The following is a 72,089-nucleotide window of genomic DNA, read 5'->3' on the forward strand; positions in this document are numbered from 1 at the left end:
ACTGGCACTTCTTCTAATAGTGCTTCCCTGCACTGCCTCAATTTACTTTTCTATTCATCACCTTCTTCTACAATAACTTTTAAAATCGGCGAACAATTTTAACCAAATCTATCAAAACGTCTGAGACTCCAAAAATATAAAGCTTGTAGCTTTAAGGAGAAATCGAAAATAACATCCCTGATTAGGAAAAGGGCTGTAATCTGAAATCTGCAAAGCTAAACCAGTCTCGTGATTTCCCATCCCCTCACTCCACATTTCAGCACAGTTAGCAAACATGGAAATAATCCTGAGACAGTGAAGACTGAGGAGAAACAGGGAACATAATGGAGATTGTGATGTTGATATGTGTGACAGGACACAAGTTTGCAAAAATACAGTTTTTAGTTAGCTGTTCCCAAACCACTTTTTTTTTTTTCCTTATTTGGAGAATGCCAGGTACAGCCTGAACATGCAACAAACCTAACTATTCTCATCCTATAAGGAACAAAATGATATCTGTTATGGCTAGGCCTGCTCATATCATATTTTCTTAAAATAATCAGTTCTATTTTTATATTCAAAGTCTATGTGATTTTAAGACTAAAATGCTCTTTTGAAATAAAACACTTATTTGCAAATCAATAGGTGAGTCTCAAAATAAGCTGCATCATTTCTTGGATGTTGCTATGGACCGATATACTTCTTGTGCATAATTGAAGCACTTAATCAACGTTGCAAGAAAGCACAACCTATGCTGAAGGAAAAATGATGTCACAAAAAACCACACTGTCAAAATGCTTCTGTTGCTCAGCAGTGTTGATTATAACATGTAAATCAGAGTAGCCTCAGTAGGAGTTGGAGCTTACAATTGTCTAAACTTGGTTTTACCTAGGTGACCATTGCTCCCCACTGTTCTTCAGCTTCTCTTAATTTATTTCATACAGATCAAAAATTAGATAGGCTAATGGAAAATTTGTTGGTTTTTAATTTATGAGGTAATCTTAAGTCAAATTAGAACTAGAAAAGCAAATTTAGAACACTTAACAAAATCAATTAATTATGAATCAATTAATTACCACTTTAGAAAGTGAGACTATTTGAAAACAAATAATATCAGGCCCTCAAAGTGAGAGTTAATATCCTATATAGATGTAATATAGGTACATTTATAAAAGTTTCACTGACATTACTTATCTACCTAGTACCAAGAACCACAGTATTTAGCTTAAGTGTCAAGCAGTCCACCAAAAAGTGAAACCCAAGCTATTCCAAATATATATCTTTACTTACACTTGTTTATCTCATCTGGGCATTTACAATATTTATTTTGGCTTTTATTTTTTTTTCTTTAACTTATCATGTAGGTTAATTCAATATACACATGCATGATAAACAATTGTAAGTCAGAACTTGGTAGAAGTTATTATTAGAGCAGTTACTACTTTTTAGCATCAGCAACAAAGAAAGTTTTACTAGATTCCTGAATTAAAGTACCAAGAAGTCTCTCTGCTGGTATAACCAGCCTCTTGGTTTCTGTACACATGCATGCTTATAGATACAAATCACTGACGTCAAATTATCAGCTTCCTAAGTTGGAACCTTGTATGGAAGTGGTCTAAGGCTACAGCTTTTACTAATTATGTTAGCAGCCATAATTGTTCCTTCATGAGAAGAATAATTTGGGATCCTAGAAAACAGAGTGAGAGGAATTAGTAGTAAAAAAAAAAACAAAAAACAAACAAACAAAAAAAAACAAAAACAAAAAAAACAACCACAGAGGCCATCCACATTCCATTAATATCAGAAAACATTTTTCTCCTTCCAGACACATCAAAACCATGGGAAACTGAAGATTGGCAATATTGTCACAGAATGTGTATCAAAGGTTTTTATGGACAACAGTCTACTTCTTTCATTACCAGATTCCAAAACTAAACAAAAACTCCAAAATTTCTTGAATGGCAAACTTCTCTTCCTCCTAGTAGAAAACTTTTTTATTTATTTTAAATATTTTCTGAAGAAGTACCATTATTAGTCTGACTTTGAAGAAAAAAGGCAATAAAATGATAAGATTAGGAAAATAACCATGTTTAAAACTATCACCTGACAATCCTTTGTATAAAACTAATACAACTTAAAAGTTCTTTTTTATAAGTTCTTCTTTAACTCTGGATGCAAGGCTTATTATTCAAACAAATGGAGCGCTTTTTGTGATTGACTAGGTCTCCAGGATTTATTTCTGCTATTCTAGAACATAATCTAAAAGGGTCAATGTAACCTTTGTGGAAAATAATCATAGTTTTTTTCCTTATCTTCAAAATACCAAGAGTTATTGTCTAAAAGCAAGGAGGGAGTAAGGGGAAAAATTACTTCGATTTCAGTTTATACTTTGTCTGGCTAAACATTAAGAAGGTTATCCTGACAGGAACACCATGCTTACAAGGCAGGCAAGATCTACATCTTTCAGCTACCTTTAGAGAGAATTACTGGCTCCAGTGAGCAGTAGAGACTTAGGAGCAGAACTAACTAAACAATAGTAGAAAGAAAAGTGTGAATTTTACTCAGTTGTCATGATGGATTAACATAATGAGGCTTTGGAGCCTCATTATAAGCACTTAAATTTCTGTGTTAGAATTACTTCTTCAATCTCTTCATTCAGCCAATGCATTGATCCAAAATTGGTTGTTGTTGAGAACATTCCAATCATCAATGCTATAAAATATATATATATTATATATATTTATTATATATTATTATTATATTTATATTATATATAAATATTTATAATTTAAAATTTAATAATTATTTATATATATTAATAATATATATATTTAATATATATATATATATATAAATAATATATATATTATTTATAATTATATTATTATTATTATATTTATATTAATATTATTATTATATTTATATATAATATATAAAATGCTATTTTACTATATATCAGATGTAAGTAAATCCCTGAATCGTGTTTGCTCTATTTATTATCAGTTTATTGCTCATTTTAATTAAACAAGTATAAGTAAGTAAATTTATGTACATACTTGCAGCCGTTGAAGCTATTATATTTAACTTGTAAATAATTATTTGCTTTAAATAGATGTACCTATTTTTAAGGGGTAGCACAGAAGAAGTCTGTAAATAGTTTATTCAGAAATCTTTGCTTTGCTAGCCAAATTTAGCCAATTTATTTAACTACTCACTGGGATTCTGTTAGGATTTCTTCCATATTTCTAGTTTCCCTGCCCTGTAATTAACAAATCTGCCTCCATTTGAAATATTTACAGAATGACATTTAAGCATAAAAAATCTGCATCTTACTACAATGTACATATCTGCACATGAAAAATAAACTGATTTCCAGCAAGAGTGATAAATAAGTGGTCCATATGCAAACTGTTAAGAAATTTAGACTAGCTTCTTCCTCCTAGATACAAGACCTGCATCAGTTATTTGGAGTTATTTGTTGTTGTGGCTTTTTTGTTTTGCTTTTCCTAACATACTCATTTCTGGTAGATGGTGCCCAAGGGGGAAGGTATCTGAGAAAGTGTTTTGGGTGTGGGAAGGAGGAGACAGAAAAGATGCAGCATTTAAAAGACAGGATGATGGTTGGTTTACCTACAGAAATTATTACCAAATTATTATCAACTGTTTCTTAGAAAATATTTTAAATGTAGAAAGGAGAATAAAAAATGAATTGAAATAACAGCAAGGATCCAAAACAAGCAAAAAGCAGGCAAACTAGGCTATGCTGGCTGCATGTAAGATCTACAGAGAAAGAAAACATATTTCATATATTTTATTTAGATTGTGGGTTTTGAGCTTCTTAGGAAATGTTTTAGAATTAATTGAAGAATGCAAGGAGAAAAATTGAAGCCCTAAGTAGAAAAGGGATGTTGTTTTAGAAAGCAGATAAGAAAAAGGATGGAAATCAGAATGTAATTGAGTGCCCAGCTAAATGGGAAGGATATTTAATGTGTATAACTTACGCATGAACAAATGCTGGACACAGCATTCAAGGCATCACTAGTTTAAGTTTAAAAAATAAAAATTTCTTTGCCCAGAAGATCTTCTCAATGTTAAAAACAGAATGGTGAAAAAATTCCAATGTAAAGGTTCCATGATAAACCTCAATCGCCACAAGTAAAAAAATACATTAAAGGAGAGTAACCTGAAAGTAGAGGCATTGGTTAATTGTATTAAATCTGTAGCAGTGTACCTAACTTGGATCATGTATTGATTATGCTTCATTTATAAGCACAAATCCAACTTGATAATGGAGGCAGAGAGTAGTAAAATAGGCGTGAGTATACAGTGAGTATTCTCACTCTCATCTTGGAAGAATGCTAAGATGCCAGAAACCACACAATGTTAGTTGCAAAAAAAAAAAAAAAAAAGAAAAAAAAAAAAACCAGCTTTTCCCACAGGTGAGATCTTTTCTGTTGTAACAAAAAGCTTCATCCAACTGTTCTTATAACACAGATATATCAGATATATTTGTTCCTCGACACAGACTACTAGATATGTTTAACAGAAATCAGTATTATTTATGGTGTGAAACACTGCTGAAATAGAAATGCTATGCATACTTTATTGTGCCACCTGGGCAAGGAATTGACTAAAGGTGCATTACAAATTCTGAGGTGAAAGAGAAATCCACCTTTCTTAGGGATGTAGAGAAAGAGCTCCCATAGTTATGGCATTGTCCAATTGCTCAGTCAGAGTTAGTGAAGACACAGGTTGGTTTGTGTGTTACAAAGAGGAAGCAGAAAGTTCTGATTAAATTATGGAACTACACAAGCAAGCTACGAATTGATCTTCATTACAAACTAGGCAAGTTTAACATTGTTAATTAGAATGTGGAAATCACTGGTGAACTCCTAGAAAGAAAATGACTGCCTATAGCAAGCTGTCCAACAGCAACAGACTGTGGTAAAGATGTAAATGCATTCCTAGCAAAGGGGTGAAACTTTCAGTTTAAACTTCAGTTCTCTGATTTTCTAGCACCTTTGTCTATGACAATAAAAGAAAAGTCCCTTAAACTGATATGCAGCAGTCTGACAGAGACTGTGCACTTTGAAGATCTTTCTGGTCTGAGCAATTCACATTGCATCTCCTAACTTCAGGGGGGAAAAAATTCTCTACCTTTCACCTCTGAGGTTTTGAGGTACTTTTCTATGCTGCTTGAAAGCTGGGCTAGTAGATATGCTTCACCCAGCCTCTGCTGTTCTCAGCGCAGTACACATGGCCAAAGATTCACAGTCCCACATGGCAAAGATGGAGGGGCAGCTCCACGAGCCCCCAGCCACACAGCTAGAGCACTGGTTGCCCACCTTGCTGTGAGTTCCATGGCGTCTGGCTTTCTCGCTCTTGAAAGGCAGCCACAAGGTAAGCTGCAAGCCTAAGAGGCCTCCAGCTGACTAGCTGCAACTCACAGGTTGGCTCTTGGCCAACACAGCCCTTTGAGCTTGAGTTGCTCTGACAGCTACCAAAACCACCATGCGCTGGTTCATGCACACAGCAGTGCTCTCCCTTCACATAATCACAGAACTGTAGGGCCTGGAAGGAACCCTTGGAGTTCATCTAATCCAACACCCTGCTAAAGCAGGTTCCCTACAGTAGGTTGCCCAGGAAAGCATCCAGAAGTTCCAAATATCTCCAGGAAAGGAGACCTCAAGACCTCTCTGGGCTGCCTGTTCCAATGCTCTCAACCCTCATCTGTCTCCTTGCTGAGTGAACCCTGTTCTCACACTAATCCCGACTTCCTCTGCGAGGCGCAGAAGAAAGGCCCAGGACTGCTACAGCGTCTCCGCCGCTGTAACCCCGGAGGTGTGACGGAGCACGAGCGCGTGGCAGCGAGTATCAGAGGAAAGGTGAGCTGCTTCCTCATTCCTCGCGCTGCTTGGTTGCGGGCCGGCGCTGCCGTAGCGCAACCCCTCGTACGTCCCTTGGCCGCCCTGGGAGCGCTTGCAGACGCACCACTTCCGCCGTTTATTTATTTACTTACTTCGAAGAACACAACATACAGTAACAAGCTTATTTATCACTTCGAACAGCGGAGCGGACGGGAGAAGGTCTGCTTCTAGCCAAACCTTCCTCAGGACGCCACGGTGTCGCTTGTAACCGCTCGGGAACGCCGATAAACGGACTCCGATTTTACACAGGGAATCCGAGCGCTAGCACGAGGCACAGCGCGGCCCGCTCGATTCATGGCGTCCCACCGGGCCAGGCCGCGCCCAGCGCCCTCCAACCGGCCCGGCCCTCCGCGCCGCCCGCCTGCGGGGGAGGCGCCGCCCGGAGCTCTGCGCCGTGAGGAGGAGGCTCGGCCGGCCCCGCCGCCCTCCGCGCGGCCCGGCCGTGGCTCCTCCTCTACGCCTTCCTTCTCCTCCTCCTCCTCCCGCTCGGTCCCAGGGCGCTGGGCTGACATCACGCCCGGGGTTTCCATCCGACCGCGGGAGGGGGAGGCTGAGCGGCGTGATGGCGGCGGTCGGCAGGACTTAAGCGGCGGCGGAGCGGAGCGGCGCAGCGCAGCGCCCACCCTGCTTCTCTCCGCGCCCCTCCCTACCCACGCCGGGGCCCATTGTTCGGAGCCGCCGAGGGCGGCGGGAGAGCGTTCCGCGCAGGGTTGCCGGGAGCCGGCGGCACTGAGCGGCGGCCCAGGCCCCGCCGCGGCCGCGGGAGCAGCTCCCGACCGCGGGCTGCGGCACGAAGCGCCCCGCACGGCGCACGTAGGCTCGGGCCGGGGAAGGCCTGGCCGGCCGAGCCGGACGCGCGCAGGTAGGAAGCGGCCCGCCGCAGTTACTCTTTCCCACACGCCGGACCGGAGTTGTGTGGCGCCCAGAGACGGATCGGGCGTGCGGGGGGAGCGGGAGGGCTGGGTGAGGGGCGTGGGGCTGTTTTCCGCGGAATGAGGGAGGGAACGGCGAGGGCCAGGTCGGCCGGCCGGCGTCGAGCCGCTCTCGCTGGCTCCTGCGGGGGGAGCCCGTGCCGAGCCGGCGGGGAGCGGAGCGCGGCCTTGGCTCTCCTCCGGCCGTGGGGGGCGCCGGGGGAAGCGAGCGCGGAGGACGGCGGCGGCCTCGCGGACGCTGCCAGGGAACGTTGGCCGGGAGCGGCGCCTGTGCAGGCCGCGCCGCCCGCCCAGCGCCGGCTCCGGGGGCGGGAGGCAGCTCCGGACGGGCCCCCGCTGCAGCGCCTGGGGGCGGTCGGAGGGAGAGCAGCGGCGGGCCTCGGCGCGGGTCGCCTCGAAGTGGGTCGCCTCGGAGCGGGCGGCGGGGCTGCTCGCCGTGCTTCCCGGGGTGCGGAGCTCGGGGCCCCGCGGGCGCTCTTCCGCGCGCAGGGCGCGGTGCGGAACGCGGCCTTCTCAGGCAACGGCTGCCGAGCCCCGGCCTCGCCTCGCGGCCTTTCGCGGGTTAAAGGGCTCCTTCTGCTCATTCTCCCTCCGTCATCGCCTTTGTTTGCTGTCCCGAGTAGCTAAGAGGGGTCTGAGCGTGGGGAATTTCCCATCCCGCAGCGGCCTCGTTCCCTCCCTTTCCCCCACGGACGGAGGGCAGGGCCGCTGCTCGCCAGGGAGAGCAGCCCGGGGCAGGCAGCCCGCCGGCAGCTCCGAAGGCTCTCACGCCAGGAAACGTACGGGAACTGCTTTCTCTGAGTGAGTTTCTGCTTGTGCCTAGAGAGCAAAAGTTTAGGCTCGCGTTTAGGTGTGTGGACTGCATCTGAGACTCCAGATCAAATCTAAGGTGCTCCTGCATGTGAAATGGGGATCATTCAGTCTGCAGAACCTGGCTAGTTTGATTGTTTGGACTTTTTTTTTTTTTTTTTTTTTTAAACGGGGCGGTCTTCATCTTCCTGCTTCTGCCCCCAGCTGTATGTAAACAGCATGTATGTGTGTGGAATTGCTTCCACTGTATTAGCTTCTGCAGATCTTGGCAGAGCATCGATGTCTGTAGTCTTTACCTATGTATTTAGTTTTCCTTCAAAGTGTATAGCTAATTTGTCACAAAGTCAGAACTATGGCAAAAGTTAAACTGCGAGGTGCAGTGCACATGCACAGTAAACCATTCTTCTCACTCTACAATACTTAAGTGAGGGTCATTTCCATAACGTTTCCTGTTCTGCATTTAGTGGTTTAGCAGAACTGTCATCTTTATAGCAGTGTCAATGAAAAGTTGCATAAAGGAGTGCAATGGGACCTGACTGCAGTTGCCCAAAAAACTGCGCAGGTGTTTTCTTCTCTGCATTTTATATGTTTTGATTCCTCTCTATTATTAGTTTTTGTTTAAGTACAGCAGATAAAAAAGACCTGTTGAGAAGAATGGGAACCATGAATGGATAACACAGAATGCTGGTTTTCAGTTAAAAAGGTGTGAAATGCGATAGGTGCCTGCTTTCAGTGTTAGTATGGTAGGCCAAGTTGTTTCTGTTATATTTTTAGTTGGAAATTTAATTTTCAATTTTTGTCAGTGTTTTCCTTTATCATTTTAGGTACTTGGGCAGAATTCTTGGCCATCTATAGAGAATACCAAGTCAAACACATTTCTTTGAAAGCATACAAAGAAGTACTGGAAGGGGGATTCTTGACATACACCTTGTAACCTGAGTGGACTTTCTTCTTAGCCTCTTAATACTTACAATGAATGGGCACAGTGATGAAGAAAGTGTAAGAAACAGCAGTGGAGAGTCAAGGTAAGCACTCATTTCAGTTATTCATGGATGTGTACTCTTCTGTACTTTGTTAAAATTGATTTATGTTTTCACTGTGTCCCAGAACCCTCTGATTAGTGAGCAAACTGTAGACAGGAGAACTGGGTGTGCTTTCTTATAGATGCTTATCTGCTTGTTACATTCATTTTGCTTCAGCTAAGAATTGTAACGATCGTGCAGATCCTTTATATAATAAAGCTTAGGTAATAATAAAACTGCATCAGCATCCAACAGAACAGTGTTACTCTTTTGAAGAAATGTTTGAAAAGTCAAAAGCTGAAACAGAACTGTAAAGTTAAAGTAAAGCCAGTGCCTGGGATGTGCAAGGCCATCTCTGAAATGGGAGCAGTGAGCTGTTGATTTCAGTTTTTGACTTGTAGTATACTTCATGAGGCTTCCTTTTTCACAGAGCCGTTAAAGCAGTGTAATCATTGAAATCATTAAATTTCTGTTTGTTTTCCAAAATGAAATTGCAGTTTACCAGCTTTTCTTTTTTTAATTACAAGGAAAAATGAAATGTAATGAATAAACTTCAACATAAGCACAGTCCTCTAATACTGAAAGCCAGTGCAGTGTTCACTTGGTTGTAAGACCTCAATTTAAACCTTCCTTCCTCCATGCAGAATGGCAGCAAACTTACTGAGGTGGAATTGAAAGTTTTCTTTCTGGAACTGTGCAAAATTCAACAGGAGTCTCCTACCCTGCACTAATTAGGGAAACTAATAAATGTGAAAATGTGAACAATGCTGGAGAATTAAGAAGTCAAAGCAATCTCACAAATATGAAACAAGTGTAGACTTCTCTTCTAAGAGGTGGTTGTGATCATGCTGTTCATTTACCAGTTTGACTTTGCACCTCTTTCTGACTGCACGAATTGGAGGTCAGAAAGAATGCTGAGTTCCGTGGACTTAATGGAAATATCCATTTGGGTAGGGGAGGGAGATCTAAATCATTTCATCAAATGAAGAAATAAAATAGGAAAAATGGCTAGCCATTAAGCTGATATGTTTATACTGGTAATGGATTCTAGCTAGCAGATGAATTTTGAGTTTTTTCTAGTAAATGTCAAAATATTCTTGGTTACTTTGAAAAACAAACACACACCAAAAAAAAAACAAACCATGAAAACATAATTAGATGAGAAGAGAAAGATGAAACAAAACAGTGTGAGTAAGGCTAGTTTTCTCATGTAGAAGTCCTGAGTGATTAACAGGGATTACTCTGAGTTCGTGTGCAAGTTTTTTATTACATAAACAAATTACCTTACAAGAGATAAGGTAGGAAAGCTACTTTGTATCAAATTTGTCCCCAAATGCATTAAATGTATTAAAGTTATTTTAAAACTGTAGCAAATGATAACTTTAGCAAAATTGATTAAAACAACTAAACATCTTGAAAACTTCCCAGCAACTTTAGTAAAAGTTTCAGGAGGTACTTGAAAATTGATGATTACTTGTGAAATGTTTGTTCTTTATCTTAAAAGTGCTGTTCAGTGCAACTTAAAGTTTTAAAAAATGTAAAATGCTAACAGCTGTTTTATTTTTTTAGGCTTGTAACAATCATTAACCCTGTAGCCTGTTTCTCAGGAAGGTATTGGAAAACCTAGTTTGCCAGCTGACTGTATATTACCAGATCTCCCTGTTTTTGTAAAGAAAAACTGAAAGCTTTCAATTTTAAGTGATGGAAGTTTCCTTCTAGCCTGCCTCCATTATCAAAATAATAATTGCGAAAGGACTACCTTAAGTTGCCTTGCTCTTTGTTTAGTCTTGTAGAGTTCTTCTATTGATTATAAAAATCTCCACAATTCTACAGTTTTTTTTTTTACTACCAGGGGAATTGCTTAAGTCACCTGCAGCTAACTGTAGACGAATAGTTAACTGTATTTAGGGAAATGTTGCTGTGTTTAGCTTTTAAACCCATAGGTGTGAGTTATGGAATTTTACAAAATGGAAGAATAATTGGTGATAGTACTGTGGATAGTGTATTATCCTTATCTAGGCTGAGGAGAGAAGCAAAACGATTGAGAAATCAATTGAGAATTGCTACTGAGAAGAGACTGCAAAGCAGATTAAACTTTCAGATGTGGGTAGAAGAGATTAAGGTAAATAGAGTGAAAATCCAAGCAGCAGCATTGATTTAAAACAGATGTTTTAAATTATGTTAGTTCACAAGTACGGAGTGACCACTTGCCCTGGTGTAAACTTGCATGGCCGTCATTCTGGAATAACAGCTGTGATCGCAAATATACACTGAAGTAGGGAAGCCACCAGTATTACTTAGGAAAGGTAAGGGGAACAGTGGGTTAAAACAGGATTGACAAAACTACACAGGCCTCATGGATATTGTTTCAAGGAAACATGTCTTGCAGTAGGTGTGGAAGGACTCTAGAATCATCAGCATTGGGATTACTGCAGAAAAGATCACTCACAGGCCTTGAACTTTGTATGTTGGTTAGTGCTGCATTAAGGAATTGGAGCTTTCTTTTACTCCCTGTGACTAGCTGCGAAGAGCAAGCAATTAAGTTGGTGGAAGAAATGGCTTTTGTGCTGTTCTCTTTTTCACTGTTGTAGCCTTCTTTCTGATAGAAATGGAGAAAAATTTCCCTTGTTGCAGGTGCTGAGCATGAAGCTGTGTTTTACTACAGTTAGAAAAGTGCATCTCTTGGTTTTCATAGTTGAATACCTTTTTGGTACTGCTTGGACTTCCCTTGCTACTTTAGCAACCTGTGAAGCTATAAATCAGTTCTAGTACTAAGCATGATGGAAGCTATAGACCAAGATAAACACTGTCATCTAATCTTCTTGCTTGCTATTCTGATTCCTGTGTGACAATTGCAGTAGAGTCTACTCTCCAGCTTTTTATTCACTTGAAGTCACTATGGCATATTTAAGTAGCTCAAGGTAAAATACAGCAGATACTATTCACCAAGATAACAAGTGAATGTGAGGCATAAAAACTTAATACCAGTGCTCTGAGAAGTTGGCCCTTAAAGTCAGGCAGTGTGTTTTTTGTGCAGTGTTCCTGAAAGCATTCCCACTGCAGTCTTGACTATGAGTAAATGCACACTAGTTAGCTAGTAGTAAGAAAGCTCAATCAGCAAGGAAGGGCAGTTATACCTGAACAGCAAGACAAGCTCCAGGTAGAACAGGGACTGCAGAAGTGAAACACTGATGGTAATTGAATAGTAATCTGATTTCCCATCTCTTCACTCTTCCTATGTTTCCTGAAGAACAAGGTATGGAGGACTTGTGAAGGCCTTCCTACTTCATAGGTAAAAAGGGATGTGCTCAGCACAGCTTATCTAGAAAGCAGCTGAATGGAATGCAGGGCACTTTTTCCTGTAAGCTGAAAGCAGTTGCTTAGGACAAAGAATTTTACCATTCTTGATATGCTTCAGAGCTGATGTTAACCAAAGATAGCAACTTTTGCAGGTTTAATTCATTTCATGCACGAACCACAAATGATATCTAATGAAGACCAAGGACATTATCAGCAGGTTTCAGTTTGACAAAGAAATTCATAATTTCCCTAGCTGTGAAAAGCAAGCAGTTAAGTTGGTGGAAGAAATGGCTTTTGGCTGTTCTCCTTTTCACTGTTGTAGCCTTCTTTCTGATAGAAATGCAGAAAAATTTCCCTTGTTGCAGGTGCTGAGCATGAGGCTGTGTTTTCCAGTTTGATATAGAAATTCATAATTTCCCTGGAAGATAGAGAAGATAAAGCCACTGCAATAGATTCTTGCTTTCAAGAAGTTAGAGTTAAAATAGAAACTCCCCAAGCATTCTTGCAGAATTATTCCCTCTTGCTAACATCTTTTTATTGTTAGTTTAATAAATAATAGTAAGAAAACTGTGTGTGGATAGCAAGAGAGTTTGTGGAAGAAATTTCCACATCCCAGTCTCTATCTAATTTCACTTGGCAAGTACTTGCTTCTGCTCTACTATTCTCAGTGCTTCAAAACTTTAGATTTTTTTGCATTCTTCAGTGAAGCTTTCAGAATTTGGTTACTGTGGTACAGGTAAGTTCACGTACCAGATATTGACAGATAGAGCATTAGAAGTGATTTTTGGATTAAGTTGTATTTAATACTTTTTTTGCTGGTGGTTTGAAGGAGTTTCTGATAAAGACATTATTGTTTTGCTGCTGGAACCAGCTGCACAAAGAAGGATGGTCTGTGTACCCAGCAGAGCAGTAGGCCCTTGGGGTACTCTGGTATCTCCTGCCTGTGAGGTGTTTTCTTGTTCTTGTTTTATTTTAAAATAAATTTTAGGTAGCATTTCCTTAAAACAAATTAGCAAACAGAAAGCCACCTTTAATGTAAATATTAAGTTTTAATCATTTGTTATTTTGTACGTGTTTCTCTGCTCATCCTGTATGGGCTTCATAATCAACATTTGTGTTCCTTCTACGTCTGAACTATTTGAAACAAAAACAAAACAAAAAAACAGTCCACTGTCATCACATTTGTTTTTCAAAGACCTTGTAGCAATTCACCTTTTTTTTTTTTTTTTTTTTAAGTGAAATTTTAATTTTCTTAAATTGATGCTCTGTTTCCTGGTGTTTTTAAAGCAGAAGATTCTTCAAGTAACTTAACCTGATGAATGCACTCTAAATCAACAGTGATAAATTGTCACTTGGGTCCATTATTAACATAGATCTGACAGGAGCCTAAAAGCTTAGGCAGGTCTTTCACACCCGGAACTCGTATAGCTTTTCATCCTTTGGCTGCTCTTTCAAGTGCCCTGTATAAATTAGCAGACTTCATTCCTCACTGTTTGTTTCAGGTGGACCTTGAAGGAATTATAAAGGGTAAGGGAGTAAAGCTAAACTGAAGACTTGAAGGAACTAACCACTCTGTAACAGAATAGTTGCCTTTAGTCTCTTTCCCTGTCAATGATGTTGTCTATTCAGATGTCATCTTCCCAAAGCATTCTCAAGTTTCATTGGATAGGTACTTACTGCGAATTTGAAAAATTAATGGGTAGAAGCAAATGCAGAAGTTACAGCTTCTGGTACTTTTAGTAAGCCGTGTTGCCTTTCTTACAAAGTAGTTTTGAAATAAGTGGTGTGTTAATAGATACATTTTTCTTAAATATATTGGGGGTTCTCAGAATCAGTATGGGTTTATTTCTTTGTAGTTTGTAGGGTTTTTTTTATTTTGTTTTAGAAAGTAAAATACTGCTGTGTCAGAATTCCATACCAAATTAGACTTGACATATGTTACTATACAAATATAATTCATTGACTCAAGGATTAGGGATGAGAGAGGCTTCTTGCCTAAATATACTGAAAAGTAATCTTTCAGTATATTTATATTTGTAATTTGTCAATATGCATGAAACTGTACTTCTTTGCACAGAAATCCTACCCTGAGAGCATATTCATTTTTAGCAGATACTATTGCATTCCTGCTGCTGCAGGTTATTACTGTCACTTAACTTTGCCATCTTTGCCTTGATTTGTTTGCCCGGTTGTTGTGGTTTAACCCAGCAGGTGGCTAAGCACCATGCAGTTGTTTGCACTCTCCTCCCCTTCCCAGTAGGACAGAGGAGAGAGCTGGGGAGAAAAGATGCAGAACTCACAGGTTAAAACAAGACTACTTACTGAGATAATGAGAAGGAAAAGGATCAAGTCATGCATGAGCAATTGCTTATCACCCTGTGAACAATGTCCAGTTAGACCCCTGTGCAGTAGGAAAGAGAGATGAACTCCCACCCCCTTCAAAACTGCTTCTGCATGATGTCATATAGTATAGAGTATTCCTTTAGCCAGTTTAAGTCATCTGTCCTAATTCTGTTTTCTCCCAGTTTCTTCAGGCCTTTGCTGAGAATGGCCGTAGATCTACACAGCACAGTTTAGCAGCAGTTATAAACATTGGCTTATATATAACATTGTTTTTCTCCTAGAACAAAAAACATAGCGTTATACCAGACACTCTAGAAAATAGTTCTATCCCAGCTGTAACTAAGACAGTGCTAGAGAAGTAGTCTCACTTCTGCAGTACTGAAGAGAATATCATCGTGTTATTCATCACACTTGCATCCATATTTCCATAACTGTATGATACTCCAGTGAGTGCTTCGTGCAGCCCTGTGTATTGCTATCTTTGTTTAGTTTTTGGGTGTTTTTTTGTTTGTTTTTAGTAGAAGAACAAGATACAGTGTATGAAATGTTTGATTTCCTATTTAAGAATACCTTTTATCACTTAATGCTGTTTCCATTTTAGTGTTGCCCCTCTTCTGCTTTCCTCTCAAATACTTAATTTACTTGGAGCAGGGAGAGAAGAACACTTATGAGGCATATTATAAAAAAAAAAAAGGGGATTTAAAAAAGCAGAAACTCGGTTTTGAGTAATGGAGTTAAGTGCCTAGAAGAGCACACATACTCTTCAACAGTTAATGAATGTTGTCTTTTTTCCTATGTTATATTAGCAGAACCTCTGTTCTGTAGCTTATCTAGCCATATTATTTTTCATCTACACACCTGTTGTAACTTTGATGGCTTTTGTAATTGTTGTTAGAACTGAGTGTCATGGAAGCTTCTTCATCATTGAAGAAGCCAGGAAAAAAATGATAGTTAGACTACAGGATAGAGTTGCTCAGAAGTCAGCAGTGCAAAACCAAAGCAAAGGGAAGACAAAAAATGTTGGGTGCAGTAGTGTAAATTGACAAACACAGGTAAACAGTTAAGCCCTGTGCACTGCCTCTTCTATATCATGTAAGATGTATGACTTTTCTTCCAGAATTGCTGAAAGAAGTCAGGCTTTGGCTCTGGATTTTCCTGCAGAGAGTTTTTATCTTGCATGTGTTCAGAAAGCCAGAAAAAGGGAGCAATGTCCTAATTTATGCTAGGTACCTGGAGATAGTGGAGATTTCTCTCTGTTTTCAAATTTCAGTCAGACTTTTTTCTAAGTTGGAGGAAAAGGGGTAAGATGTGGGTATGTTGTGTCCAGACCTCTCTCTCATACTACTTCAACTGTCTGCAACATAAGTATGATGTTCTCTTTTACCTTTTGCTGAACTGTTTTAAGTGGAAGCATGTTAATCAAAGGCAGGGACCCTAGGCTGTAAGGGAAAAGGGTAAGAGAGAGAGCACATCCTCTTTCCTTTAAGGTGTGGGGAACTCTGATGAGCAGAGGACTGGAATTGTTCCTGTGATGTTATTTATGTAACAGCATTAGTCAGCAGGTAGCAGGTCATTATGACAGTATTCTTAGTCCTTGATTGAGGAGATATTTTAGTTTTAGTGTTCTCTGTGTCCTATACCTAGAGATTTGATAGCAGAATCGCAGTTTAGTTGATTAATTTATGTGGAGGTCAGCAGTGTTACTTTGCTCTAATGAGCAAATTACTTGCTTTTGGAAAACTTAGAAAAAATATGGACCATAGCTTGACTACATCAGATAATATTTCAAGCTCTTTAGATAGAAAGAACTGCGAGTTGAATATGCCTTGAGAAATAAAAGGAAAATTGAAGAAGCACGCAAAGGTGGAAAAGAAAGTGACAAGGGTGCTATGACTGCCTTGCAGGAACTGCCTCCCTGAATTTATATTTTAACATCTGTGCATTAAAACTGAACATAGATTCTGTTTTTTCAGTGCAAATAAACTGCCTTGCTCTTAGTCAGGTTTCTATCTTTTTTTTTTTTTTTTTTTTTTTTTTTTCCAATGGAACATCTAATTCAAAAGTCAAATTTTAGAGTGATGAGTGTGAAATGCTTCTCACTTGTCAACTGGCTGGCAATGGTAACTTGCAGTGACAATTTACAGAAAGTAAACATGTTTTTATGTTAGATTGTATCTCCCTTTTTCACTTCAAGAAAGATTAAATCATTTCTGCTGATAAATGTTGGAGTGAGAGATGGTTGTCTTCAGATTCTCAAAAGCATGTAGACTTCCCTCAAGTCAATTGTGCTTGTTCTTTACCGTTAGGACAGCTATAAGGGCAACCATTCCAGTGAATCAAGAAAATTACGTCTGAGCTACTAAGAATCTGAATGAAACTCCTGTATTCAGTATATCTTTTCCTGTGAGCCTCAAGAAGTCAAGTAACTACATTTTTGAAACCTCTGGCATACAAGCTTTCTAAATTCATTGATGCTTTGTGCAGAGAAAGTGCAGGAGGTATTTAGATACATACAGCATTTAGGCACTTGGAAAACTACCAATAAAGAAACCCCTTGTTTTGAACGTGGTGTAAGTTTTGTATTGATTCACACTGATGTATAATTTTGTTGCAGAATGGTATCAATAAGAAATACCTGCCTGCTTGTTCCAGTACTTTTTCAGTCCTTTAGGTTGATAGGATATTTGTGAAAGCTGAATCTGTTGCTGCTGCTGACGCCACTAAGGGGGCGCTCTGTTGGGTAGCGGTAGAGATGTCAGCAAAACTCACCCTATATAACCCTCACCAATAGGTGAATGTATTGATAAGGACTGAGAGGTATATTCAGGGTGCATTAGCTCATACTACTGCTTGCATCATTGTTCAGATGGTTTGAAAAACAGTTAAAATTCTGACCAACAGTAGAAACTTTTAAAGAGAGAATTTTAAATTTCCTCTTCCTCAGTTCCCTCCTTACTGGTGAGGAGGTAATAGATGTAACTTTTCTTCTTCAATGCATGAATGTGCTTGAACTTGTGCACCTTGTCTTAAATAATTCTGTCTTTCCTCTTAGGGTTACCATCTAGTGTACTGAGATGTAGTCTGAAATACTGCTGATGTAGTAGAGGGTCATAAGTAATCTTGTGGCAGAGATTATAGATTTATGTTCATATTTAAGGCTTGCTTGAAGTGTCTGTTTTAGGGAGAAAATGTTGTCTTTCTCTGTTTTGGGGCTTTTTTTTTTTTTTTTTTTTTTTTTTAAATATCATAGTGCAGTGGTTTCCAAACATTTTTTTTTCACACTGTTATCAATAAAGATTTTTGAGCAAACACTTACAATGTATGTATATTTATTTCTAAATGAATTGGCATGCTATGATATGCTATCATGTACATTATAAAGCACATAAAATACAGGTATTAAGAACAGTAATAGCATCACAGAATATCCCATATGGGAACACACTTGTAAGAATTATTTTGTCCACCTCCTGGCTCCGCACAGCTCCACCCAAAAACCCAAACCGTGTGTCTGAGAGCTGTGTCCAAACGCTCCCTAAGCTCCAACAGCTCAGGGCCAAGCCCACTGCCCTGTGCATCCCATTCCACACCCACCTCCCTGTGCTGCAGACCCTTTTCCTGACCCCCAGCTGCCCTCCCCTGACGCAGCTCCATGCTGTTCCCTTGGGCCCTGTCGCTGTCACACAGAGCAGAGCTCAGTGCTGCCCTCCGCTTCTCTCATGAGGAAGCCGTAGGCAAGTTGTCTGGCCCAAGATGCCTTTTTCCAGTATTAGTTTCATCCATGCTACCTTAAAATAGTTACTTAATTTTAATTGCCCGTGCCTTCATATGTGCTCAAACCTTTCGTATTGTATTAGTGTGTGTGAAGTTTCTTACCCCTATATGGAAAGCTAACATTATTACCATCCTTTTGGTTAAGAGCTTCCCATCTTTCTTAGATTTAGTAATCTACCTTGTTATTTCTGTCCATACGACAACTGTGAGCACTCTTTACTCTGCACAGAAGTTTAATTTCTTTTTCCTCCTCCAAGATTATGTAGGACTGCCACATTTTTGGTGGCTTTTCATTGTGCACTCATCTGTATGATATTCACTTGTGTTTCAAGGTTTCTCCCTTCTCTTTTTCTTCTATTTTTCTTTATTTGCAGTTAGGGCTTAATTCTCCCATCCTTAGGGCACTTAGCTGTGCTGAGAAGTACTGTTTTCTGATCATTGAATCACAGAATGGTTTGGGTTGGAAGGAATCTCAAAACCCACCCAACCCCCTTACTGTGGACAGTGCTGCTCCTCACCAGCTGAGCTACCCAGGGTCCCAGAAACCTGGCCTTGAGCACCTCCAGGGATGGGGCACAGCTTCTCTCAGCAGCTGTGCCGGGGCCGCGCCACCCTTTGAGTGAAAAATTTTATCCTAATATCTAATCTAAATCTCATGTGTCATTATATTAAGAAAAAAAGATGGTCTATATAATATTTTATTTAAAGAGTTACGCAGTCTTTAAAAAAAAAAAAAAGGAGGGGGCAGGAAGATAAGGGAATGCTCATCTGTAAAAATGGAAAAGTCATTTGTATTTTAGTAATACTGGTCTTTGTAGCTTATACTTACTGATAAGAGGTATATATATAAGAAGATAAATCTGAAGATTTGATAGATCTGAACAACTGTTTGGATTTTCTTTTCTGGGGAGGGGGAATGGGGGTGATAAGTGTTTGGGTAATAAACATTTGTATCATCTTAATTTCTCCTTGACATTAATTTGAATATTCTTGTTGCTTTTTTTAGTCCACAGAAAACATGTTTGATAAATGAAATCTCAGTTCTTATTCATTTTAACCTTTTTTCATCTCAACTTTTATGATAAACTGCATACGCTAGTGTTCTGCATATGTAACTGGGCTAATTTAACAGTTCATTCATAGTGATGCCAAGATGAATTGTTTTTCAGTACTTGAGCCATTGTGAAATATCCCACTAATTTCTAATTGCAGCAGATCAGATGATGATTCTGGGTCAGCTTCGGGTTCTGGATCTGGTTCAAGCTCTGGAAGCAGTAGCGATGGAAGTAGCAGCCAGTCAGGTAGCAGTGACTCTGAATCTGGTTCAGAGTCGGGCAGTCAATCCGAATCGGAGTCTGACACATCTAGAGAGAAGAAACAAGTTCAAGCTAAACCTCTGAAAGCTGATGGAACCGAGGTAAAACAAAATATACAAATGAGTCCTTGATGGAGGGAAAAAAATATCACTCTGTCCTGTTTGCTTCAAGGAGATTGCCATTACAAAACATAATATTTTAAAGTGTATAGATTTTAACCATTTGTCTAATTTTACCATGAATAAATACTTGAACTAATGCTCTTAAATTTTCATTTTTGTAAGTATTTTGAGTTAGATGCTTCCATAAATTTTTTTATACAGAAACTTCTACTTATGGAAGACAAAATCAGATAAAAGTTACTATTTCTGAATTCCTTTTTTGTTTTAATAATGTTTCTGTAATACTTAATTCCATTGTATCAGTAAAAGATCCTATAAAACTTTCCAGATTATATACAAATGGCTTTTTGCATAACCAATTTGCTAGGTTTGGGAAGAAGTAGTATTTATAAATTTCCTAAAATTCAGTGGGCCAAAATTACCTGCAGTCTTCTCCATTATATGGACTTACTTGGGTGATAGATTGCACACGTATGAAAGTCAGTAATATATTAGTTGTTGTACAGTTTGAAGACTATTATGGATCGTATTTATGTTTTTGTTCATGTACTTCACTATTCCTGTATGAAGCAAAAGCATTATCAGGTATGTGGCCTGAAGTGGTTTATCTAGATCAGTTTAAAAATCTAGATTATTGCGAAACTTCTGGAAAAACTATCCTAACAATTCTTACGTAATAGTCTGTTCTGAGGAAATCTTACTGTTTTAAAACACTACCTGATATTACTAGCACATGTAGTAATTTGAAATGATTTTTTTTATTACTGACAGAATTGAATTGAATTTGGACTTAGTGGTGGTGTTGTTTGTTTAAGACATGTTTCAGTTTAATTGACACTTAGATCTTAATTCCAATTCAGTTTTGGAAGTCCAGTCCAAGTATACTTGCTGTACAGAGATCAGCAGTGCTCAAGAAGCAACAGCAACAACAAAAGGCAGCATCATCAGACAGTGGTTCGGAAGAGGTGAATAATACACATTTAGTTTTCTACAGTGTAAATTTGCCTGTCTTGTGCCACATGCTATGATAAACTTTTTTAGAGCCAAGCTATGTTCTCTGTCTGTTACAGCTTGTCTATAAAAGTAATGTTCAAGACATGACATTTTTTATAAGGAATGGGAAAAGTATCTTTTGATTTTTCGGCAAGGTGTGCAAAAATTTTAGCAGCCTAGTTTATGGGTGTATTCAGGTAGATATTCTGTGATGTATGAGCAAAATTTTCAAGCCACATGGTATTTACATTGTGTTTTTGTCTCGAGTTTCTTCAAAGACAGTTAAAAATATTGAAGATTGGTCAGCTATTCCTCCTGTGTTGATGTAGGTACTGCAGTTTTCAAAAACACCGTAGGATACATTTTTCAAGTCTTTGTTTTTCTTATCATTACTACAAAATAATTCTTGTATTTTAAGAACCATGCCTGAATTCTAGCTATTTAAAAACATAGATCATTGGTTAGTTAAACTTTGTGTAGTAGGAATATCTTATAAAGACATTAATGGCTGTGAAATGGTACCTATAAAGCAAATTTTCCTCTTTTATTGCAAAAATTATTCGCTGTAGTCACACTTAATGGCTAGATTTATTTTTGACTGGTACAGAAACTCGTAATTAAAACTCAGCCTAATCGCACATCAGTAAAGCATTAATTTACACCTTTTGTTTAGTATTTCTTTCTAAGGCTGCTTTTCTGGATATAGATGATCTGAACTTAATCCCTGTTAGATGGCTTTTTGGAAAATCTGGTTTTAAAAGGGTTCTTTTTAATTTTTCTGGGAGCAGAAATAAGATCAAACATGCTTTTTTCAAAGTTGTTATTTAAACATTAAAGAATATGAAATATGGGAGAGCTTTCCTTGGGCAGGAGATTTTATTAGGATTGTGATAGAACCATCACTCTGATTAACTCAAAACATCTTAAGCCGTTCTGTGTAAGCACAGCAGTTACTTTTCGAGACAGGTTTTTTTGTTGGTGTTGTTTTTTTTTTTTTTTTGTTTTTTTTTTGTGGTGTTCTCTGGAGTTGTCCTGCCACAATGTATTCATAGATGGATAAATGAAAAACCCATATCAGTCCTTATTTTATATTAATGACTACACGGTGGGGGATTGGGAGAGTGTAACATGAGTAATATGATGACAGTTTGAATATGGGAGCTGAAAACTAGAAATATTCCATTCTTTTCTGATAATGAATCATGTATTTTTGCTTCATCTGCAGGACTCATCCAGTAGTGAAGATTCTGCCGATGATTCATCCAGTGAAACCAAGAAGAAAAAGCATAAAGAGTAAGATATTTTTATAAGCAATATCATGCTATTGTTTCTTATGGCAGCGTATAGCTCATGCCTTCTCTACAGCGAGATGCTTAAGTCCTCCTTTTAATTCATGTTATTCTTACCCATTTTGACTGACATCCCTAAAACTTACTGTAGAAATTGGAAATTGGTTAAGTAAATTTTTTAATGAAATTACAGTTGGAATCTCCTAGTTATTGCCAATTTTTTTTTTCTTTTTCTTTTTTTTTTTTTTTGCCTTTAAAATGTATAAAATTGATTATAGTTCTGGTAGTAATTAGCTATACTTACTAGAAAAGTAAGTTTCATTGAGATCAAGCTGCTTTTAAGTGGTAGATCAAAAAGTTTTGAGCGTTTATGTTTATACCGTGTCATTGTGGCAATGAGAAATGAGTAGGCATAGTGACCTGCGTGCTTCATGAAAGCTGCATAGAAATTGAATTGTCCTGTTATTCCTCTTGTTCCAGTTAAGAAGTCATTGTAGTTCTCCACTTTGCTGGTATCATCTTAAAAAAATGATAGTTGAAAAAAAATGGCAAGAAAAGCCTAACTTTGCAAACTTTTCTAATGATGAATTATTCTTCATGGTCTTCTCTTACTTAAAAATTTGATTGCACCTAGTAGCATCCTCTGTTACAAGAAAAACATGCCTAGGACACAGTAATAATATGGTCAGTTCTTGGCTTTTGTTCTATAATTCATCTGAACAAATATGTTTGGTTACTATTTGATGAAAAGATCAAAGATTTCTTCATAGATCAAAAATTTCTTCATATGTAAGTTGGTATGTGAGCAAGTCTTAGAGGATGGTTCTTGGTATTTGTAGTTCACATAATTCCACATAAATACAGGTAGGTCATGGATTTGATTTGATTGATTGATGTTAAATTTACTGCCTGCAGAAATCTTTTAATGAGACATGATTTTTTACTATTGGCTACATACCACCTACACATGCACATACATGTCTTGGGTCACTAGAATTATGGGAATGTCATTTCTTCCAGGATCCAGTGTGTATTTGAGTAGGAGAGAGAAAGTCAGAGCACCAATTCTTAGGCTTCATGATTGGAAATTTAACAGATTTTTTGTACTATACCAACTTTGATGAGCATTAGTACTTCTCTAAAACTTTGGTTCAGGAAATTTAAATCTTGTTTTGGATGTTAATTCTAAGATTCAGTAACCTTTCAACAATGCGTATTAGATTTTTTTTTCTTTTTCATGGAGCTAAGATTATATTTGCCTTTATACAGTCAGAGTTTGGGGCAAGATACTATTCATCAGCTGTTACAGTTTACTAAATTACAATTTAGATCTGTTACAAAGCTGAGCAAGCTTTGTGCACAGCTAAGCAAGAGCAAGGAGACTGTGCTTGGTTTACTAACTTGTAGTACGTATGCTGCCTGGTTGTGATGCTCTGATTTATGGAGTGGGAAGCAGGATCTTTTGGAAGCCAGTGCCTCTCACAGCTGCTGCAGTTCAAGTCTTTCAGGGTGTTTCTCTAATCTGTTTTGCATTGTTTTTTGATCCCAGTGACAAAGTTGCTGATTCTTTACATGAGCCACAGAGAACATAAGTGTTAGAAAATGTAGGACCCTCCTGAGATTTTATGGTTTGAGTGATGTGAGTTCAGATAAACGTGTATATTTCTAGCTAGTCTTGATAAATACTTCAGTTTCTTAACATGAGTCATAACTCATTTCTTCAAAACAAAATTTATGTATAAATGTAGATTTTCGTTCTGTTTCAGATGTAACCTCTATCTCTTTAAAATAGGAAACTTATTTTAACTCCCTTTGAAGTCATTGAGCATTTTTATTTATTGCTAGTGGCAACAATTTTTACTCAGTGATGACTACTGTCTGTCAACTATAATAGCTGTTAAAAAAACATTTTTATTCACGTAAAGAATACTTAAATTACAATAGACACCTTTGGAGAAATACCTGATTTAAAAAAGAAATAATGTAAGGTTTTTTTTTTCTATTTGTATTTCAATTCTGCAGTGAAGACTGGCAAATGTCAGGGTCAGGGTCAGTGTCAGGAACTGGTTCTGATTCTGAATCGGAGGAAGATGGGGATAAAAGCAGCTGTGAAGAAAGTGAATCTGACTATGAGCCAAAAAACAAAGTCAAAAGCCGTAAACCTCCAAGCAGGTAAGATATACCTTGTGTTTCAATACTCTGGTACTATTTCTAAAAAGCAGTTTAGTATTGTACTGCTACTATATAGGCAAAATGAAAAAGGCAAATGAAAATATAAATATAGGCAAATGAAAAGATAAATATTAATTTTAAAATTAAGTAATTTTTTGAAGCTACGAGAGATAGTAATGATACTACTACTTTGTACTGAATGCCTCTTTTTCTTTGCTGTAATTGAAAGTAACTGGGCAATCGAGCTACATGTGTTTAGAAAACAACGTGTAAGAGTTGTGTTGTCCATCTTTATATGTCATGGTTGTACGCATCTTCTTGTCTTCAAGAATTAAGCCAAAAAGTGGGAAAAAGAGCACAGGACAGAAGAAGAGGCAACTTGATTCATCAGAGGAGGAGGAGGATGATGATGAAGATTATGATAAGAGAGGATCTCGTCGCCAGGCAACAGTGAATGTTAGTTACAAAGAAGCTGAAGAAACCAAGACAGATTCTGATGATTTGCTGGAAGTTTGTGGAGAAGATGTCCCACAGACTGAGGAAGATGAATTTGAAACTATAGAGAAGTTTATGGACAGTCGAATTGGCCGAAAAGGAGGTAATGTTTAACAATGTTCCTAAGATAAAGGAACACGTGAAAGTACAACTTCAGCCTTCCTAGTTGTAGATCTGTAGTGTCTGTAAACAGTAATAATTCTAAAATGTCAGAATTGTTTTGTTCACATATTTATAAGGATGTTCCTTTCTAGGTCCCTTTCTAAGCGTTTCAGAGTAAAATATAGGAGAATTTGTATATCTACATAGAAAGCAAAAAAATAGTGGTTCATATTGCTTAAATGCATATACCATATTATTAAATAACTATTTATACAGTTCAGCCGTACTTCATTGGTATAAATTGTATGCAGTGAAGAACAGAAAACAGTGCAGATAGATTTAACCGCTGACCAGTAACCTGAGCTCTGAAAGATTGTGCTGATAATGCTGAACTACTGAGACTGTGATTTCAGTTATTGCTATAGAAATTATCTCAATATATGCAATGTGTGGCATGGCAACAAAATGCATATAAAATATCAGTGATTCTCTATTGTGTGAATTACTGGAAGTATCATTTTGAAGGGTGGTAGACCTTCATTCATATTTCCAGCAGTGCTACGATGCATTGTCCAGCAGTTCTGCTTAGTAAGTTTGAGTCTGCAAATTATGAGTTCTAACTCATGCAAGTGTATGTATATACACATATATATAAATATTGTGTAAATGTGTACACAGTCTATCTCCAAGCTTGCATTCTTTCCTTTCAGCTTTTTTTTCAGATGCTGTCCTAAATTCTGTCATGTCTTGCCCCCGTGCAGGAGTGCATAATGTCCCTGCTGTGCTCAAAGTCTTCCGGACTAAGCTTCTTATAGTCTGCCCAGATGCTGTTGCTGCTTGTGCTTTATTTTGCTGTTGGCACTCTCCTTTGTTTCATCTGGCCACTGCAGCTCACTGGGCTCATGTCCTTACTTGACTGTCCTCACAGAAATGAGCCTGCTCCCTACTGCTAGGATGCTTTAGCTGTGTAATATTTTTCCCAGGTAAAATTCTAAAACCAGAAAATGTAGTGGAGCGTGTTGAGAAAGAAATAGATTTATAGCAGCCCTAAGTTATTTATGTTTCAAACATAATACCAAATGTCTTTTATGTGTTCAGAGATAAGAATAATGCGACAGAGAAGACATCAAGCAGTGTTAGTAGTGCGTTCCTTTTCAATCAGAAGCAGGAATTCAAAGAAAATTCTCTTGAGAAAATATTAGATATTACAGGTTGGATACAGAAGTTTTAATTTCTTTATTGATCCGCTTTTGACTACTTTGAATGGGTTAACACACCTATTGTAATTGTTCAAATGTAACATGAGAGCTGTGTATATTCATGATTTTTTGTGCTCATATAAAGATACCACTTGATGCTGTCTGCAGGTTATTTCTTACTGGTTAATTTATAGTAGTACCCACTTAATAGTTACGTTACGGTTTCTTCCTCAGCCACTGGTGCCTCAACCACCATCTATGCCGTTGAGGCAGATGGTGACCCAAATGCTGGGTTTGAAAAGTCGAAGGAGCCAGGAGACATACAGTATCTTATTAAATGGAAAGGCTGGTCACACATCCATAACACTTGGGAAACTGAAGAAACACTGAAGCAACAAAACGTTAAAGGAATGAAGAAACTGGACAACTACAAGAAAAAGGATCAGGAGACAAAGCGATGGTGAATATTTCTAGGAGAACTTTTTCACTTGTTTTGTAACAGTGTTGATATTTCATAACAATTGTTTTGTAACAAATTTGTTTCTGAGACCTGTTAATCTCTTTGTGAGTATGAGGCTTCAGTTGTTTGTACAACAGGAAGACTAGAACTTTGAAAGCTGAAGCCTCCTTAATGTGAGCTAATCTGAACCTGATTTTAGCATTTGTTATAAATAAATAAAATCAGAGTTCTGTAGTAATTTTGTTAGAGAGACTAATGTTTTATTGATGCCTTAGCCTTTTATTATTGTATTTATATGAATTTAGTTCTATTATTTATTATTTTATTATTATTTATTGACTTGAGAAACTAGAACTGAAATGTAGTCTTCCTGGTCTTTGGTTTTATTAGTATGTTTGATATATTAGTGAATGCTGGTGACATTTTCAGCATTTTTGAGTGAGATGAATTCTTATGAAATAGGCCACTTTCCATAATGTTCCATGAAAATACCCTATAAAGTATGCTACTTACTATCTTCATTATTAACACTAGATGTATCTGATAGTAATTCTGTATTTTTATCATAATTTTTAGTCTCTAATAATGACACAGCAAGCCCAGATGCAATGTTTTTGGAGTAGGAATGTCAGAATTGTATCTCTTTTAAAATAAGCTTTCTAAGTAGTGTTTCTGTGATGCTTCCACTCAGAGTTGCTTGATTTTCCTAGTTTTAAAACTACTCATTGTAGTAAATGTTGTAAATAAATTCCCATTTCAGGCTGAAAAATGCTTCTCCAGAAGATGTGGAATATTATAACTGCCAGCAGGAGCTTACGGATGATCTGCATAAACAATATCAAATAGTGGAAAGAATAATTGGTATGTTATAAATCTAAAGCAGTGTTGAGAATATTGTTAGCGCATTGCTTATATTTGCAGTTAAAAATTTAGAATATTACCAACTTCTTTTCTAATCTAAAACAAAATTTCAACAAAAGAGAAGTTGTCATACTCCGTTACATGGTGCTTATATATGCTGTCTTATCATCCAAATTCAATGTTGTCTTAAAATACAGAAGTAAATATTCACTTAATATTTCTAATGCTTTTCTGCAGCTCATTCAAATCAAAAGTCAGCAGCTGGCTATCCAGACTACTATTGCAAATGGCAGGGTTTACCTTATTCAGAATGCAGCTGGGAAGATGGTGCTCTCATTGCCAAAAAGTTTCAGGCACGCATTGATGAGTATTTTAGCAGAAATCAATCCAAGACTACTCCCTTTAAAGACTGCAAGGTGAGTATATAATTGCAGTACTGTCTCTGCCTGGGTTGTATTGTTAGACTAGAATAGAAGAAAATAGAAGAGAATGGAAGAGAGTAGCTCAGTCAGATGAGACCTTCAGAAGTCACGTAGTCCAACTGCCTGACTTCTCCAAGTTAACCAAAAGTTAAAGTGTATTATTAAGAGCATTATCCAAATGTCACTGACATGCAGGGGGCATCAGCCACCCTTCTAGGAAGTCTGTTGCTTTGTTTGACCATCCTCATGGTAAAGAAGTTTTTTTCTAATGTTGAAAAGAGGCAAATGTTTTGGCTGCTGCTGAACAGTGTTCTCATGGTTTCAGAGCATTCTCTGTTTCTCACTGTGCTCACTTCTCCCTTCCTTCTCCCTGAAGCAGGCTACAGGTAGACAACAGTTTGAAAGAGAACATGGTGAGGATGAATCAGTTCTCAAACTGACAAAGCTCAAAGAGATTCTCCATGCCTTGTAATACCATGCTCAGCATTAAATCTGAGGGAAAAAAATTAGGGGGTTACACTGTGGCCACTGTTGGGAGACTTACAGATCTGCTGATTAGAGGCTGTCTGTGATTGCTTTCTGTCAAATGATTCTTTTTTAGTTCTTATTGTTTTATATTTTCTTTCTTCTTTCCCTCACCATAGTAAAGTATATCTATCTTCATCTGCAGGTTTGGCTCACCTGTGATGCTTCAGTTTTCTCTGCTATATTGGTAGAGTGGCTTGCAAACAGCTGGATGGCAGTTTAGCTGCCAGACACACTCAAGCTGAACCACCACATTAGCTGTGAAAGTAAAAAAAATGTGAAAGTCTCATGCATTGAGAAATATGTATTATAAAACAGTTTTGAAGCTCGTTCAGAATTGTAATAGTTGTAGCTGTATAGTGATATATAGGCTAGGTATCACTGTTCAGGGTAGCTTTTTGAGATACTAGCCCCCTACTTTTTTACTGGCATTCAGTTACAGTATACTTTCTTAGTATTTTGGTTTGTCTGAAAAGAATGTGAACTTTGTGAGTGAGTTAATGTCATTCCAATGTGAAATCTAAATCAGCAATCAGTCTAATTTAAACTTGCAAATTGATCATTGTTTTTACATGGCATAGTTTTCAGTAACGGATTCATACCAGATGTGGTGATCCAAGAGATGCCTTCTGCTACATTTTCTGCAGGAACCCTTTTTGGTAACTTCAATCAATGTTAAAACTGATGCTCAGTTTGCTTTGTCAGGTTCTAAAACAGAGACCAAGATTTGTTGCACTGAAGAAGCAACCATCTTACATTGGAGGACATGAAAGTTTGGAGTTAAGAGATTATCAGTTAAATGGATTGAATTGGCTCGCTCATTCATGGTGCAAGTAAGTATAGTCTGTTGGTAAATTTTAATCATTTGTAAAAGTTTAAAATTGTTTTTTCTACATCTTCTTCATCTCCCTGCAGCTGAAAGTAGAACCTGAGATGACTGTTTTTGCTTTAAGTAAGTCTAAAGCTTGTATTACATGCTATGTCAAAGAACAGTTAAGCTCTGTTGCTGCTTTGCTTGTACTTTCCGTGTGGGAGTTGTTTGTATTTCTAAAAAGCAATCAAGCGAAATTACCTAAAGCTACAAAGGCAAAAAAAAAAACTAAACGAGATCTTCAGAAATAACGACGTTACCTCTTAGAGTACTTGGAAGCTTTTTGTTAACATTGGTAACTTGGTTTGAGGAAACAGTATATAAATAAACTTCAGGATGTAGAATTGTGAAATCTTTTTTGAGAAATAGTGCTCAAAAGATAGTAATTTATTTCTTTGTGTTCATTCCTCTCTCTCCATTCCTCTTCACCTCCCTCCCTGTTTTTTTTTCTTGTTGTTTGTTTTTCAGAGGGAATAGTTGTATTCTTGCAGATGAAATGGGTCTGGGTAAAACAATACAAACAATTTCTTTTCTGAACTACCTGTTTCATGAACATCAACTGTATGGGCCTTTTCTACTGGTAGTGCCACTTTCTACCTTGACATCTTGGCAAAGAGAGATTCAAACTTGGGCTCCTCAGATGAATGCTGTAGTTTACTTAGGAGATATAACTAGTAGAAATATGGTGAGTATCCCCCCTTCATCATTAGAAAGTCTAACTGGCAAATCTGATTCATTTTATATTCCTATCCTCTGCTAATTTGCAGTATTTTATTTAAGAGTGGGCAAATGCTTTCTAAAACAATGGGTTTAAGGTGCACATTTCAAGCTCAAATTATATACAATACATCCATGCGTTGTAAATTCACATGAAAGATTTCCTACATGATTACTAATAAAATATTAAAAATACAGTCTTATATTTGAAAACAGTATTTATGCAGGCCAGCCATAATCATAATACATTTTCTCAGGGTTCTTGGTTTGTTTTCATAATTTGTCTTCTGAATATTGATAATCTTATTTATTAAAGTAAAAAACGTTTTGTAGGAATTTGTTTCTATTTATTCAAGAGACTATACTCAGCAATTATTTTGAAGGGCTTAGCCTGGAAGTTCAGTCTTATGTATGTTTTGTGTTATTCTTCTATTTTTTGATGAAATTGTATGCATTTCTATTGCTGTAGTGCTAAAATTTATTTCAATCAACCAAACCTTTTTCCTCTAGCTTACTGTTCATTTTGTTCTTGTAGATAAGGACTCATGAATGGATGCATCCACAGACTAAACGTTTAAAGTTTAACATACTTCTGACGACATATGAAATTTTACTGAAGGATAAGGTAATCACATGTACTTCTTTAGGGAGATGGAATCGTTTGTCTGGTGTATAACTTCTGCTAGACTTGCATACATTTTGGTTCTTAGTCATTAAATGTGAGTCAGGCATGATGGATTTTGCATTTTTGACATGTAACAGTGCACCTGTTTTAAGCACTTAGGGTGTTTCTGTAAGTGTGGTGAGGTTTTCTGCCTTCTTCCATTTCATCACGTGCATACCAGTTCCAGTTTGCTTGAACTTCTCTTTACTATAATGATCTCCTTCCATCTTGAAGAGCTCTACTTTCCTTGCATCTTCAAAGAACTGAAAAAGAATCATGCTCCTAGGCCCTAACATCTGCAATACAGTACTCTGAAATCCTGTGTGATTTTACTTCATTCATGTGCGCTGTCTCCATGATGGTAGTACACAGTTATCAGTAGTCTTTCTAAAAGTATATGGAAATTTTTGGAAATGGTCAATGTAAAGAGCATTTTGGCTTCATTTGTTTGTATGTGTTGGGAAGTACAGGTCAATGGAGACTTTTTTGTTCCTGTCATGAAAATTAATGTGGATCAAACTTCATTTTTTTTCCTTTCTCCTCCCTTTAAACTTATTTTCTACTTCCTTGGGATGTTAGTACAGCCTTTCTGAGAGTCTGGTAAATATAGTAATGTGCATAAATATTACTAAAAGCATATAGCTGTATTTATTTTATTAATATATGGAAAAAAGTTGTGGTATTTTTATCTTGGTTATGAAATGTAAGAAATTATATAATATGCCTAGCCATATAAGTGTTAATTCCCCACTTCCATTTCTTTCAGTCATTCCTTGGTGGTCTCAATTGGGCATTCATAGGAGTTGATGAAGCTCATCGTTTAAAAAATGACGACTCTCTTCTGTACAAGACTTTGATAGACTTTAAGTCCAACCATCGACTTCTTATTACTGGAACCCCTCTGCAAAACTCCCTCAAAGAGCTGTGGTCTTTGTTGCATTTCATCATGCCAGAAAAGTAAGGAAGATTTCTGTATGATTCACATGTATTCTCTCTTTTGTGAAGTTTTGTGTTGTACAGTAGTGTTGTGATTTGAGAATCAGTAGAGATAAACATACTGTTGGAGAGTTTAACTATTCACTGTAAAGTAGATGCATTTATTTTTCATGGTCCGCTTGCTAGCTGTCTCCTGATATCATTGTTTCTTTTTGCCCTTATAGCGATTTATAAGAATGACAGATTAATGTATATTGGTCAGAACCCAGAGAATGCCTTACTATTAAAACTTGTGCAGCTTTCCAGTGGGGAAATAGAACAAGATTGAGGTTATCTTATTTTCCTTGATAATACTACCGATAATAGCAAGTTTATGCCAAGATGCCTGATATCCTCTGTTTGGGTCAGGTTTTTGCTTTAAATACAGTGGGTTTACTGTATTAACCTTATTCTTTATTGGTCTCTGTTTGTACATAGGATAAATGAGAGCTCATGTTAGAGCTCACATTCCTACAGACAGCTTGAAAATACCAAGCAAATTTCATTTTCTTTGACTTACGGAGTGCACTGACTACTTCAAAGTCTTAGTGATCTAGTACTCATTCTTCATCAGTCTGAAGTTAGTTATCCTAGTTTGTTAAGCACAGGATAATTATGCTTCGCTTGTCTGTTCAAGGTGATAAAAAAAACCATGAAGTTGTGTCTTATTGTCTGGCACACAGCTATATTTTCATGCTCTTCTTGATATATGTAGTAATGGAATCTCTGCAGCTACCCAACTGGGGCAATTGTAAGTCAGCAATTCAATCTTTAATTTCATTTCACATAAATGTGTTTGGAACATTCCATTCTTCTATTACGTACAAATTATTTGGAATTTCCTATGAGCTCAAAATTCAGATTTTTTAAAAAATTATTATCTTTAAATTAAAAAGAGAGGTGAGGAAGAAATCCCGTGCGCTTTTGGTATATTTTTATTTTTCATGTTAATTTTAGAGTTCACGGTATGTCACTGTGTTACACTTATTTTCTTTTACATTTTAAGATTTTCCTCCTGGGAAGATTTTGAAGAGGAGCATGGCAAAGGAAGAGAGTATGGTTATGCAAGTCTTCACAAAGAGCTTGAACCGTTTTTACTGAGAAGAGTTAAAAAAGATGTAGAAAAGTCTTTACCTGCTAAGGTTGAGCAAATTCTGAGAATGGAAATGAGTGCATTGCAGAAGCAATATTACAAGTAACACCACTTTTTAAATTTTTTCTGTTTTAGTGAGATGAATATATGCAGATTACTGAACACTAATAATTTTCATAAAACAGTTTGAGTTAGGGGCAAAAAAAATAAAAAGCACCTTTTTAGGATTTCAGAACTGTGGAATTCTGTGAAGCAAACTCTTTTGAGATTTATGTTGGTGTAATCTCTGTCCATTTAGCTTCTATTTTTTGGCATATTTGTTCATCTTATTCGGGGCTTTTTAAAATTTATTTGTTTATATCTTGCCCTCATGATTCCACATGTAGTTACTCACACTGTATATCTTAAATCATAGGTGGATTTTAACACGGAATTATAAAGCCCTCAGTAAAGGTTCAAAAGGCAGTACCTCAGGCTTTCTGAACATTATGATGGAACTTAAGAAGTGTTGCAACCATTGCTACCTCATTAAACCACCAGATGATAATGAATTCTATAATAAACAGGAGGCCTTGCAGGTAACATTACATTCTTTTATGTGAAAAATATTTTAGATCTGTAATAGCACACAGTAATTTTACAGCCTATTTGGCAATTTATTACTTTTATTAAAGTACATTAGGAACAAACAAGATCTCTAAAATGTGCATCCTGGATTTTTTTTTACAATATGAAATATTGTAAATACGAATGGAAACGCATGTAACTGGCATTGGTACACCTGCAACCTGTGTCATAACATAGAGTTATCAGCAGAATGTTTTAAGCTTATTTGTAATCTGATATTGTTTTTCATATGCTCGCAAATGAGTAAAATGAGAAGAAACAAAAGTAAGGAATATCAAAATATGTCTGTTTGGTTTTTTTTTGTTGTTGTTGTTGTTGTTGTCACAGATGAACATTAACACTACCAAAATTAACACTACCAAAGATGGATTGTGACTTTTTAAGTAAAAATTGACTAGAACTTGTGTCAAAACTGTTGGAAAGTACACAGCAGTAGATATAAGGATTGTTGTCAACAATGTAATTTATATCAATTTTTTTTTCTAAATATCTTTTTATTCCTGTAATCTTTGAAATTTGTAATTTAAATAGATTTTCCCAAAAATACTAGTTTATACAGTGACAACTTGTGATAACAAGCTCTTTTGTATTATGAAGTATTTCTTAAAGGCAGAAGCTGTTTTGATTTCAAGTTGGCACACTCTACTGCCAGCTGATCATAATACCTTTTAGAACTGCTTGGATATTATTTCTATTAATTGCAGACTTTAGTCACTTCTTTGCTCCACCTTATTAAATTTTGTCAGCTCTTACTTATAAAGGACATATCCTTCTCTTTTCTAAGCTAAGTAACAAAAGCATCTCACCCTGAATTTTGCCTTCTCCAGAGTTATGTCTGAACTTAAAAAAGGCATTAAATTAAAAGCATCAAAATCCATATTTGCTTTCTGTTCCCAGTATTCCTAAAGGAATTGAGAAAGCTCAATGGTGTAACCCACATAAAGTCGGTTAAGCTCCACAAACATCAGTCCTCTCACTGTCTTGCCTGAGAAACTTGATTGACAGGCTTAAAGATACTTAAGAGGTTTAAGCAGCAGCGCTCATTTCTTTTTAAAAGATGGGAAGAAAAGAAGTTAGACTTCAGTATGGTTTTTCTTAATTTGGTTGTTATTTTTGTTATCAAATGTTAGTTTTCAATTTGCAGAAAAGAACTTGTGGCTACACACTAGCTGCTCAAGTTTTGAGGCCAGGTTATTTCTTTAATATTTTGACAAAACGTTAAGATGCCACTTAATGAGCAGAAGCTGAGAAGCATGTTCCTCTTTATTTTATTTTTTTGTCTTCTTTTTAGTGAGGTAGTATTCGTTTGCAGTTAGAGTCAACTAAACTGAAATGAGAGAAAATTTAATGTTCAGTTAATAATGCATAACAGTAAATCTAGCTGTGTACTGTTATTACTACCTGAAGTTGTTTTTTAGTTCTAGGACACTGTACGTTGTATAACTGTGTTATGTGTTATAATGAATGTCAGGATGACTCTTTTTTTTTTTTTCCCTCCCACATCAGTACACAGGAAAACAAGTCAGTAACTAAACACCTGCAATGCTAGCGTTGAGATAAATTGATTTTATAATCCATATTTCTTTAATAGCATTTGATACGTAGCAGTGGGAAACTAATCCTTCTTGACAAACTACTGATTCGGCTGCGAGAACGTGGCAACAGAGTTTTGATTTTCTCTCAGATGGTGAGGATGCTGGACATCCTGGCAGAATATCTAAAGTACCGCCAGTTTCCCTTTCAGGTAATGATCTCAAGTAACCAAGAGGTGTTCATCCCAAACTTACGAAAAATCATGTTTTTACTCCGAGGGGGGCAGAGTAATGGAATACGTAGTTCAGATGTTACGAAATCTCCATTCTCTGTGATACTTAAAAGCCAAGTGGACATGGTCCTGGGCAGCCTTCTGTAGCAGACCTTGCTTGAGCACAGACAAGATGACTTCTAAAGGTCCTTGCCAGTGTTTCAGCCGTCCGTGACTATTGGTTCTTTACCATTTTGCTTAAGAAAAGAAAGCAACTTTGAATTTAAAAGATTTTGTGAAGGAGTATGTTAACGTTCCTTCTTTTTGTTCCTTCACATTACTGTTTTATCAGTTGAAAAGTCAGGTTACTGTGATGGGAATATGGCTAAAGAATTACTTTTAGACTGTAGTTTTCAATCTCTTCAGAGACTTGATGGATCAATAAAAGGGGAATTGAGGAAGCAAGCACTGGATCATTTCAATGCAGAAGGATCAGAGGTATGGTAATTATTTTTTCCTAATTTGTTTTTTTTTTCCCAAGAAGCACTGTATAAAAAGGAAGTTGATGACATTGAATTTTATGTATCAGTAAGGTTGAAATTATGTTATTCTTGCCTAGATTGTAAGGTTTACATTATGAATTTTTATAACATTAAGTAGAAAATGCATAGTTTATGAAACTAGTATTTAATGAATTGTGTAGTTGTAATATTTTTATATTGTTTCAATGCACTTTGTCAAAGTAGTTTTAATTAGTACTGCACTATAAAAATAATTCAACTCTTTTGCACAGTAAGACATGTCATTTACAAAAGTGGTGAACTTAAGCCTTTAGCACAGAAAGCATACTTAAGCAAGTGACTAAAGTGAGTTTTGTATTATGTACAATCATCTTTAATTGCTTTGAATACGGCTTCTGTTATCTTTGTTTTTATGCCACCTACTTAACGTGCCCTGGAGGGAAAAAATGATTTCTGATTTCTAACTGTTCCTTGTATATTACCTGTGAATTTACAGTCACCTCTGTTATAACTTTTATTCATTTATTTATTTTAAATGCACTGGAGGATTTCTAGCTCGTTTAACACTCCTAATATGTGGGCCATCAATTTGATCAGGTGTTGTCTTTTTTTTTGGTGATGGAGAATGCTGTTTTTTTCTTGGTAATAGGATTACATTTCTCAGTTGCTGATGAGTTTCTGTTTTGAGGAGGAAAGACTTTGTGTTGTAAACTTCAGATACCTCTAAATCCAAGTTTACTTTTATCTGTTTAAAATTTTTAAACTTTTAGCACAGACATTGCCACTGTCTGAAATCTGCACAGTTATACTGTGCAGTTTTTGAGGTGAAGAAGAACCTAAATGTCACACAGTTTCCAGGAAAGGAGGTGAATTCCACATTTAGACAGCAGCAGAATTATGTTTTCTGTTCTATTCTCAATTTCTTTACTGAAAAAAATTATAAAACTCCATATATTTTTGGCCATTAATGAGCAGTGGTCTTCATGGAAATGTGTAGCATAATTTCCAGGACTCGTTTCTAGTCATGGCTTTTGCTGTTTGTTATGTTAGTTAAACTGAGATTTTTTTCCCCTATTTTACCTTCTCTTGAATTTCATATCCTATTTTATTGCACATCTTAAGTTCCTTCTGTAGTCCTTCGTAGCTGTCTCCAAATAATTCTGTGTCATCTACAAGCTTTATCATCTCATTACTCATCCTATTTTCATGCTGCTTATAAATATGTCGAACAGCAGTGACCCAGGAAGAACAGTTCTACTTCATGTCTCTTGACTTAACCAATTTGCATCAGCTATGATATATAAAACTATTTCTTGTTTTGTGATTGCAGGATTTCTGTTTTTTACTATCTACCAGAGCTGGAGGATTAGGTATTAACTTGGCATCTGCTGACACTGTAGTTATATTTGATTCTGACTGGAATCCACAGAACGATCTGCAGGCACAGGCGAGAGCTCATAGAATTGGACAGAAGAAACAGGTACACATTCCGCTTGAAGCTTCAAACTTGAAGGATGATTCCATACAGTAGCTGTCAGCTGTCTGTGTGGGCCACTGCAGTATTTGTGTGTTTAGAAAGTAATTAATAATTGAATGGTTGTATTCAGAAATGTTCATAAATGCTCGATTTTTATTCGGTTTTTAAATTCCCTGAAATTGAGACAAAGTATGGCAGCAGTGATGTATGGATGGAGAGGGGAGAAAAGTTCTGGGTTCGCCTGTTTAACCTTCATTGGGATCATCAGGCACACTACCCTTAGTAAAGTATTTCATAGTTCTCTTTGAGTTTCTTCCGTTTCTTCTCTTGGAGAAGACATGCCGTAATAATCAGAAATACAACAATTTTGTGTATAGCAAAAATTGTGGCTAGTCCCTGAGCTTAAAAAGAGACAAGTCTTGAGTTTATTTCTCTATTTTTTAAACTGCTTATGTGAAGACATCAGTGAAAAAATATTCATGTGTGAAGCCAGTCAATAAAATTAAAAAGATAAGTAGATGAGATTCACACTTCTCTTCGTTGTTTCTTAATGTTTTGAAATGTACAGGTTAATATTTATCGGCTAGTAACAAAAGGATCAGTAGAAGAAGATATTCTTGAAAGAGCCAAGAAAAAGATGGTACTAGACCATTTAGTAATTCAGAGAATGGACACAACAGGAAAAACTGTTCTGCATACAGGTTCTACTCCATCAAGGTACATTTGTGTTATCTTATACATAAATTTATATTTAATTGTATTTGATAGATAAGTAAAAATGTCAGTAATTTCAATGATTAATAAAAGGCGAAACAAGGTTAAATAAAATAAAAGCTTCAAAGTGTGTTGTCTTTGTAGATTTTTGTTTCTGTACTAAGTTTTATTTAACAGTAAAAAGAGTGCTTAACTGGTTCATGATTAAAAAAATGTCTAAAATAAAATGGTTTTACTGAAACATTTTGTATTTCAGCTCTACACCTTTTAATAAAGAAGAGTTATCAGCAATTTTGAAGTTTGGTGCCGAGGAACTTTTTAAAGAACCTGAAGGAGAAGAACAGGAGCCCCAGGTAGGTAGATTTTATAGACAAAACAACCTAAAATATATATGAGTTATTTAGTTGTAAAGAAAATTTTCATCTTTTTCAGGAAATGGATATAGACGAAATCTTGAAGAGAGCTGAAACTCGGGAGAACGAGCCAGGTCCATTGACTGTAGGGGATGAGTTGCTTTCACAGTTCAAGGTAGAGCTCTGTCCTCTTCCTCCTGTCATAATTACTTTTCTTTATAAAAACTACATGATGTTCTGCATCTGTTAGTTCTGAATCTCTTTCTAGTAAAATGTCTTTTAATCTCTACTGTCTGTGCAAGTATTTAAAACTATGTAATGTGTTACTAAAATAAGAAATACTTATGAATGTGTTAATGACTACAGTTCTGGATTGTGGTTTCTTAATGCCTTTGATGTTAAGCAGCTGTGGTATTTTTAAACACAGTCTTAATTGATGACTTTTAGAAAGTGCTTTCAGCCCTGTAGTATACCTGAATGCCATATATTTCGTATTACTGGTTAATATTACAGTGTGGGAACAGTTTATAAATGCATAAAATATGGAACTTAGTTTCCCTAAAACATTAGCAGATAAGTCTTATTTAAATAAAGCTATGTATTTACTACATATGTTCTGATATATAAGGTGGCAAATTTTTCCAATATGGATGAAGATGATATTGAGTTGGAACCAGAAAGAAATTCAAGAAATTGGGAAGAAATCATCCCAGAATCCCAGCGGAGAAGAATAGAGGAGGAGGAAAGACAAAAAGAACTTGAAGAAATATACATGCTCCCAAGGATGAGAAACTGTGCGAAACAGGTACCTCTGTCTTGTGTTTTTACGTTGATGTTTTCTTTTGGGTTTTTGCCTTTTTTTTTCTCCCCTTCTCTGAATTCATGTTTTTGTCAGACTAGATAAGACTTAACTATGTGTAAGTTATGTAGCTTTGAATTCTTATTCTGAAATTCCAGATCAGCTTTAATGGAAGTGAAGGAAGACGTAGTAGGAGCAGGAGATATTCTGGATCTGACAGTGACTCCATCACAGAAAGAAAAAGGCCAAAAAAGCGTGGGAGACCTCGAACTATTCCTCGAGAAAATATTAAAGGATTCAGTGATGCAGAGATCAGGCGGTAAGATATGGGTGATGTGTATGTTTGTAAATGGATCAAACAGGTGTTTTTTAGTTAGTTTTGACTATTCTAGAGTTCAAAAATACAGAAAACAGCTGATCTGATTTCTCTCAAACTGATTAGAAAACTTCCTTCCTAGACTCTTTTGTACATTTCTACATTTTGTATCTTTTGTTCTCTGTGGTGCTGACAAAATGGATTATTATGTCAAAAATGAGCTCCATTTTGTGAGGAGAAAACTAGCTTGGAAGATGTCACCCAATTGTTTTACATTTGATTATCATAAGCTGCTCTTAATTCCTGCATCTTCTGACTGCAGCAACTTCAGAAAATTGTCCATCCAACAGGTCATCTTTTAACATGTGCAAAATAATGTACTTCCCATTGTTTTATTTGAAAGTTGTAGAAAGGTTATGTTTATCTTTGTGATGAGAAATGCAAAAGCTTGAGTGGGTTTTGTTTTCATACTTGTTCATACTGTAATTGAATTAATCTAATAAGCTGCATTTTTAAAACAAAAAATAGAAAGTCCTGTTGGAGAAATAAATATTATGCACCTCCTCCCATCAAAACAATGCTATAAGTTCTTTTGACAGGAGAAGGAATTTTTTTACTTTACCTTTATGGCTTTATGAAATGATTCAGAAATTTAGGTTGCTCGCATTTCTTTAAAATATTTTATATCTTTCAAAATCTTTCTCATTATAATAATAACCCTTAATAATCCTTTGGAAATCCTTGTTGCTCTTTTGTTTCAGTTAACAGCACAGCTAGTTGCTTATCATTTTGAAGCTATTCATGTGCTTGCACTTGCAATTTGCATTTTCATTTCATTCCCTTTTTATCCTGGTATTTACAGTTTCTTTCCATCACTTATTTTTTCCAACAGCAGTAATATTTTTTATCTTTTATGTTGTGTTTTCTTATTCTCTATTCACCAGAATTCTACATTTGTTTTTTATGGCTAAAGACATCTAGTTGCTGAATTGAGTCAAGTGAAAATATAGTAATAAACATTATTAGGGATAAGTAGTATAAATTGTACCTTCTGTTGCCTTATTCATATCAGTTCTTAAACCAAATACTGTACTGACTTTGTGTAGATAGTCTGGATATACTAAGCTGCCCTAGTCTCTCTGGTTTTGAGTTTTAGAAAAATCTTATCACAATTCTGCATGGTCAGTTCAAACAGTTTAAAACTAATGTGTTCAGTTAAGCATACATTGAAACTGCAAATTATTTTCTTTTACTAGGTTTATCAAGAGTTACAAGAAATTTGGTGGCCCTCTGGAAAGGTAAGCTTATTTAATTAAAATTGTATAGCAACTTGGAACCTCGTTTGCATAAAAACAAGAAACAATATACCAAGAAACCTTAGACTAGGGAGAAAATTATGTGCGTAGTCTTGTAACTTGACTATAGTACAATTTTGGCTTAATGTTGTCCCTTCTGTGATATGTGTTCAGATAGCTACGCTGGAAACCTTTCAGTTTTGCAGGACTGCTTGCTCTTTTTCTTTGTATTTTACCTATTCCTTTGTTTAAGCTTCTTTGGTTATAAGCGTTCAGCTGTCGTGTTTGCTAGCCTGTTGAAAACCTGCTGATTTATCTAGTGTGATTGCCAAAGTTACTTTTCCAACTTAGTTTTAATTTTTTTGCATTATTCCATTGTTTTGAGAAAAATCTGCCATCCTTATTGTCATGGTTTAACCCAACTGGCTTCTCAGCACCACACTCCTCTTCTTTTTTAATCTCTCATGCGGGAGGGATGAAAATAAATAAATAAATAAAAAGGGAAAAAAAAAAAGACCCACTCGTGGGATAAAATAAGTATTTAATAAGAGAAAAGAAAAAGAGTAATAGTTACGACTCTATATATGTTGTAATAAAATTAATAAATATTATAAAATGTTATTTATTTATTATTATAATAATTATTTATAATTATTATTTATATAATTATTAATTATGCTAATAAATATAATAAATGATGCACAAGCAGTTGCCTACCATTCCCCAACCAATTCCCAGCTGGCCCCTTCTGTGCAGCAGAAGAGAGCAAGTTAAACTCACAGCCCCTTCAGAGGTCCTTCCTCTTATTATCATACAGTGTGGAATATCCTTTTGGCCAATTGCAGCCAGCTGTCCTACTACTGTTCCTTCCTACCTCCTTCACTGCAGATTGCCTCAGCTCTGTACAACACTGCTTAGCGACAGGTATATAAACATAGGTCTGTTATCAACATTGATTTTCTTCTAAAACCAATATGTAGTGTTATATTAGACACTTTGAAGAAAGTAGTTCCATCCCAGCTGAAAATAAGATATTTCTTTTCCTTAAAAATCTTTGTAGTCTACATGAGGCTATTATTTGCAATCTTTTTTTTTTTCTTAATGTACAGTACTAGAGCTAAAAACTGTAGTCCTTTTTAGTTCTTGTTATCTGATACCTGTCCTCCAATACCTGAATCACTTGTATGTGTGATTGTTGTAATTCCTGTATTCTTTTCTTTAGCTTTTTTTTTAACTTCACAGATCATAATTGTACACAAGTTAGCAAGTACAGGTGACTGATAAATGATCATTTGTCTAGTGTCAAAAACTGAAGGAGTCATTCACAATTACTGAAGTGACAGAGCTATAATAGTGTTAATTTTTTTATTACAGGTTAGATGCTGTAGCTAGAGATGCTGAGCTAGTTGATAAATCTGAGACTGACCTTAGACGTTTGGGTGAGCTTGTACATAATGGATGCATTAAGGCTTTAAAGGACAATTCATCTGGACAAGAAAGAGCAGGTACAGTGTGTTTGGATGTGCATGTGATGCAAAATAAGAAGTGTCAAGAAGTCTAAATTATTTTTGCGCAGTGTAATCATGCCGATAAATAGTTGTGTTAGGGGAAAATACAAATATAAATGTTAGCATGGATGATTTTTAAAAATGGTATGGTGAGAAAATAATTTTTTCATTTCTGTGTGTGAAGTGTCATTGTGGTACACAGTATGTTTTTACAGTACTGTGAGATTTAGAATTAATTTCTTACTCTTTGATGGACTGAGCATCTGGAACTTAATTGGACCATTTAGTTAAGAAAAAATAATGTCTTACATCTATAGCAGCAATCTTGCTTGTTTTCTGTGTCTTTCCATAAAATGCATGTAACAGTTAACATATTAATACTCTTGTCATTTGTTTTTAGGAGGTAGACTGGGGAAGGTTAAAGGCCCAACATTTCGAATCTCAGGAGTGCAGGTGAATGCAAAACTCGTCATCTCTCACGAAGAAGAGCTGGCACCCCTGCACAAATCCATTCCTTCAGATCCAGAAGAAAGGAAAAGGTAATTTCTTTTTGTAAAGGAAGTTGTCATGTAAAAAATAATTGGACTTCATCTGCTTTATTCAGACAACTGTAACTCAGAGTGTGCTGCGATGGTTTTCTACCTCCATTCCCTATAGGGACTGGCTGCTGCAGCAACCTACTCCATATTTTTCTTTCTTTCTTCATTCACTTCACAAGTCAGCACCAGCTTTGGTTTGTGAACTGCATTCACTGAGGACTGTGTTTGGTTTTCATAGTAATCCAGACTAGAAGTCTTGCTTGCTGAGTAACTGTTGTGTCATCACTGCTTGAGGGAAAATGGTGTCTGTCAAACTGCAGCAGATGGTAACTGATGGTAGTTGTTATCACTCAGAACTGCTTTGGCTTTATGCATCGCTGTTCTTAGATTATCCATATATTTAGTCAGCAGTTACACTTGATGTTTTATGCTTTTCTTCACGGTTAGCTAACTGTGGTATAACCCAGAGCCACAAACTGATGTATTTGTTCTTCACACTGTAATCTTGATCAGCTTGAAAACGTATTTCAATGTTGATTTAAATAAATATTTTGTGAAAATATTAAAGAAATACGGTAGATACACAGATTGATTTCCTGAATGTAACAATATCTTAGTGGTGTGAGTAGGTTTATTTTTTCTGTTCTTAATGTGTTTCCCTCTCACTTCCTACATTCCAGTGGTAAAAATCCCTTATTTATCTAATTTATTTCTGCTAGATATGTCATCCCATGCCACACCAAGGCTGCTCACTTTGATATAGATTGGGGTAAAGAAGATGATTCCAATCTGTTAGTAGGCATCTATGAATATGGCTATGGCAGCTGGGAAATGATAAAAATGGATCCAGATCTCAGCTTAACACAGAAGGTATGTCATCTATGGCATTTCATCAAGGACTTCTTTTGTTTATGAATAACATTAATAACAACTACGAAAAGTGTTTATTTTTTGGCAACTGAAATTGCTAAGATTTTGCATGTCTGTAGTACTTCTACATTTCTGTATTTTGGTATGTTATTAGATTTTAAGACTTCAGTATTCAACTGAAGCATGCCTTCTTATGCTTCCTTATTTCTGTGTGTTTGGGCTTTTTTCATTTGAATTCTTTCTTTTCTGTCTTTTGCTATTTTAGATTTTTTTATTGTATTTGCCTTGTTCTTGAGCTTTTGGGGAGGGAGCTTGTGCTAGATAGATATTTTGGTTGGTTTCTTTGTCACTATTAATCCCAACATTCTTCAGTTGAAACTTTTCATCGTGGCATAAAAATAGCCATCATCAGACTGCAGTATTTGAGTTGTTGCTTGGCAGTAGTGCACAATAGATTTAGGAAAAAACTGGGCTGTTGCAAACAACCGGTAGCTTTGGAATTCAAGGAGCAAGGTTTGCATCTAAGTTTGTTTAATAATGATTTCTACTTCTGCCTTCCATTATTGTTTCTGTTTTATGAAACCACACATCTATGCTTTTTGTATCCTGTAATAATGAGTTTTGCATTTTGAAGGTGCATGAGGCAGAGACAAGAGTTCTGTGTGTGACTGGTAGAGAAGCACAGAATTGCTTAGGTAAATAATGAAAATGGAAACAGAAATCTGAGGGTAGTTTCAGTTTGTTCTGAACTCTGTGAGGAATTTCGAAGCCTTTGTATTGGCTGTGATTAGAGAGAAATGAAAACATTTAAGAAATTCTCCTATGGCTTTTAAGCATGCTGACATATTTGCTTGACATAGTTGAAGTGGTAGGATTCACCATCTTTTATGAAGATTTTTTTTGTTCTGAGTGCTCTAAGCTAGCATATCTGAAAATTTGATAATGCATATTCACAATTCATACTACCAATGTTCTCCTTAGATTTTACCTGATGATCCAGATAAGAAACCCCAGGCAAAGCAGCTACAGACACGTGCAGACTACCTCATTAAATTACTGAATAAAGACCTTGCAAGGAAGGAAGCACAAAGGCTTGCTGGTGCAGTAAGTAAAATTTGGCATTCATATGCAAGACAAAGTAATACACTTAGGGGGTTGTCAGTAGAACTTTCTTATTTTTTAGTTCTCATTTTTACTTTTTGTAGTGTTTGTAATCATACTACAAGAGATGAACATAGTAAATGAATTGCAACTATATCTTGTATGTTGTCTATCTTACTTGTTTGTATTCTCTGCTGTTGCTCTGTGCTTTGTCTACAGTACAGAGGAAAGTGATGATTGATAGTTGCAATAAATAAGATTAAAATTCTGTTTGATGTAATTCTGCAATTATGGTGAGAAGGTACTTGTCTGATGTAGTAAAAGTACTGATTTGCATTCAGGGCAATTCCAAGAGAAGGAAGACAAGAAGTAAGAAGAATAAGATAAAGGCTTCAAAAATAAAAGAAGAAATAAAAAGTGATTCTTCACCACAACCCTCAGAAAAAACTGATGAAGATGATGATGAGGAGGACAACAAGGTAAATATCTTTCATATTTTGAAAATGTTAGTAGCAGTTCATATTTTGTTTTCTGTTTGACCTAGTGAAAACAGAGTACCTGAATGGCCTCTTCTTCCTGTGGCTGCTGTTGTTAATCAGTACAATCACATGGAATTTAAGAATATACCAGTAGATAAAGAATTATGACAAGTTTTCCAAATTATATTATAAAATAATTTTTGTGGTCTTATGAAAAATAACATTGTTTAATTTCAATGTTATTTAAATACCTAGAGCATTGTATCTGCTAGAAGTGTAAATCTAATTAAAGTGCAAATATAAAACTGCAGTTTCTGGCTAGTGTGTTGTTACTACTAATACTGATTCTTCAGATATATGTTTTTGTTCAGGCACAGGGGAAAAAAAAATCAAATTCATTTAGAAGCAGCAGCATCAATAAATGATGTTTTGAAATGTGCATGTGTAAGTTCCAGGTTATGTCACGACTTTCATTATCTGAAAAGGCTACTTAATCTTGTGTTACTTCAGATGTATTTCATAAGGTTCTGCTTTGTTAGATCTTTTTAATATATTTATTACAAAGCCAAAACCACTGGAGAGAACAACATAGGTAACATTTAATATCATGTCACGCCTATGCTTATGATTATGAAATCAATTTAAGTAATTAAATGCAAATCATTAACTAAAATCCTTCCTACTTGGTTTAGATAACCTAAATGGAAGTGTCTTTCATAATCATTTTAAACTATGACGTACCTCTGTAATTATCAATTCTCTCTGCAAAGAATAAAATACTAATGCAAATATATATCACAGAAGGGTAGAGGTTGGAATGGACCACTGAAGATAATCTAGTTCAACCCCTCTGCTAAAGCTGGTTCCCTGCAGTAGGTGTGTACTTGAAATTGATTAGGCCAGAGAAGAATTATGATACAGTTTATGATACAGTTATGTAAAAAAAAAAAAAAAAAAAAAAAAGTCATTTTTAACTGAAGCCTTCCTGTATGTTATTTAGATTCTTTTATGAAGAATAGGTAAAGACAGTAACAAACTACCAACAAACAAGCCTTTCTATGTAGACTGGTTTGTTTTTATAGATACAATAACTTGAATAGTTTATTTAGAATGTAAGGCTTAGAACTGTGTGTGTTGTCACCACAAAGTAAAATTGATATTGGCAGCCGAATCATAAAACTATGTAAATTATAATTTAAAACTACTTGAAAGAATGAGTGTCAGACTTATTCTGTTATGAGAGTCCACTCTTAACAGAAGACATTGCTAGTCTGTTTGTTGACTTGTAGCAGTTTAGGAGAATAACTAAAATGTCTTCTCCTCTCTCATACATTTAACAATGATTATGCAACACTTGAATACTTCTGAGCACAGACAAATGGTAGTACTTCTGGAAAAAAAAAAAGGACTCAGGTACTCTTTAAACACCTAAACATTTGGCTCTAGCTAATAACTTCCATATTTTGTGAACATTTAAAGCTCAGTAGTCAAAAATTCTTTAAGCGTTCAGGAAACATTTGTAGTCATTGGATTCTTGCAAGAAAGTTTCCATGGTATCTAAGTACTGAAGTCCTGATTGGACTGCCTACTTGATGTCTAATCTAAATAACTTTTCGATTCATTTGTTAGGTGTCCTTGTATTTACTTTTCTGCAAAAAGTTTGGTATTTTCTTGCCCAATCTGTATTTCAGATCAGTTCAGAGATAATGATGATGATTCTTGCATCTGTACATACTACATTTATTACTTACTATTGTAGTATTCTTCCATGTCTGAAAAGACATGAGCATCCATCTCTGACTTCTTAAGTAAATGTTACACCAATGATAGGGCATTTATTTCATCATGAAGTAACTAATTAGGCCACATCAGACAATCTGTAAGTAAGACTTCGTATTTGAACTTTTAAAAAAAAACAACAGAACAGTTCAGGAAAAAAGAAGGAATTTGGGATTCTCTCTGTGAATGTTTAATGTGGAAGCAGTAAAAAGTTACTGGGACAATACTAACTAGAACTTCTAATATTCCTTAAATTGAGTGTCCTGAACAATCTGCTCAGATTTGCAAATCTGTTTCCCTACAGTTTTTAGCTTTGAGCTCAATTATCTTTTACAGGAGCAGAATTCTTTGGGCATACAAAAATTAAATGGAGGTAATTTCTCACCACTCATTACCATTGTCAAATCAGTACTTATTTTGTGTCACATCAAGGAAATGAAGAGTAGTCCTCATTTTTCTTTACAGCTGCATCCATTTCTACTTGATAGTTATTAAATCTATGTCAAAAAGGAAATGCACAGATAAAAAGTATGTTTTAATCTGATGATTATGAAACTTTTATAGGTAGGAACACAGTTTGATGTGACATATATGCTTGCATATTGCAGGATGAGATTGTTTCAGTGAAACATCTACATAAAAAAATAAAAACAGAAAAAGAAAATGAAGAAAAGCCTGAGCCAGATATTGGTATAAAGAAGGAAGCTGAAGAAAAAAGAGAGACAAAAGAGAAGGAAAATAAAAGGGATTTGAAAAGGGAGAAAAAAGAAAAAGAGGATAAGAAAGAATTAAAAGAAAAAGATAATAAAGAAAAGAGAGAAAACAAAGTAAAAGAATCCACACAGAAAGAAAAAGAAGTAAAGGAAGAGAAGGTAACTAGGTTTACTTATCTTATACAGCACTAGAAAAGGCAACTAGGTTTTTGTGAATTATTTTGAGTTGAAAAGATATTTTGGATCCAATCAGTTGTCCTTTCATTGAAATCTTTTACATTATTTGAAGTTTTGCTTTTACGACTTGCAGCTATGAGGACAGGCATATGAAATAGGAAATTCTTTAATTATACATGACTTGTATGGATTGAGAACACAAGTGGATGCAAGAGACTCTTATTCCTCTTCCATTCTGGTTTTCCATCCTACAGAGAAAGTTAAATGTGTCATCACTGAAAGTAAGCATAGTTTTATTGCCAGAGAGAATGCAGTAGTTGTCATCGTTTTCATACACTACAGGATAATTTCACACCCTAAGTACACTTAAACATTTTCATATTTTGCTCTTAGGTAAATGAGATCAAATCTGAAAATAAAGAAAAATGTAAAAAAATTCCATTACTGGATACTCCAGTTCATATTACTGCAACCAGCGAACCAGTTCCTATCTCGGAAGAATCTGAAGAACTGGATCAGAAGACATTTAGTGTGGTAAGTCCCTTTTTAATGATACCTTTGTGCTTTTCTAGATATTCTAAATTGACACAGTTCTGATATTATTGTAATGTAATATACAGCATTATTAATCACAGTAGCAGAGAGATCTCTTGCTACTAAACTGTTAGGCCAGTGAATGTCACTGACATTATACTGAAGTTTCTTCTGTATTCAGGTCAGCAGTTTTATACTATTGCTTTTTGCATTTAGGCATTACAGTTTTCTCATCTTTCTTATCTAGTGGTCAGTATGCTGAAGAAATCTATCCTCAGTAAAAACTTAGATATTCTACTTGTTCAAGAGCAGAAGTTAATAAACAGGCTTTGGAAGGGTACTTTGAGCAATCATGAACTCTTCTGCTGTAGATGTTTTATCGTACAGATGTCAACAGTTTTCTGTTTCTGCCAGACAGGTTTATTTGATCTATGGTAGTGTTAGACTGCAGCATGCAAATTAGATTCTCATCAGTCTGCCTGTCAGAGGTCTATATAAGTTTTTTAATTAAATACTGCAATTTACTCATTTATGATTCCCAGGATGCATCTCCAGTGATTCAGGTGGATTGGGGTGTGTGACTGAAAACCACTTGATTTCTGTGTACGGTTTATATTTTTTTTTATCACTTCTGCACTTCAGCAGTGAACTCTGTAAGCTGTTTGGTAAAAACTAGTTCAAGCTGTGGCTAGGTCAATGTGTTGTACAGCTGCTTAATTATTTAGTGACACGAACTAGCAGTGAAACTCTCCTTCTTGAACTCTTCCAGGGGTGGGGCTCCACGACTTCTCTTTTCTCAAGATTTTGACAAAGTGATGGTGGTATTCTTCAATGCCCTCTCCTCCCTTTTATTTTTAAATAAAGTCTGGTTCTGCAGTTGTAACATTTGTCCTTGCAGAGAACAATTCTGGTGTTTGTGCATGGAATAATATTTTTTGGCCAGGCTCTTATTTCTGAACTGCATTTTTTTTCTTATGCCACGGTCAGATACCAACTAGCTAGCATGTTTAACTACGTTTTCAAATATCAATTGCTGCTGCAGGTTGTTGAGGCTTAGTTGATTTGACTTACAGGGCAAACAGAATATGCATTTCATCTTTTTACAATGCCATTGTTATTATATGGAATTTCTGAGCAAGTATCATTTAAATCACACTGGCTGCTTCATGAGCATTTATTCTTAAAACAGTTGAATTAAAGTACAGAAATTCAACAAAGCACATATAAAGTGTATCGTTGCTGCCATCGGTGTTGTTACTTGCCTACACATATGGAAGACAGCTTTACTCTGAGTAGCTCAGGTTCTGCTAATATCTGCATAATGGTTAGGCTTAAAATCTTCTCAGAGAAGGAAAGCATCCTCTACTAAATGGCAAATAATCACAAAAACATCATTTTGAAGTATGCTGAATGCTCTCACACTTAATCTTGAAATTCAGTTTTTAGCTTTTAAGTTGCTGAAAATAGGCCTTGTCCTAAATACTTGTGCTGAATTTTGTAGCAAATATTATCAAAGCTAGTTGTAATAACTCTTTCTCCCTCGAAAATCCTTTAGACTGAAGTATTATTTTCTTAAATCCTGAATATCCTTATTGTAAATCATGTCTTGCTTTTATATAGGAGTACAATTTCCAACTGAGTTTAAAATTCAACTTCTTCCAGTGGAAACCTGTAGTAAAACTAAATTTTAAGATCTCTTAGCAGAGTCTTGTGTTTCAGTTGGCTTGTAACTATACTGCCTTTGCCTGTATAAATATCAGAGTAATGGGTGGGTCATGTTTTTGGTTGTTTTTTTTCCCCCATTTTACAGTGCAAAGAAAGAATGAGGCCTGTCAAAGCAGCACTGAAACAGCTGGATAGACCAGAGAAGGGCCTTTCTGAAAGGGAGCAGCTGGAACATACTAGGCAGTGTCTAATCAAAATTGGGGATCATATTACAGAATGCCTGAAGGAGTACACAAATCCAGAGCAAATAAAACAGTGGAGGAAGTAAGTTTTTTCTGCATTGTTTTTCTTTTTTAAAAAGGAAAATCTCTAATTGTTTGTACTAAACAGTGAAATGTTTAATTATTTCTCTTGTTTCTCGTTCATTATTTCTTGTATCTTTCTGCCGTTTTAAATAAGGATTCCAAAAAATGATTAGTAATGGACTTTCTCATATTGTATAGCAGTGTGTTTTATCCAGTAGATGGAGTCATCTCACTTCTTAGAACGATAAATAACTGTTTTTTACACCCTTTTATCAGTGGGAAAGAGTTATTATCTTCAAGGATCTTTTTATTTCAACTTAGCGGATTTTTTTATTGGCACTAAAAATAGGCAATTCAAATGGGTATGCTGAAAATTTGCGTTGATTTTGATATGCAGAATACTTTCTTCTTTTTTAAATGTACTCTAAATTGAATGACTTGATTTAAAAAGTCATACTTCTGTATTTCAAAATTAAGGGACTTTAAGTGCTTTTATGCATTGTGAGGTGACATTTTTCGAAAAAAATCTATTTTTGTAAGCATATTGCACTGTTCAGTTCTTAATGCAGTTTGAGTTCATTCTGTCTAAATGTACGTTTCAGTCATTTAAGTTTGAAGATATATCCCGCATTTCCATATGCAAGCTATTTAAGTTCTATAATTCCCTTGCAGACTGTTGCTTCATCTGTTTTTGCTTGGTTTATTTCAAATTATTAACATGGTCCAAAATATATAAACAAGATCCATGTCTTGCATCCTGATAAACATAAATTTCTTTAAATGGAAAGACACAATAGAACTATTATTCACAATAATGCTACAGTACCATTTCTAGACTGTTAAAATATGTATTCCAGTTGGTTTTGGTAAATACTGTAAAGACACATAATCTTCATTTCAGAGTTACAGAAGTATCTTTAGGCTCACCACTGACTTGTTATCTACCTTTGCAAACCTCTAGACCGAAACTGTAATGCTTAAATAGTGACAGTGAGGAGCAGACTGTTGCTTCCTGAGCCTGCACTTCAGATGTTTCTGAGCACCAGGATTATATGGTCTCTTTTAAGCATTCTACCAGCAAACTTGACTAAAAGAATTTTAGACTTCAGTTTATTTATCCGTAATCATGGATGCAAACTTTTTCTTCAGGGCTTTGGCAACTCAACCGCAAAAGACCTCAGTTAGTCTTCTTACTTCCTTTGTAGAACAAATTAGGCTTGAAGTTATTCCTGTGCTGCTTCTGTTCATTCTCAGATTTCTTGTTTGATTTCAAAAGCTTTGACCAGGCTCTAGAATTCTGTGGAAGATTTCTATGATATTTTCAGGAAATAAGCTGTAAATCAAATGTCATACACTGGAAGAAACTTCAGTTCTGGAAGAATTTTCCCTGTGTTTACTGTGTTTACTTAAATTTTAATTACTGAGTTATAAATACTCAAATTTCGTTAGATTTCAAGCAATCTTGGAGAAGCCATACGTAAACTGAAGGCAATATTTGTAAGCAGTTACACAAACTATTTTATTAACACAAATGTTATTACTACTTCATTTCACACACTTGGTTCTCTGAAGTAATGATGATAAATATGACAAGTTGTTGCAGGAATTCACTCATCAAATGCCTAAAGTACAGTTAAGTAATTCTTGCTGTGCAGGTAGGTAGTACTCTGTAGTGGATTTCATAGTGTCTTTTGTGTTGTTGAATTGATTTCAGTTAAACCCACAGTCTTTTGCATAATAGAAGGTAGCTGAATGCATAGACTTGTAACTTCTCCTTTCTTCTTCCTCAGAAATTTGTGGATTTTTGTCTCCAAGTTTACAGAATTTGATGCCAGAAAGCTGCACAAACTCTACAAACATGCAATCAAAAAGCGCCAAGAGTCTCAGGTAATATTTTAAACCCTCTCTAAATATACAAGCGTATTTTTTTTAGTGTTAAGCACTTAAATTAGATTTAAAGCATACGCAGGAACACAGAAAATCCCATGTAACTCAAGTAATTACTTTGTGTCTGTAGTAATGCAGTCCCTTTTGTTAGGATCTTTTTTGAAAGAATTCACATTAACTTTTTGACTTACCAATGAGTTTATGTACTTGTCTCTTTTAGCAGCATAATGACCAAAACATTAGCAGCAATGTGAATACACATGTAATCAGAAATCCAGGTAAGAAATCTTAAGTATATGCTCATGCTGAATATAGCTTAAGCTTGTAATGGGTGTAGAAGCAAGTTACTTGACTATCCTTTTAAAAAAAATTGGAAGCCTACTTTTTGTACTTAGTTTTGGGGTGGGAGAGATGTCTACTTAAAAGCTGTAAATTTCATAGAAACTCTCTGCATATTTGTAGCTGTTGTAATGTCACCATAGATGTGGCAGAGAAAGAGAGTTATGTTTTAAGGTCATAGTTTTTAATTAGTTATATGGGATGTCTTTTATTGCTGATAGTTACACTGATTTTTTTTCTGTTTCCATACTTGCACTGTTGCAAAATATTACACAAGAAACACATGTGTTATGGTGGATTTAAAATCAACGTATTATAGGAATGCTAGTAAAAGTCTTTCATTAACTACTTGTGCATGTAAAATGTTTTCTTTCCATTAGGCCCTTCCCTCCTTAGAGAGGAAGTTGATACGATTCTAAACCTAGTCTACCAAAGGCACTACTCACTGATTATGTGGATCATTCTTCAAATCTCCATTCAGTTTCTAAGACCAAAAAGCTCAGTTCCTGAGCCCTATACATCTACATTTCTGGTTTGCATCCTGCTTACCTCTAGGGTTTCTTTCTGTTCATTCACAGTAATGCATTTGTCTTGCAACCATTTAGGTCATATCTGTCAAATTATAATTTCATTTTCACATTGCTTTCAATCAAACAATAGAAGTGCTGTTTAAATTGAGTGAAGGAAATAATTTATAATGTGTGAGATTTCTTTATAACCTCTGCTTTATTAAACAGATGTGGAAAGACTGAAGGAGACTACAAACCACGATGACAGTAGCAGGGATAGTTATTCTTCTGATAGACATTTATCACAGTACTATGATCATCACAAAGACAGGCATCAGGGAGATGCTTATAAGAAAAGTGACTCTAGGAAAAGGCCGTATTCAGCCTTCAGTAATGGAAAAGATCACAGAGACTGGGATCACTACAAACAGGACAACAGGTGAGTTTCTGCAACAACTGTAAAACCTGTTCAGAATTCTCTTCCTGTTTTTGTAATATGCACGCAGCAAGCACCAGTGCTTGAGTATCCAAATCTTTTTGAGTAATGCAAAATTACAAAGACAATGTATCTCTAACGTAGAGCTGTTGAACTGATATAATTGTAGTTTTTGCTGTGTGTTCAGTAGCACTTCTCTAATATAAAATCTTTTGGTTTTTAGATACTACAGTGATAGTAAACATAGAAAGCTAGATGACCACAGGAGCAGAGACCACAGATCAAACCTGGAAGGAAACTTAAAAGACAGCCGGGGTCATTCAGATCACCGCTCCCATTCAGACCACAGGATACACTCAGACCACCGTTCCACTTCAGAATACGGTCATCACAAATCTTCCAGAGATTATAGATACCACTCAGACTGGCAAATGGACCACAGAGCTTCTGGTAGTGGCCCGAGGTCACCACTAGATCAGAGGTCTCCTTATGGTTCAAGGTCTCCCCTAGGACACAGATCTCCATTTGAACACTCATCGGATCACAAAAGTACACCTGAACATACGTGGAGTAGCCGGAAGACATAACATAAACTGACATTTTCTGGACCTTCTTTTAGCCATATACAGTAAACTAACACAGTAATTGCCTTACATGACTTGAAAGATATGGACTGGATATTCTATCAGTAGCAGTATTGTTACTTCTTTCCAGGATGCAAGGTCTATTATCCCAACAGAAGAAAAATATTTTTGTATTTAAAGTTTATGCTGCACTGTGCTGCAAATGTTGTAGCACTTTTTTTTAAGAAATGGAAGATGTTTACTTTTACAGGGACCTCAACACTGCCCCTTTCAGACTGGATCTTACTATAAAACTCTTCATGTCAAAGTGATTTTAGGCTGAACACAGATTAAATTATGTTTGTAAATGAACATTTAAACACTGACCTGTGCTTATGTTTCAGGAAAGAATGGGGGATTTATTTTGTTTTATTTCTTAGTAGAGAACTCTCAAGGACTTTGTTCACTTTCCAAAGCTACTTGTTTACATTGTACACTGCGACCACCTTGCCGCTTTTCATCACAAGCTTGAATATTTAAATTCTGTAACTACAGTTGTAAAATAGCCAGGATTTCTCCTGTTTGTGATCAGTTATAATGCCTTTTTATGAAACAAACAACAACAACAACAAAAAATTAAAAAAAAAAACACAACAAAACCAACAAATGGCTGTAAATTATTGTAAATTAATTAAATGAGCTTTTTTCCCCTCTCAGGCTTTTTTTGGCTGTTCCTTTCCCCACCAACTCAGGCCTTCTTTTCACAAAGTCAATATACTTACATGTTTTAAAAAAATATCTCAATGAAATCAGAATGTAAAAATGGGGAAAGGGAATACTTTATTCCATTTAGTTTTCCTTTTTTATTGGATACGTTGGATACCTGTTTTTGGTTGTTTTTTTTTTTTTTTTGTTTTTGTTTTTGTTTTGTTTTGTTTTTCTACTAAGCTGTCAGTGTTGTGATTGTTGTAATGAAACAGTGAGAAATATCCAGCTAAACTATGCTCTGGAAATCTTTTCAGGTGCATTGGTTTAAAGAAGGAAGTATTCAGTACCTGAACACTTCAAAACCCAGATCAGCCAAGATTTATTGTAAATCCATTTGTTTTCACTCTTTAACATGGGCAATAATGTCAAATGTGCTATGCAGCCAGTTAATATTTTAGAAGATTTGAATGACTTTATTAACAGAATTGTTACAATGCACACTGATTGTACATAGATAACTTCTATCTGACAAATTAAATTTAACTAAAAGGATATGTGGGCTCTTGTAGTTTTCTGCTATGTTTTGCTGTACAGCGTACCTTCTCATCAATTCTAACTCTGAAGTACTAAATTTTAATACACTATATTCTAATTAGAGAAGATATCTAACCCAACATTGCGTGGTTGATGCTGAGCACTTTTTCCAGTTAACCAGGTTTGTATGAAAGCATTGATAGAGAACTGAAATCTGTCATGGAGAGTCAGGATCTCATTGAAAGCACAGTTTAGGTTGGCTAGGTTAATTCTGTGTAAGCTAATTTATTGTAGGCTGTAACTTGGTAATTTAATGGTTCTTTGCGTCTTAGCTTTTATCTTCCCAGGTTAAGTGAGGTTTTGCAGTTTTTCTAAGTTTAATTGCTGAAGCAGTGTTTAGCAGTGGTGCCTAATAAGGATGTACATTTGTGCCATTGCCACTGCTGAAAATCTAGAACATCTTGCATCTCAAATCACTGTGTGATTCTTGCTGCTTGAGAAGTGAACAAGAATCGTTGATCTATCAATAGAGCATACAGAGATCAGTCCCACTAAATCTGGTTCACTATCAGTGAAGCTATATTATGGCACTGTGATCTTTTGTGTTCAATGCGAGTCAGTCTGCGACTTTTTATTAAAGGTATCTCAGGTCTCTAAGAAAGAACATTCTTAACTGGTGGCTTTGAATGTTAAGATCTTTGCCTCTTTCGATTTGATCTTACTTACAGATTTACAGCAACATTCACAGCAATTTAAGTCTTCCCATGCTTGTTCTGACGAAGTTGTCAGTGTGAGGCTTGATGAAGAGAGCCTCGGTTACTTACAACACTGCTAATGGTGTAAAGCTTACTACTTAGGAGAATACCATCTCCTCTGCTAATAAGTCGTTTTACAATTCATTCTGCGTGTGCTCAGTTCTGTTCTTTTGTTTTGTAACAAAAAATCTACAGTCATTGGTACTGAAAAGTACCAAGATTTTCTCTACAAAAAGTCTGAGGGATTTTTAAGTTCTCAAGTATGCATTTCATAACAAACTCTTGGTTCAGATCTTTAAGTTGCTCATCTGTAATATGTTTTAGGAAGTGAGAATTTTCTTGGCTGCAAGGGAGGCACCTGTTATGGCTCTTGTGAAAAATTCAGTTGTCCCATCTACCATGCGTGACAAATTTCTATCTTAATTATGTTACGTATTTAAAATCCACCCTTCTCATTACACCTAAGAGTGTGTATATATGTGCATTCCCAATAGTAGATTGATGATCAGTGTGAAAACAAACAACAAAATACATCAAAAATGCATCGCTGCTGTTAAGTTTTAAAGATAGAACTGCATTCTGTGACTGGCTTCCATTAGTTTGTCTGCTCTTTTGTTGGCATCACTTACTGGTGCACAGTTCTTGTGTTTTGCACATTTTGATCTTCTTTGCAGGTTCTGTAGTGTCTGAGCCAATGCTTCTGGTTTCTGAGAAAGACTTCCACTGCTGTCAGCTAGAGGTCTCCCAGAGGTTTCAAGCACCAGCCACAAAAGGGTGGCAGGAACATGACACTTCGTGATGGGTGTGCATCCCTGACTGCTGCTTGAGACAAGGACAGCACAGCAACCTAGAGGGCAGCTTCCTACGCTAAGTAAATGTGATGATGGCTGCGTACCTTATTTTTAGAGCTTGCTCAGCTTGTCTTGGCCCTGTACAATCCTCTAACATCAACAAATGAACCTTACCATTTAGTTTTTAAGGTATATTTCAAGTAGGAATTGCACTGATGTAAAAATATATGAGCAGAATAAAATTTTTATATCTTAGATATTTGTTCACTTTCAGTATGGTACGTATTGTAGGAGGGTTTTTTAATAGAAGAGTCATCAGTGCTCAAGTGTCTGTTTTTCAGCTTACTTCAGAATTTCATTATTAATGGAAACTGATAAAGAAATCCGCATGTACATACTATGATTTATCAGGCTCTTTCCACTGGTGCACAGCAACAGGACAGAAGGAATAGGCTGTGCAGTCTCTTTCTCTGGAGATGAAATTCAAGACACCTGGATGCTTTCCTATGCAACCCCTTGTATCATGTCTACAGAAGGAGATGTCAGTAGGCAGTCAGTGGATGTCTATTTTACCCATCACCCTAGAGCATTTCCTGACAGCGAGCGTTATCTTATGCATGGTTGAATATAAAGAGGGTATGGATCAGTTTGCCCACCACATGGTTACAGAACGCTCTGCAGCACTTTGGGAAAAGGGCAGCAGGACACATACAGTTTGACACAGAAATTCATACATCATATAGGTCAATCCCAGACCACATTTGAAGAGCATCCAGTAAAGAGATGTGCAGTGAAAGGGCCCTGGGCCAGTCCTGGCTGGCAAATTGTGGAATGACACATTCCCACCAAGAAAACCAGCCCAGTACTACCACTTTGGAATTGGTTTGTAAACATTTCATACAGTACAGTGCGTTTTTATGTGAAGTTTGCAAAGGAAAGCCAATGAAAATACACTCTATTGACTAAGGCCATGCAAAATATTTTCGTGTTTAGGATTCCTTGCCAAAAGCATTACTCCTCAACCTGGGCAAATTGGTGGAACTATTTGCAAAAGCTGTGATTCACTGCAGCTGATTCCTCACAGCTAGAGGTACTATTTCTGCATCTACAAAAGGGAGAGCTTTGCAGGAAGGATGGTGTTCCCACAGCTGTGTACAGGCTGCCAGGGGCAGCGGAGTCAGTCACTGAGCACCAATCCTTGAGCCCAGAGGCACAGGGGAGATGGTGTCTCAAGACACCACCAGACACTCTGACCCTACCACCCAAACCCGACGTACCAGAGCCCAGGTGGTTCCTCTGGTTGTCCCGAATTCCCACCCCACTGCTTCACCCTCAAAGTTCCTCAAGGCACATTTTATCAGCCTCAGGCAGAGACAAAGACAGAGATCCTTTCCTGTGACTACTACCCCTCACTCTTATTCCATTTTAGTACCTATGTCACTAAGTGCAAACAGCACCCAGCTTTCCCCAAGGCTTCCAACCTACCGCACTTCCGTGCGCAGCCTCTCCACAGTTTCCCTTCTTGAATGTGCTGCTGTCTCTGCTGCAAGCCAGCACCTGCCCTCACTCCTGGTTGGCTGCAAAGTCTGTATGCAGCTATGAAATGAAAGCATTAGTTCTCATTTTGGTGAGGATTCCGGAAGCTCTTAGAGAACTCTCCCAGAAGGCGTGGAGGATGTACTCAAAGTGGAAGGAGGACTTATCAAGGGAAAAGTTATTCAAAGTTGAGCAACACATCATGTTAAGGAGGAGTTTGGACCTGAGTTTATAAAGGTAATCTGGGGGCTCGCTGTAATAACTGCCAGACTCAAAGTCACCCAAAATGAAGGTGAGCAAGAGCAGCTGACGTACACTGCAAGTCTGCTCCTGAGCTGTCAGGAAGGAGCTGGCAGAACCGCTAGAACTGGTTATACCAAAGTGCTTGGGGGCACGCGCAGAGGTTTATGTGTGTTACAATAGCCCTGGTTCTGGCAGTTTGGGAGACTGCCAGAGCAGCTTAATGATGGGTGAAATGCTGAAATAAAAACGTTGTCATCCTCAGAGCGGCTGTTGTCAAAGCATGTTTCTTAAGCTCCACTAAAAGTGGTTTGTAAAACACCTAATTAATTATTAACAACTTAAGAAAATCTCGGAGGTAAGGCTCCAAGAGGCTTTAAAAGATAAAACTCAGTCCTGCTAGCACCCTGTGTACAGATCTGAGTTCATAAACGTGGAGCATGCTTGGATTATTAATTTGCTAAAGGTAAGCATTCTGTTTGTCACAGGTTTTTCAGCAAGCTCAGTTTTTAACTCTCCCTTCTCTGAGAACAAACAGCCTGAGGTGACCTCTGGAAACCACATCTGTTCACATGTAAGAAACTAAGAGGCTTCAGTATTGCTATATTCTAAGACTTCAACTGAGTTTTAATTGCAATAATCTTAATATTTGCTGAAGTAACTGAAGTATTTGGATAATAATCTTCTCTCTCGCAACTTCAAATCAGCCTCTGGTTTTTGCTGGATTTAACCCTGATGTTGACTGGCAAATGCACCCACAGTGCAAACAACAAACATAAGAAATGGCTCTTTAACTTTCCTTACCAGCATGGAGGAGCAATGATAACTTTGAATCTCTGATATTTGTAAGCTAACCAAACAATTTTTCTCCTAAACGTAACTTTACCTAATATCACATTAAAAGTATCTGAGATACTCAAGATTATATTATGTGAAACCATCTGTTCATATTGGTATCATAATTAAGTGCTGTGCATTGTGAATTTTAGGATGGTTAAATGTGGTTGACTGAGCAGAGCACACTGCTACCTTGGTGCTGAGCATCCATAGTAATGCTGCCAGAAGTCTAAGGCCTTTCAGGTCTAGAACACCTAGAACTGTAACTGCTCCTTCTCTTTTTGTCACTATGGGCAAAGAGGGTGCCAGTGTAAAATAAAGACATGTGTCTCGAATTTTTAAAGTAAAAATTAGATGTTGGTGTTATGGATATTTTTCTTGTAATGAAGAATGTAGATGGATTCTCTTTCATGAGTGAAACAAGCAAGAGATCAGTTTGACAAGGTTGCCAACAGAAGATCGTAATTCTCACCAAAGTGAATCAAATTTAGAAGGATGAGTTATATTCCAGTTTCCTTTTTTTTCCAGAATGAAAGTAAGCAAGGCTAAAAAATTACCTTAATCTGCCAGGATCTGAGGGCTTCACTTCCTCCTGCCAATTCCATACGTGCTTGTCTTTAAGTAAACGAAATGGTTATATGATACAGCACTGGAACATGTTGCCCAGAGACATTGTGGAGTCTCCTGCTGTTCAGAGGCTTACCTGTGTGACCTATTGTGGGGTACTGGCTTTAGCAGAGAGGTTGGACTCGATGATCTCATAAGGTCCCTTCCAACACCTGTAATTCTGTGATTCTGTGACGAATTAGGATCTGGTCATTCATTAATCTTAATGGAGGGAAACACAGACGGAAAGAGATACTTCAGTGTGAGTGTTAATGTCAAAACAATGGCCGTTTTAAAATTCTAGAGAAATTCCATAATCTTGACTGGAAGTAAGAAAAGAAAAAAAAAAAAAGAAATAAAAAATATCTAGTACTCTGTTATAAATTAGGGGATATAATGAGAGAAGGTGTGAAAAGTGGCTCATTTCAATTACAGAAAGTAATTAAACAGAAAGTGATATAACATAAGGATTTAATTTACTTGTAGATTATCCAATTTGCTTTTCATTTTTGAATATTTCATTAATTCTTAGAGATCACTTTTGTAATTTGTAGAAAGATATTCTTGATAGAAAGAATACACTGTTGTTTAATTATAAAACTCAAAACAGACCTTATTATTAGAAACAAAACCAGTATTTCCATAATTGTGACCATATATCAGAATTGCTAGATTGAAATTCACTTACATTATCTGTAAGTGAAGTTATTTTTCCATGCATAAATGAAATACTTAATATATGTGTTTGTAGTGCAGTATCCCGCAGGATAAACAAATGGACACAGAGCTACAATGTTCTAAAGAAATATTTCCAATAAATAAAGAGTAAGCATTCAAAACTGAAGTGAGAACATTTTTAGATGAGAGTATTTTCAAAGGCTTCCACCCCTGCCGTGGGTACGGCTCGTGGGACGGTGCTTCCCAGCAGATAGAGGGATGTCTCTCCTGCCCGTGCTGAGCCCGTGGTTACTCTATGTCTCCTACATAGTGGCACAGAAAGGTTGGCTGTGCCACCAGCTATGTTAGGGGCTGTCAGGTTTTAGCTTATTGAGTAGGAATTTTAGACAGTGGGGTACTTTCCATTTGCCCCAAATGTTCTGAATTATAATCATAGAATCATAGAATCATAGAATCACCAAGGTTGGAAAAGACCTAAAAGATCACCCAGTCCAACCGTTCACCTATTCCCAATAGCTCCCACTAAACCATGTCCCTCAACACAACATCCAGTCTTTCCTTGAACACCCCCAGGCTCGGTGACTCCACCACCTCCCTGGGCAGTCCATTCCAGTGCCTGACCACCCTTTCTGAAAAGTAATACTTCCTCATGTCCAGCCTGAATCTCCCCTGCCGTAGCTTGAAGCCATTCTCTCTGGTCCTATCACTAATGACACGAGAGAAGAGGCCGACCCCCAGCTCACTACAACCTCCCTTCAGGAAGTTATAGAGAGCAATAAGGTCCCCCCTGAGCCTCCTCTTCTCCAGGCTGAACATGCACATCTTCACATCAGTGCACATCTTCAGCTTTCATGTATTGCCGTCAGAAGTGGAGCTCAACTTGGGTGACTGTAAGTGATCACCGCACTTCAGGTTGTGCTGGGCAGGACCTGGGCAGCTAGTTTGTCTCTAGCAGAAGTATGTACAGCTGGGTAGGAGCTGAAATTTATGCACCAGGCCTGGATTCCTTTGTTCTGATTTCAACTTCATGCCTGGGTTCCTCCTCTACCATGGACACCCATGAATTTCATGCCAGCCAAAGTGCCTCTGGCTCCACCAAGTGCAAAGAAAGCCTACATGCCAAATTCACTGAACTATGGGAAATCTCTCTATGGCTCCCTGCACCTTCGCCTCCTCTAAGGCACCCAAGGCCTTGCTGGATAAAGCTGTCACTTTGTAGCAAAGCAGAATGATATTGGAGAATAGCTCCAGGCTATTGGGGCACTAGCACTCAATCAAGGTGTGAAAGATGGAAACTGCTCCAGCAGAGGCTTGACCTAGTGGGTGGTAACCCTGCCTATGGCAGGGCCTTGGAGCTAGACGATCTCAAAGGTTCTTTCCAATCCAAGCAATTCTATGATTCTGTGAATTTGAGCTTGCCAACTCTTACCATCATCTGCCAAACACAAGGAGCGAGCAGGGCAAATAGCTGCATGCAAACTAGGCCGGCAAACCACATGGGAAACTGGCTCGGGTGCAGGCAGCACCCCTAGAACTGCATTATTTTACCCTGCTCACTGGCACAATTGCAGGCTCCTTGAGAGGCTTTAGTGGGTTAATAACAGGCAGAGACTGCATGCAGGCAGGCTGTGAAGGCTGCACTGTGGATCTGTTTCCAGTACGGACACTTCACACACCAGCTGCCTGCAGGCAGTGACTGCCTACTTCGTTTGTAATCAACAAAACGTTCACACTTTACACATAAAATGGGTTATTTTTCTACTGTTATTGTGTAGGAAAAAAAAAAGTGGGAATTAAGCCTCAGAACTGCAGTAATCAATTTCTGTAATCATAACTATTGTCACTCCACATGTAGCAAATGTCCTTCTTGTAGCTAGTTACCAGGTCTGAAGATGACCCCTCGTGTACCCAAAGTCTGCAATCAATCTTGTGGTCCACATTTGATTTACTAGTGAGCAGCTTTTAATTTCAATGAAGCGTAATTTACAAACGTAGTCAGATTAAAATAATTCTAAATCAGATCAGAAGCATTTTCTACCAACATCATAAATCTAATTGCTTACCTATACCTGATTTGCAGCTATGCTGCTCTGAAAACAGCCTAATTAATAAGAATGATAAAAATCTAATGAACAACATTGGCCCATGTAACCCTCAATTGTTTTTTAAATACAGTAGAGAAGAACTAGCATCATGACAGAGAAACTTAATCTTGCAAACCACAACAGAGAATACTATTAAAAAAAGGAGTCACTACTAGTCATACCTAGGCTTTGTATTGATAGCGGTCTTTAATAGTTGTAGAACAAGGAACAGACAGAATAGGGAAAGATAGAACACTTTGTACCAGTCTAGACACATACAGGAATTAAAATATCCCAAAGCGTGAAAATTTCATTGCAAAATTTCAGCTATACTCATGTGATGAATGCAAAATTTGAAACTCTGCAATGGCTCTCACGAAAGAGAGGAAAGCCACATGTTTATTTAGTTTATTTTCCAAAATGTATCCCCTAATAGAAACACTCATTAGATGGAGTAAAACTTGCAACATTACTTGCTTCACTCAGGGTGTTATCTCAGTAAATAGCCGCTTCCCACATCCCCAAAATCCATAAAACAAATGCACAGTATCGATAAGACTAAGACTTAAGTAGGTGGAGAGCTGTTCTCTGGCAGGAAAGTACCAGTTTCAAAGGAAATGAACTGATGTGCTTGGATACTGAAGGGCCCTAACGTGACCACAAGAACGAAAGATGGATTGTTCTCTCACACTGCATTCCCCCAGACTGAATCCCATTTAACTGGTGCTCTGCACAGACTGCTCTCCCAGCCAGGTTTTACAGGAAGTGAAATCTGAGACAAAAAAGAGAACTTCTGTTTGGACTGTCAGTTCAATGTACAATTTCCCTTTGTGAGGACAGCCTCCTTCAGAAGCCATACATACATACAAAATGAAGGATTAAGCACTTACTACTCTGCTCAGTTCCATGACATGCTTCCAAGGGAAGTTACCAGTCTCCACAACTACAGAGAACTATCCTCAGCTGCCAAGAGCTCTGTTAGCAAACATTAGAAGATTAAAACTCTTGTCAGGAATACTCTAGAAGAGACTTAAAGTAATCTTTTGAATTAACCACTAACATACATGTAATCAGCTAACATTTTAAAGACAAAACTTTAGTAATAGGTTACTAGCTGCTGCATTACGTTGCTGATGATCAAGCTGTATTACTTTCTGCAGAGCTTGCAGTGGTGGACCATCACACTGAAAATAAGTTCTTACGGATATGACAGCTGTCTTTCATGGGCACTTAACATAAGCACATTTAGAGCTCATGTTGCTTCCTGCAGACATTTGTTTCCACAAAGCATTTCAGTGATGTGTATCGATTACATAAGACTGTTTTCCCCACACCTCTTCTTCCAGCAATAGCAGAAGTCTAGCAAAATAACAATCATTGCCTATCACTCTTGGTGTTTGATATAACTTGTTTTGCACTTTGTTTTCAGTTTTCTTTTCTACTTTGTGATTAGCCTTGCAGCTAAAATATCACAGCCGTCATGTATTCTTATCAGATGATCTTGATACAGAATGTTTTCTTATGGGTTCTTCTGTACCATTTATTCTTTTGATGCCTCAATTTCCTCTTCTGAGGTTATTCTGGTCTAAGAATTTCCCAATAAGTTTAAAGGAAGATTTTCATCATTATACTCTTCAAGACGGGCACAGCATCAGGGCCTCTGTACCCTGGTGTCATGGTTCTATGTTTTTTTTGTTTTTGTTTGGTAAAGCTCTTCTAAGCATCTCCCAGTCACTACAAAACGAAGTGTGCCAGTGGGGTCCCGAAGAGATGGTTCCTACTGCTAGTTTCCCCACACACAGCATCTTCAATATACTGGCCTGGTTTGCAGCTGCTAGTCACAGACTTCACTACGCAGCTTTAGCAGAGGGGTAACAAGCATCTCAAGGTAATACAGCAACGGTACTCAGCATGCTCCTACATAACTAGCAATGGTGAGGAAACAAATCAGGGCTTCACTTACAGACTGACCGCCCCGTGGGTAACCCATATCCCCAGTTTCCCTGCACCCCACCAGGGGTCACTAACACCACACTACAGACAGTCCTCAGCAAGGTAGGCAACTTTATTCTTCTATCATAATAATTTAAAATATTTACACACTGCACAGCCACTCTTTTACACTAACATATACTTACTGGTATATTCATGAACCACATCTAAAAGTTTTTGAAAAGACTGACACATTTTAGGGTTTCCAAGCATGAAAATAAAATCTGCAGCCTTCTAAAAGACAGCCATTTGGAGCGTGTGTGAAAAAACCACTGTTCCCTGTAAGCTTAAGTTTTCTCCAGAGACCATTCACAAGCTTCAAAATATCCACATTTGGCATCAGCTAAAGCTCTCTTGGCAATGGCAGACTTCAAGAATGAACATGTGCAAATAACATTTTCTCAAGAAATCCCACAGCAGGAACAAGAAAACGGAAAACTCTTCAGGGGAAGTACTACATTTCTGAAATGCTATTTATCTGAAAGGATCACAATTTAATGCATGTATACATATCTGTTGTATACGTACATACACGCAGGATCCAGGGTCAGTAGAATTTAACCAGTATACAAGGTCTGCCCATCTATTTTGTGCATCACCGCAGCAATGCTAGGCTTGTCCACTGATTTTCAGCCACACGACCCTTAAATTCAGAGCAGTGATAAATAAGTTTAGCCACACAAAACAGGGAGAACCCTGTCATCGTCAGGAGGAACCTGGGAAAATCACATTATCAGACAGAGCATTAATTCCTAGATCTAATTCACTTCAAACAGCACCATCATCTAAGTTTGACAGAACAAGTTGCCAACAAATCTAGATCAGATTTTTTTTTTTTATTTTTATTTTTTTTACCTTCCGCCTTACCTCAGTTCTATGTTCATCTATTGCCTGTGGTTACACATCCAATAAGGAATTAATTAGTTTCCTCTGAAGGTTACTGCTGTTCCTAACAGTCAACAGTCTCTAAACTGGCCAGAACAATCTCCATAAAAACTACAAGTTCTCATTCTGTGAATGAACTACATCTCACTCCACCAAGGCAAACAACAGTTTTTTAAAAAAGGCAAACACTAATTGATCTTGTTCAAAGAGCAGACCTAACTAGCTTCAGATGAACAGCTTCAGGAGTGAAAGAAGCCTGTCCTGGAGTTGGAGTACCGCAGCATGTACTAAGGCTTCCGTTTCTTGGAGCAGATTAAGGCACCACATAAAACCAGCCTTTAAGCCACTGCATCGTTGTTCCCATAGCTCCTCAGTAACCGCAGTCAGAGCTGGAGCCCTCACTCCTCTCCCTTCTTTCTAATGTGTTGATGTAATTAACACCTAAGAAAGAGACAGAATTTAGGCATGTGACTTCTCCAGTCCATCTCCCAGAATGAGTTAACCTTTGAGGGCAGAATCAGCTGTGGTAGTAACTTTGAAAAGGAAAGGTTACACTCTTACACAAAGACCATTAGAATCTTTCAGCATTGTCTCTCCAATGGCTCTAAAAAGCTACCAGGAAGTCACATACATAATTACAGGACAAGAGAAGTGCTGTCTCTACAGTAAGTGTAGAAAATATCCCCATTAATTAATACAGTAAAAAAATTTGTTACACTAAGCAGTACCTAAGCAGAGTACTGAGTACTGTAGGTACGTGTGTATATGTATAATATATAGTTACTCAGCTACACACAAATATTTAATATATAAAAAATAAAGTGCTTTCTATCAGGTCCCAATGCAAGGACATTATAAAACATTTCACCGACTGTAAAACAAATAGATACAAAGAATACGACATCCAACATACATAGAACAGTTAACACAATATGTACAATCTTGCGGATGTCCCAAGAGAAAACATCCCTTCATATACATGGTATATACATATATACTCATCTTTACTCAATATATTATGACAATATATATTTCAAAACTTTGTTAAGAGACAAAAGAAAAAAAAAAAACTACAAAAATGCAACAAGGATCAAGCACGCAAGTCCAAGACTGACAAAGGATTTGCTACCTTTGCCCACACCACCATCTCTGCTGCTGGGAAAGATATGCCAGCGATCTTTTCTGGGATGCAGTGCCTCCACATCCTGCAAAGCACTGTGGGCGGCAGCTGTGAAGTTAGCATCACCAGTGGTAAGTAGGTCGAACACACACGAGTAAAAATAGATGTCCTTCAACAGCATCTTCTCATGGCATTTGGTGGTGGCAGTTTCCAGTGTGTATGCTGACCGGGGACGAGCAGCGCCTGCCTGAGGGAGCACCTGTCCTCTCACGGGCAGCGGCAAGTGGCCGCTGTCATCAATACGCTCACTTGAAGGGCAGCCGTTCACACACAGCTGCAGATCTTGACTCTCCTCGTAGGCCATGGCCAACTCTTGAGGCATGCGAATGGCCAGTGTTAAGTAGTGCCCAAGCTGACGTATATACACTGTTGTCCCAATGTATCTGGCATGCATTTCGATGTATTTGCCACTGACTTTATCCACAATCTGCAGGCTCTTGGTGCTCCCATCACCTCCACCTGTTGTACCATCAACAAAAGCTGCAGGCAAGTCATCACTCACCGCCTGATATACTTTCTGATCTGTACACTGTTGGTATGATTTAAAGATAATAGTTATCTGGAAAAGAGAGAGGGAAGAAAAAAAAAAAAAAAAAGAAAAGTTAGTGATTATGGGGAAAAAAAGGAGTAATTGAAATCCCTTTTTCATTTTGCACCGAGATTATCTGGGACTGACTGCCCATTAGTTCATACCCTGATCCTTTTCCTCATTCATGCCTAAGCAGAAAACAGCTTGTACACATGCTTAAAGCAATATTTTCCCAGGTGGCAATTGTTGAAGTTGTTCTTAACTTGGCCTGGAAGCAGGACTATTAGCATGTGGCAATTGCAACAAGGTCAGGAAAGGAAAAAGTTGTGTATTTAATTAAGCATCACAACTCCCTCCTGCCTGATGGTTTCTTAACACTTTGGAATGCATCCTACAGTCACAGATGAGCGTGCCAAGTAATTCCCGCACTGCTAACCACTACAGCAGAACTGGATTGAACTGTGTGAAAGCACAGAAAGGACCACAAGAACTTGGCTTCCTTCACACACAATATTCTCATTGCCTCTTTCAGAGTAACTGCATGACCCCTAACAGAGTCCTCATTGCTTCCTGGATGCACTGCCAGAATTAGTGGTGCAAGACTGCCATGAAGACAGCGATGTGTTTAAACCAGCCACCAAAACAACAAGTGCAGAGGGGAGATGACTTGGGAGAACCGTGAGTCCTGGATCCAGTAGCCTCAGGAGCAGGGGGATGTGACACTTCAGTCCGCTGCTGTCAGGGAACTCTCTGGTGGAGGACCAAAGCAAGACTAAGAGATGCTTCAAGTAATGCCTCTGAAGGATGACTTCCAACCTAGAAGCCAGGAGTAGCAAGCAATTACATTTTTTTTTTTTTTTTTTTTTTTAATTTTTTTGAACCTTAACACATATTTAAATACGCCACAAGAGTAGGTTCTCTGTGCTTATTTGGAGAGAATAATCAGGTTATTTGGCAGAGTAAACTTAGAGTGCCTAACGGCTTTTTCTGAAAATTCAAAGTATAATGAGGAATCACATATATATATTATAAACAGAGATGCTTCCTTCTTTAGTTTCAGGGCAAATAGTGACTTTCTGAAATGGTCAAAAGGCATTCTGTACCAGAAATATGCATGTTTATCATTACTTTCATCCTGGATGACAAGATTCAGAGTACTAGAAAGCATACTAGAAGATACTTTCAAACTAAAATTATAACTTTCCTTAAAAACTATTTTATAACAACCTCACGTTTTGACTTCACTTAGCCTGCATACTTCTGTGCAAAAGGTGTTTCCTGCCATAACAGCTCTGTTACAGATAGCCTGACTAAACTTCTAGCCTCCTTAGCCTTACCTCTCCATACCAGTTGTAAAAGACGAAAGTCGACCCCTCCTCCTATTGCAACGACTCTTCCACAGAGTGTGCAGCATCCCCTAACAGTACTGCACTATTTTATGTTTGGTATCTGCCCCTCTCCCACCCACACAGGCAGCAATCACTATTTTGAGTCCATATGTTCTCACTGGTGCAGTCTGAAATCTTACAGCAGTTCTTCTGTTTCAATCAGTTATACAGCTAGTTTGACTCAAGCCATCTGCTAAACTAATAAGCGTGCTATGGCTAAGCTAAACTTGAATGCCTACGCCCGAAGCTCAAAAAATGTCCAAGTGCTCCTCTTGCTGTAAAGACTACTTCACAACTTTATGTTTCTTGAAGAAACTCTCTGCCTTTGAGAAGATATAGCTGGGATTTGTCGAGCGATTAATATTTCTGCACATAATCTACATCCTCATGCAGTAAATTGAGTTTATATTTTATATAACTGTTTCAAAGAAATAGACTTCTAACTCAAGACTGCTCAGATGAAGGACCAATCCTACCTCCTGGGGGACATTTCTGTTGCTCTGCAAGGAAGAAATGATTTATATTTAAGAGAAGTAAAGCTCCATAGCTGCCCAGCAAGTGAACAAATCAAGAGTTGAATGAGAGATGAACACTGTGAACAAAAGGTCATGGTTTTACTGAGACACAGAAGTGGCTACTTTATAGAACGATGAAGCAAAGGACCAGGCAAAATCTATCAGGACGCATCAGACTCACATCTCTGTAACTCCTTCCTCTTGAAGAATGAAACACAAACACCTTCAGAGATCGAGAGGGACAACTGGTAAGATCAGCAATAACAGCTGCCTGTTGAATGAGGAATCATTGCCTAAGTGAATGAAGACCTTCACGCTTCCAGCATCCTTTCAGAGATCATTAAAACTTATCAAGGACATAACCATGTCTAAACACTGTGGCTCAACACATTAAGTTTAGATATTACATCTTCTGTTCTGTCACATCGACCTAATCAATAAGTCAGAGATCTGTAAAACCCTTCCCTTATCACTCACCGCTACATTAATTTGGCAGCCTTCTACTAAGGGAACATCAACAACTTGTTGCAAAGGGAGATGAAGCAAGTTTCACTGCAAGGCCTTCTCTGTTCAAATTTTCAAGGTAACTTTTTTTTGGGGGGGGGATAGCTTTCTGCTATCTCAAACAAGTGTAGGATATGTTTATACACACACTTGTGCACAGGGTACTTTCCGAGCTTTGTTTAGGTTGTCAGAATGCCACCACAGAGTCACATCACTGATCATGGACTAGAAACTACCTGCCCTTTCTAAAAGAGAAAAATCCACACGTAAGCATCTTCAAATAAAGAAAAATATTTTTCTAATGTATCGGCATCTGAGCCTTGTTCTCTAGACAAGTAAAGGACTCTTAATTTACAGTGGTGAGGAAGTCCATGAGAGACCCATATAAGGCTATTTCAGAAACTTAACTGAGGCACGCTACACAAATCTCAGCTAAATTGAAGTTTCTAAAAACAAAAAGTTCCCCGTGCAGTTAAGACATGCTTGAAATATTTCATTTTGGACATCATCTTCTCACCGCTACTGACAGCAACATCATCCCCACCACTGTACTGATCGCACGCATCTCTCAAACCACAACACACATGCAAACTCTTCCAAGTATGGTGTTACTGAAAGCATAATTTCTGAGGCCGCCCACTGTTCTAGAGGCCATCGTACATCTCTAGAAAGTGCCTGGTTTGTATGCCCTAAATAAAAACATTTTTAACTCGTCTTGCACTATCATATGCCACTGCCCCGCTGAAAAGACAATGCCACAGGTTTGTATTTTATAAATGTAACTATTTGTTGCTATTTTATTACTGAGGTAGGTTCTGCATGAATTAGCAAGGGGGATACGGGCCTTTGCCTGTGTGTACAATCCAGTCCAAAAAATGTCTGGAGATAAAGGTGTACATGGAAAATGGGCAGAAGGCATTTCAGAAGGAAGTTTCACACTGTTAGAGCAGTGATCCTGCTATATTCCTGTATTCCTGAGAGGACTGAGAGGGAATCAGTGCAATGTGTGAAAGGCGGCTTTAGGATTTCATAGGTAGACAACTGCATAAGCATCCATGTTATTTCTGAAGGGGTTTTGCAATGGCATCCAAAAGATTCTGAAATTCATACATACAAGTATGAACACTCGAAACCCAGTGCACTAAAGGTTATTCCTTTCAGCCTCCAACTGAGATTTTCACAACTTCTCTTTCCAGAGGCCTGCGACAGATGTGAACTACATGCACTGATTCTCAGAAATCAAGAATCACTCAGAGGAAACCACGTGAATAATGGCTCCTGCCTAAAGGTGGAAGTTGGGAGATTTAACACAGGAATACCACAAGGATTCACTGTAAAATCTGGATGCAATATTTTCATTTCACTGGCTAGTTCCTATTTGCATACACTGCATATCCTTCTGGATGAAAAAAAAAAAACACAACACAAAAGGTGCATTACAAATACTGATGACAGCTCAGTTCAGCAAACAGCACTATGCAGCAGGAACTCTCTATGTTTCTCTCACACATTCATGCTCTCAGGAAAGTGAAGATGGCAAATAACCAATCTCAACATGTTGCCTGTGCCCAGGAAAGATGCACTGTTCTTCTCAGACTGTCCCAAACGGTGCTACATCAAAGTAACCCAGGGTAACTGCACATACTCATGACAGTTTTCAGTGAGCTTTCCTGATGGACAGGATCACGACGACACAGAACCAAGGCTTGAGACAAACTCAAGCTGTGTCAAAAATGAAGCTTTACATATTATATATATATATTTTTTTAAGTGCTTATCTGCATCCTCCGTACATCACACAGGGATTCCTTTAAGACAAAAAATACAGCACCCAGCAGACAGAATGTTCAGCTGCAGCCTTTGCCTTAGAAGCTAGCATCTAAGCTGAATTTGCAGCCTGCCCTCCAGTCAGGATAGCACCTCTGCGCCTCTCTATCAGTCATCACTATTTACAACAAAAAAATCTTACTTGCTTGTACATGCTATGAACTGATCATCAGTTGGTTACAATGAAAAGTTAACCAGGAACAGAAACAACAGTTTGTCCAGATCATTCTTCTATTTCTTCTATCTTCTTCTATGACGAAGAGCAATCAGGGAAAAAGAAGGTATAGGTAAATAAAGAACACCGACTGATGTAGGTTTTGAAGCTACTGTACATTTAAGTAGAATGCAGAAGAACCTCCAATGTTCATGCCTGAGAAGAGATCTCAGGCTGTCTGAACACGGCATGAGCTCAGCTCAAAAGCGAGGATCCACTCAAGCTGTCTGGAGAGGCAGCTGCAGCCATGTGAGGTAGAGGACATGAGGAAACAACTTCTGAAGGTCTCTGACTTTCAGAAACATCCCAAATTACTGCAACTGCTTCAGCACCTCTGTTTCCAGCTGTCCAACGCTACCTGCTGAATGATTTGGGCAGCTCATGCCAAACCACACACCCAAACGCATCATTACCTTACAGGGACTGGAAAACCCCAAGCCCTACATCTCCCCCACCCCTCTGCCTGCAGTCCTCTCCACTCTCCAACCACAGAAACAAAACATTGATTTGTAAGGTAAGTGGTGCCATCAGCTCCACCTCAGTGACAAAGCAGCTTTTTATGATGTTCTCCCACAAAACTATGTACTTCTGAGAAATAAAGCCAAATCCACCTTCATCTTAGCCGGAACGTCTATAAATATTACAGAAACCTAGTCACATGTGGTCAGTTAAC

The 72,089-nt window shown here is 37.3% G+C and overlaps 2 protein-coding genes across 6 annotated transcripts in view; one reads left to right on the forward strand and one right to left on the reverse strand.

The window, feature by feature from the left end:
- Positions 1-6,712: 6,712 nt before the first annotated feature.
- Positions 6,713-54,865, forward strand: CHD1 (chromodomain helicase DNA binding protein 1). Of its 4 annotated transcripts, none has more exons than XM_042864890.1 (37): positions 6,713-6,768; positions 8,473-8,673; positions 19,300-19,504; positions 20,386-20,490; positions 21,744-21,811; positions 23,830-23,979; positions 24,309-24,577; positions 26,010-26,235; positions 26,996-27,096; positions 27,334-27,512; positions 28,749-28,876; positions 29,383-29,599; positions 30,167-30,256; positions 31,062-31,252; positions 32,277-32,465; positions 32,779-32,941; positions 34,582-34,734; positions 35,161-35,232; positions 36,586-36,735; positions 37,301-37,449; positions 37,703-37,799; positions 37,879-37,974; positions 38,428-38,604; positions 38,757-38,917; positions 40,171-40,212; positions 41,584-41,714; positions 42,118-42,256; positions 42,976-43,126; positions 44,108-44,230; positions 44,569-44,706; positions 47,094-47,357; positions 47,769-47,909; positions 49,720-49,898; positions 51,670-51,766; positions 51,987-52,044; positions 52,843-53,053; positions 53,274-54,865. In XM_042864890.1, the coding sequence occupies exons 2-37, from the start codon at positions 8,621-8,623 to the stop codon at positions 53,635-53,637; spliced, it is 5,427 nt and encodes a 1,808-aa protein (XP_042720824.1). In that variant the 5' UTR covers positions 6,713-6,768; positions 8,473-8,620; the 3' UTR covers positions 53,638-54,865. The 4 variants fall into 4 exon arrangements, with proteins under 4 accessions (XP_042720824.1, XP_042720825.1, XP_042720826.1 ...); XM_042864891.1 differs by having other exon boundaries at positions 19,303-19,504; XM_042864892.1 differs by lacking the exon at positions 47,094-47,357.
- A 9,564-nt stretch (positions 54,866-64,429) lies between these two features.
- RGMB (repulsive guidance molecule BMP co-receptor b) overlaps positions 64,430-72,089 on the reverse strand; it is a 13,582-nt gene continuing 5,922 nt past the window's right edge. Inside the window, exons 2-3 of one of the 2 annotated variants that reach the window (XM_042864948.1) lie at positions 66,389-66,998; positions 64,430-65,700 (exon numbers count right to left, since the gene is read on the reverse strand). In XM_042864948.1, the coding sequence (XP_042720882.1) occupies positions 65,630-65,700; positions 66,389-66,998 (681 nt within the window). In that variant the 3' untranslated portion in view covers positions 64,430-65,629. Of the gene's footprint in view, positions 66,999-72,089 lie in introns of both variants that reach the window. The other variant, XM_042864949.1, reaches the window with a different exon arrangement.

The sequence above is a fragment of the Lagopus leucura genome, unplaced genomic scaffold, assembly GCF_019238085.1.
Source record: "Lagopus leucura isolate 7727_CA_CO unplaced genomic scaffold, USGS_WTPT01 Super-Scaffold_774, whole genome shotgun sequence".
Taxonomy (NCBI): domain Eukaryota; kingdom Metazoa; phylum Chordata; class Aves; order Galliformes; family Phasianidae; genus Lagopus; species Lagopus leucura.

What these genes read in the sequence shown, in the direction of transcription:
- CHD1 (XM_042864890.1), top strand. Translation starts at nt 8,621, where the DNA reads ATGAATGGGCACAGTGATGAAGAAAGTGTAAGAAACAGCAGTGGAGAG. An exon ending in AAATTTTACTGAAGGATAAG is followed by an intron (nt 30,257 to 31,061) that starts GTAATCACATGT and finishes CATTTCTTTCAG; the next exon opens with TCATTCCTTGGTGGTCTCAA. An exon ending in TTGCAGAAGCAATATTACAA is followed by an intron (nt 32,466 to 32,778) that starts GTAACACCACTT and finishes CTTAAATCATAG; the next exon opens with GTGGATTTTAACACGGAATT.